Source organism: Aquarana catesbeiana, linkage group LG01 (assembly GCF_042186555.1).
Source record: "Aquarana catesbeiana isolate 2022-GZ linkage group LG01, ASM4218655v1, whole genome shotgun sequence".
Taxonomy (NCBI): Eukaryota; Metazoa; Chordata; class Amphibia; order Anura; family Ranidae; genus Aquarana; species Aquarana catesbeiana.
The window spans coordinates 555,169,162-555,241,250 of NC_133324.1; positions in this window are offsets into that span (position 1 = coordinate 555,169,162).

Here is a 72,089-nt window from a genome sequence, read left to right on the forward strand (position 1 = left end):
CATCCTGACACCATAACAACCATGGTGCCGGGATGACTGAAGTGCTAACACCAGGTGTTTGGAATATCTTTATCTGCTGATTGTTAAACTTTTTAGAATACACATATTTCTATTGTTGTGTAGGATCTGGGCCTGCTGTCCCTCCCTCTCTCCCTCCCTCTTCATCCCTCTCCCTCCATCCCTCATTCATCTCAGATGCTAACCACACCACCTTAGAGCCACACCCACTATTTTGCTGAAACCATGCCCATTTTCATCAAGTGGGAGGGGTCAAAAAGGAAGGGCGGTGTCTGGCACCCCCCCATCCAAAGACTTCACCAGCCGCCACTGTGGCCTATAGATAGGGCCATTTAACACTGTCAAATGCCTTGATAGAATCCAGTGCCAAAAAGGCCTGATCCGTATTATTAACAGCCAGAATCTGCATATTAAGATAGCTTGCCTAATATTAACAGCTGTTGATATGTTGGGGATAAAGCCAGCTTGATCAGGGTGAATAATATGTGTTATCACCCTTTTCAATCTATTGGCTAAGACCTTAGCTAGTATTTTAACATCTGTTGACAATAAAGAAATAGGCCGACATGATTCTGGAAAAAGTGGATCTTTATCTTTTTTTCAGGATAACCAAAATCACGGCTTCAGACATTGAGTCCGGGAGACTTCCTTCCACTAAAGCTGAATTAAATGTTTTAAGTAGGGTAGGTAACAACACTTCACCGTATTTTTTATAAACTTCAATTGGAATACCGTCCACCCCTGGTGCTTTATTATTCGCAAAACTAGCCACTGCAGCTTCCAGTTCCAATAGGGTCAAGGGGGCATTAAGCATCTCGTGATCTTCCTGTGATACTCTTGGAAGAGCAATCCCTTCAAGATAAGAGGTCAACTCAATAGAGGTGTAATTAACCCGTGATGTATATAGATCTTGATAAAAAGAAGAGAAGATAGACAAATATCTTCTGTTCTAGTGTACACCCACCCACCCTGATCCCGTTACAAATGTTATGCCTGATTGCGCACGTACGACCTGAGCCAATATTTTGCCTGCTGCTTCCCCTTCAGCCCAGGTCAGCCGTTTCTGGAAAAATTGTTTATTTCTGGCCCTATCTACCAACAGCGAGCTTAACTTAGTCTGCAAGGTTTCCCAGGCTGTTTTATTGAGTGAACTGGGATCTGAAACAAATCTGGTTTCGCCTGCTGGCGCCTCCCCCTTGACCTGTTAAGCTCTCTATGCGAGGATGTTTTAATGCTACTATCTTGTTTAATCAAAAGTCCTCTCAAGTAGGCCTTAAGAGCATCCCATACTATTCTAGGAGGTTTTGATCCTGCATTCTGAGTGATAAACATCCCCAGGTAGTCCGACAGGACTCCATCCTTAGGTAATAAATCCACCCAGAATGAATTTAGACACCAAGGGATTTTAGACCTTGAACGCCCAAAGGCCATAGTAAATATTACAGGGGAATTGTCAGAGATACCTCTTGGCTCTATTACCACATCCTTAAAAGCCATGACAAGGTCTGCGGAGCACAACACAACAGTAGGATGTAACATCCGCCACATATCATGTAACCCTAATCCCCCACAGAGCCTCCCTAAAGAAGAGAGACCATCTATAGGTAAAGAGCGAGGAGAGGGAAATCTATCCTGTTCTGGGTTGATAACATTATTATGATTACCAGTCAACAATGTTGGAAGTGAAGGAGAGGCCTTTACAAATGACATAAGCTGAAGAAGGCCCTCAGGGTTATATGGAGGAGGAATATAAATGGCAGCAATTATTATTTTAAAATCACATATGTGACACTAAAGAAAAATAAACCTACCATTCACGTCTACTAGCGTCCTGGTGCAGGGAATGATACAGTGTGGTTTATTTACGAAAGGCAAATTAACTTTGCACTACAAGTGCACTGCAAGTACACTTGATAGTGCACTTGGAAGTGCAGTTGCTCTAAATCTAAGGGGTAGATTTGAAATGAGTGGAAGCTCTGCTGATTTTATCATCCAATCATGTGCAAGCTAAAATGCTGTTTTTTATTTTCCTTGCATGTCCCCCTCGGATCTACAGCGACTTTACTTCCAAGTGCACTTTCAGTGCAATTTCAAGGGCACTTGCAGTGCAAAGTGGATTTGCCTTTAGTAAATAACCCCCAGTGCCTTGCAAAAGTATTCACCCCCCTTGGCTTTTGACCTATTTTGTTACATTACAGCCTTTAGTTCAATGTTTTTTTCAATCTGAATTATATGTGATGGATCAGAACACAATAGTTGGTGAAGTAAAATTAGAAAAATATATGCATAAAACTATTTTTCAGAACTAAAAAACTGATAATTGGCATGGGTGTATGTATTCATCCCCTTTGTTATGAAGCCCATAAAAAGCTCTGGTGCAACTAATTACCTTCAGAAGTCACAGAATTAGCGAACTGATGTCCACCTGTGTGCAATCTAAGTGTCACATGATCTGTCATTACATATACACTCCTTTTTGAGAGGGCTCAGAGGCTGCAACACCTAAGCAAGAGGCACCACTAACCAAACATTGTCATGAAGACCAAGCAACTATCTAAACAAGTAAGGGACAATGTTGTTGAGAAGTACAAGTCAGGGTTAGGTTATAAAAAAATATCCAAATCTTTGATGATCACTAGGAGCACCATCAAATCTATCATAACCAAATGGAAAGAACATGGCACAACAGTAAACCTGCCAAGAGACGGCCGCACACCCAAACTCACGGACCAGGCAAGGAGGGCATTAATCAGAGAGGCAGCACAGAGACCTAAGGTAACCCTGGAGGAGCTGCAGAGTTCCACAGCAGAGACTGGAGTATCTGTACATAGGACGACAATAAACCGTACGCGCCATAGAGTTGGGCTTTATGGCAGAGTGGCCAGAAGAAAGCCATTACTTTCAGCAATAAACAAAATGGCACATTTTGAGTTTGCGAAGGCATTTGGGAGACTCCAAAATGTATGAAGGAAGGTGCTCTGGTCTGATGAGACTAAAATTGAACTTTTTGGCCATCAAAGAAAACGCTATGTCTGGCGCAAACCTAACACATCACATCACCCAAAGAACACTATACCCACAGTGAAACATGGTGGTGGCAGCATCATGCTGTGGGGATGTTTTTCAGCAGTAGGGACTGGGAAACTGGTCAGAGTTGAGGGAAAGATGGATGGTGCTAAATACAGGGATATTCTTGAGCAAAATCTGTACCACTCTGTGTGTGATTTGAGGCTAGAATGGAGGTTCACCTTCCAGCAGGACAATGACCCCAAACACACTGCTAAAGCAACACCTGAGTGGTTTAAGGGGAAACATGTAAATGTGTTGGAATGGCCTAGTCAAAGCCCAGACCTCAACCCAATAGAAAATCTGTGGTCAGACTTAAAGATTGCTGTTCACAAGCGCAAACCATCCAACTTGAAAGAGCTGGAGCAGTTTTGCAAGAAGGAATGGGCAAAAATACCAGTGGTAAGATGTGGCAAGCTCATAGAGACTTATCCAAAGCGACTTGGAGCTGTGATAGCCGCAAAAGGTGGCTCTACAAAGTATTGACTTTAGGGGGTGAATAGTTATGCACATTGACTTTTTCTGTTATTTTGTCCTATTTGTTATTTGCTTCACAATAAAAAAAAAATCTTCAAAGTTGTGGGCATGTTCTGTAAATTAAATGATGCAAATCCTCAAATAATCCATGTTAATTCCAGGTTGTGAGGCAACAAAACACGAAAAATGCCAAGGGGGTGGATACTTTTGCAAGGCACTGTATATCATTATAAATTAGTACAGAAACCCCCCGAGAGTAAGATGAGAGAACAGAATAATATCCCTCCCTAACCCCCCTTCGCTGAAACCATCTAATGATATTACCGGTAGCATGAGTCTCCTGCAAACAGACAACATGGGCGTAATAGGGTTATATAATCAAAAACAGCATTTTCTTTAAAGAGGAATTCATGCCACGAACATTCCAAGAAAAAAACGAATATACTGCCTAGCCATATTCAGTTAAAAAACAAAACAAAAAGAAAAACAAATATTAACCAAACCTTTACTATATTGCTCAATAAACATGATAAACAGTCCCGTAACAACACGTAAACAAACAAAACAAACAAAAAAAACATGCCATTGGAGCCATTGGAGGTTCCTAAACTAGCAATGAGTGAAGTAGGTGAAAGGGGACCCGACCGGCCCCATTTGCAGGAGATGAAAAAAAAAGGAAAGGACCCTAAAGAGGAGAAGATAATTTCCTTTCACTCCATCTAATTCTGTCATAAAGTTGAAAAATGTTGGTCAAGCCATTCCAGGGCAGCTCGAGGAGAGTCAAAAAATTTTACTTTAGCATCATAAACTACACGTAAACAAGCTGGATACATCATAGAATAGCGAAGGTTCTGTTTCTGCATTTTTTTTTCCATTAACAATACTGTTGAGAGGATCCTGTTGAGGAAATTGAGAATCCTGTTCTGACGCTTCATTTCTTGAGATCTTAAACTGTGAGGTCAGCATAAATACCCCCCCAAATGACCCATTGTTTGAAAGTAGACAGTCCAAGGTATTTAGTAAGAGGCATGGTTAGTTTTTTGAACTTGTAACTTTATGTCAAAATTCTTTGGAAAATGATGAACGTACATAAATTTTTTTCTCACAGAGTTGTCATTTTAACAAGTTAAATCTCACACACAGCATAGCTATACTTACAATTACACCCCAAAAAAGAGAGAGGCCTAAAATTAAAAGAGCACCTTAAGGCTTTCTAGGGGCATAAGCTACACATGTAATTTCCTGACTACCAATCACACTTTTGGAGACCCTGAAGCCCCAGGACAATGGAAACACCCACAAAGCAACCACATGACCACAAGAAACCACCCTGATGCCTCTAAGAGGCATAGTGAGGCTTTTGAAAATGTAATTTTTGTTCCACAAGTTTTTGGAAAATGTGGAAAGAAAACGAAAAAGTATTTTTTATAAGTTGGTAATTAATAAGATATTTCTAACACACAGCATGGGTATACCTAGAATTACATCTGAAAACACATTCTGCAACTCATCCTAAGTATGGCGGTACCACATGTGTAAGATTTTTTTCACAATCCAGACAGCCAAATGCACACAAATATAAATGCTATCAGCCCATATGTAGGAGTAAATGCTCATCAATAATGTTCAATAATGGTAATCTCATTCATTGGTCTATAGTAGTCTAAGAGCCAGCAGGTGTTCAACAGAGCCTCTAGTGGTGATGATGGACTGCGCTGCAACTGGCTCCAGGTCTCGGCCCCCAAAGTCTCTGAGTTCACGGTAGGCTACTGGAGTATAGAGAGGAAGCAGCAGTCCAGGACAACAAGGGATAGTCAGGAGATAAGCCAAAGGCCAGGGCAACTAGCAGACAAGGATAGGCAAAGGTCAGGGTAACAAGCAGGCAGGGATAGTCACAAAACAAGCCAAGATTGGTAAATAGAAACAGACGTAGAGCACACGGCAAGGAGCACACAGAAAGCCAAACACACAATATTGCTTGGACAAGGCAGGCTTGGACAGCACGGTGGTAAATAGTGTATCCTGTAGAGGCTAGGGTGAAGCCACACTGAGGGAAGATTACTTAACCATGCAGGTGTGAGAGTGCAGGCCCTAAGGCTGATACACAGACCAGAGGTAGGCAGACAGACAGGGCATGTAGGTATTACTGCAGATTCATGACAATTATTTTTTATTCCTTATTATTATTTTATTTTATTATATTTAATTTATTTTTGCATAATTTTGCCATTTAATTTATGTATAATTTTTCCATGCAAACCTGTAGAACTTTATATACAGTATATTACATAAAATTGAGATCAGAGTAGAGGTAGCCTGCTTATCAATAATTTCATGTGTTACTTCATGGATACACAAATTTATTACAGTTACTGGATTGTTGTGCATTAGATGCCCGCTTACAGCTTTTAGTGCGGCACCATCAAATCTAGCTGTCATATCTAGTTATTGGTGCGGTACAAGGTTGTTTCCCACCGTCAAATCTAGCTGTCATATCTAGTTATTCATGCGGTACAAGGCTGTTTCCCTTTTTTGACGTAGTATTTAAGCTCTCAGTTATGACTAGGTGTGAGTGGTAGTAATAAGAAGAGCTGGCAAAACTGTAATCCTTGAAGTGTCGTTTATTGGTACATCAGAGTGACAATAAAACAATAAAGCTGACGCGTTTCAGCAATAGCCTTAGTCATAGCTACGACTAAGGCTATTGCCGAAACGCGTCAGATTTATTGTTTTATTGTCACTCTGATGTACCAATAAACGACACTTCAAGGATTACAGTTTTGCCGACTCTTCTTATTACTGTTGCATTGGAGTGTGTTGGGACACATCGAGCCTCGGCACCTGTGAGTGGACCTGGTGTATGGATTGAGCTGTCCCTGCAGAGACCGCTGTTACCTTTCTTCTTTTCCATAGGTGTGAGTGGTATCTCACCGGTCGGTTTGGAGGTTTCCCTGTGACTGAGCACATATCTGGAGCTTAGCGTGCCTTTGCGTACTCATCTATGCTGGACACAAGCTGCATAACAATTAATGTGCCATTGTTTTTAATCAATAAATTCATACAGTGTTTTAATCGTATCTCATGCTCCCGTCCTTGTTTTTCACGGGACTTTTTCACAACCTAGCCACATAGTGGGGTCCAAAATCCAAAATGCACCTTAAGGTTTTCTAGGGGCATAATTATGCATCTAATTTCATCATTTTACAACAAATAAATGGGAGATTCTGTATTTGCATTAAGCGAAAATGGTACATAGAATCTTATAAATGCATGAAAGATTTGAACACTGAATCAAAGTAGCTGGATGTGTTTAGTTAATTATTCCACTCTATAGGAGCAAGCATGTGGTATGGGTTTGCAATAGAATATATAATATCCCATATAATCTAACATCCATAAAAGAGAAAAAAATACAAATAAATAAATAAGATGGAATGAGGAAGACCCCCCTATTGAACTTACAGGTCAGCTGTGTATTGAGGGTGTGGTAGTGGAAACTGGGAGCCCACCTGGGGCATCATCTCTGGGAACTGAGGCAGTGCAAACCGTGGCTGCAACCCAACAAATGACAACATCCAAAGTGAACAAGTATCCGTGGAGTTGTGATCCCCATAAGACCATCTCTAAAGCGTTTCTCTCAAAAATATTAAATGTGTATAAGTCCATGGTATGTATGTAACCTACTACTCATAATTGGAGCAGGGTAGGCACGGTTATACTGGTAGTGACATCAGTGTGACAGAACCCAAAGAGAGATGAAAAAGTGTGTAAGATAATAAGGGGATGAATAAGATATAAATCACCAAGAGAACTGAATAAACCGAGTGACTCAAGGTATCAAAAAAGCTGATGAAAGGGTCAATGAACAAAAGTGATACCTGATGATGGGACATGAGATCCATGATCCACAGTGGTGCATAGTGTGCATGAGAAAGAAGAACTCAACAGACACTGGGTCAACTGGGAATGAGTTTATACTGGCATAGCCACAGTACACTACCAACATCATGCAGCGTGCAGAGGGAGGGGCCATCACTTGAACGGCTAAGCCGCCCAGTAAGTGGCGCCAAGGTCTACCTCTCATGTTGTACACAGATGGAACAGATCGCCGGCGTTGCGGCACCACATGGAGGGATGCCACATGTCTGGTGCAATGGCTGTGGTGTCGATGCGCAGTGCGAGGAGGCACCCGCCCACCCCACGTCAGAGGAGGAGGGGGGAATGCCTGAGGTGTGCATCGCAGTTCCCGAAACAAGATGAAATCTGTCCAGTTCGCACAAACCAGACAAACTTGAACACCGACAACCACAGCATGAGGCAAATACTATATAGGTATTGGGAGAAGAATAATTAACTCAGCACACCCCTAAGTCATAACCCTGGACAAAGCGAGGAGGGGAGAAAGAGAGGAGGGGAAAAAAAACAAAACAGTGTGGGCCAACTGTATGAGTAATGTGCATGCTCCTGATCAAATCTAAAGGAGTACCTAAGTCGCTTTCTAGGGACAAATACTACGCATCTAATTTCCTGACTACGTATCACACTTTTGTAGGCCCTGGAGCACCAGGACAGTGTAAACACCCATAAAATTACCACATTTTGGAAAGCGGATCCCCACCATATTTTCTAAAAGGCATAGCAAGTCTTTTAGAAATGTCATTTTTTACTGTATCTTCACCCACAACAGTCTTTGTTGCAAAGAGCCAAGCAGGAATAAACTTCTGGTATGTGGCTGCCCCCAGAACACAATGTTATGTTCAATGGCCATGAAGTACAGGAGGCTGAACAAAGGATGAGCAAAAGAGTTCCTGTGGTTCCAGTTGTGCAGTTCTCCACAGAGGAGGGTGGCACTGGTGTCTCGCAGGAACGTAGTCCGTGAGATATGCAGATGTTCCAGTACTGGTAGCAGGCAGAGATGTGTTCTGCAAACAGGCAAAGGATTGGTCCAGGCAGCAGGTAGAAACATGGTTGGTAAATAGGCCGTGGTCAGTTCAAGTGGCAGGCAGAGACGTGGTCAGTAAGCAGTGTGATATTAGGTATGACTAATTTCTGGTAATGAGATGTGTTGGATTGGGGAGAACATCTTCTTAATAAGTTAATTTTTTATAAATTATTAACAATACCTAACCTTGCGTAATGAATTTACTAAAACTTAAAAAACATAATGGGACTGACTGGGAATTGAATCACTAATTTATTTAGGGGTAATTCACTGCTTGAAATGTGACTTGTGGGATTGTGGTAACAAAGGAAGAGCCATGTGGCAGTGGACATTTTTTTTAATTTTTTATAATAAAGTTAATACCTAAGTGCTTTCCTACACATTTTCGAATTAAAACTATATCTCTGAACTGTCTGGGAATTGTATAATTTATCTGGGGGCCTCACGCTTGCACTATATCAATTTTTCTAAAAAGACCTTATTTCATCCACATGTACACTAAGGGAAGGCTCCAGTGTATGTGAAAATGAGCTGAGAGCTCCACCCCCTCTCTGCATATGTAATTTACAATCATAGGTGCTAATTTACTAATTAAAACTATATCTCTGAACTGTCTGGGAATTGTATAATTTATCTGGAGGCCTCTCACTTGCACTATATAAATTTTTCTAAACAGACCTTTTTTCAGCCACATGTACACTAAGGGAAGGCTCCAGTGTATGTGAAAATGAGCTGAGAGCTCCACCCCCTCTCTGCATATGTAATTTACAATCATAGGTGCTAAGGAAATCTTGGAAAGCATGTGAAAAGGCTCATAAAGCTCCACCTATTGACAAATGAATTAAATTACCATTTGCAAAGTTTCATGTTCCCATGACTAAAATGCTTTTTTTTTTAAAGGTTGTAGTCAAGCCAGGGATAAGCATAAACGTTGCAATGTATGTAACTTGCAATGTTGTACTTTTTCAGTTGCCAAATAAGGTGCTGTGGTTATTGTCGTCTTATGAGTACTGTGATTTCTCAAGCCAGCACCATTACTCCATTCTTGATGCCATTCCAAAGTGAACAGACATTAAACACGATGTAACCAAGTAATAGCCTCCAGCAGCAATGCCCCATTCCTGAAGCCAACCCCAGGCCAATGGATACCAAGCATGAGGTAACACAGTGCTGTCCTCAAGCAACAGTGCCCACTTCCTGAAGCCACCCCCAGGTCAATGGGTGCCAAGCATGATGTAAGACAGAGCTGTCCTCCAGAAGTTGATAATGCGGCACCTTAAATTGAATAAATGCATAGCTATGCTAAAAATGCTTTACCCTAATCCACCAATCCACACACAACACAAAGTAAGGTCTTTCTCATCTAACAGTGTTGAGGTCTTGTCTGAGGTAAGTACCAAAATTACAAAAAACTTGATCCATCCTATTAATAATATATTATGTGTTACCCCTTGGTCACGATAACATGGCTTCTAAAAGAAAATAATCCAAAAGTGAAAAAACTGAAGATCTGCACCAAAAAATATAATTTAAAACTGGTTCACGAAAGAGATTACTGTCATGGTTATGCAGTAATGTTTGCCTGTCAGCTTTCTTCTCCATGTGTTCAGCTTAAGAGGCCAGCCACTCTCACCTGGCTGCTTAAGTAATCTCTCCTCAAAGTTTGGCTCCACCCCAGCTTCTATCAGGGAACTCTATATTAACCTGTGCACTACAAGCCAGCCCTGCTAGTCAATATTGTGTGTTTTGGCTTCCATGTGCTCATTGCTCTGCGTTCTACATCTGATCCGGTTTACCGTCCTTGGCTTGTCCTTGACTGTCCTTGCCTGCTTCATATCCCAACCTTTGGTGTGTTCTTTGACTATCCCTATCTGCTTGTTGCCCTAACCTTTTGGCTCATCTCCTAACTATCCTTGTTGTTCCAGGCTGCTGCTTCCTTTCTATCCTCCAGTAATCTACTGTGAGCTGGGAGACCCTGGGGGCCGCGACCTGGAGCCAGACTGCAGCGACTGCAGCGAAGTCTATCCCCACCATCAAGGGCCCTGGTGAACACCCGCTGGCTGTTAGATTCCACGCCCTGGGAAATCTCATGCTCTAGCTTCCAGTGTGATCCATGTTGGTGCTCCAGAGTACCTGCTTTCCTGAACCACCCAGGGCTCCATCTGCAGCAGTCAGCCGTAGAGTCCACTACCTTGCAGTGCACTCCAGACCCCAACGGGGTGCATTTGTCACCTGGACTCAGGTGACCTGACAATTACATGCTGCAAAAAGCACTGTTTGAAGCAGGAGCAGCTCCTGATCAGCAAAAGTTATACCTGCTAAAACATTCTACTAGATCAACTTCTGGACAATCACCAATGTCAAGTTTGTTTGTCTGTGATTGACCAGGTGACCGAACAGGCATGTTCAGAGGAAACTCTAGGTAGTGACACTGAGAGACATGAGAGTGTGACTGATTTTTAATGTAATAAACCCACTACATTTTCAGATATCCTTTCAACAACTGTAGAAACATTTATCTTATGTGTAGAAATTGTTCAAACCTTGTTCAAACAGTGTATTTGCAAAATCAGTAATGTCTTGTTTTGTTGGGCCTCCCATATCTGCAGAGTCTGTAATTTCATGACAATATTTTTTTTTCTACATGTGCAAAATCTGTAATTGCATAGACAGATATGCCTTTGCCATCAGTAAGTTCAGAATCTGTTACTTTTCCACATGTTCTGATATGCCTTTTACTCCTAAGTGGAGTTGGGCGAATGGTTTGGCCCAAGCATCAGTTCGGGCTGAACATTGGGGGAACACCCGAATTTGCACGGTGTTCGGCGGGTGTGTTCCCCCGCCAAACGTCCTGCAATGCACTGCACACTGCACAGTGTATTTTGCGCCCTGATTGGGCAAAGCTTTGCCTAATCAGGGTGTAGTATAAGCTGGTTGTTAAGGAGCGGGGCCAGGATGCTGGCCGCAGCGTCATTAACAACTGATGAGTCATCACCTGTCAATGGTCTTCCCCACTGACAGCTGAGTAAAAAAAAAAGTTAAAAAAAAAAAACGCTGGGTGTTCTCCGAATGGGGCAAACAGCCATGTTCGGCCTGAACTGATGCTCAGGCCGAACCGTTTGCCCAACTCTACTCCTAAGTCTAAGGCATTTGTCGCACCAGATCCTTTGTCTAGTACAACTAAACTGCTACTATATTTTAGAAAAGCACATCCTATACAGCCATCATTAAATACTACTAACTTGTTGTTACCTTTCCAAGGGTGTGAGGTCTACTATCGCCCTGTGCCTGGTACTTGTGCAATTTGAAGAAATGGCTTTCATTTTGTGTAGAAACCCAATACTTTTTTGCCCAAAGGAGATACAGGCAGCATAAGAATTTGACAGAGCATCTAACCCTTCCCTACTTACATCCAAAACTAAAGAAAAGGTTTTGCCTTTCTTTTTTACATTTTTACCACCTAACAAACCTGAAAATAAATACTTGGCAGTTAACCTGCAGTATTCTTAACCCAAGTCTTAACCACTTGAGTCCCTGAACCTTTTTATTCCTATACACCCATGATTCACAAAGCTTTTTGCATTTCAGAGATATCTCATTTATACAACTGTAGCACCGTCTACCTTAGGTAGGTTGCTAGAGGTAGTTGTTTGTGATTTTTTACAGCCAGTCCAGGTAATTTTAGGCAGGCCTAGCTGTGAGCTAGACCTGTTTGTTTTGATCTGGGGGCTGGGGAGTGGTTTAGTGTAGTAGCAGGTGACTGACATCTACTTCATCTCTCTGTTTCTAGAGGGTTCTGGAAAAGAGGCAGGGCAGAGGATTGGAGTGGCATGGAGTGTATCTGGGAGCCCTGACCAATCCCCAACTAGGATTGGCAGGGGGAAGGCCTCCTATATATATACTCATGGTCAGCCTGTTGTGGGAGTTATTGTCAGGTGGAAGAACTGAGTGATGGAGTGAGTGTTAGGCTGTGGTGGCCCTTGAGGGAGCCCCCTTTCTGGGGGGCCTGGAGCTCGGGAGCTGGGAGGGATCCTCTCTTTACACAGTCATTGAGAGGTGTCCTGGAACAGGAGCAAGAGGAAGACAGCGGGGAGCACTGCCGGGAATGTCATTCTGGAGGGATCCATTCCAGGGTCGGTGAGTGAGAAGCACAGTAAGAAGTTCTGGGTGAGACATGCCGGGATTGGATGTGAAGCCAGAGGAAGAGACTGTGGTGTAGTTGAAGTTGAAGTCAAGTTGCTGCAGCCAAGAGGGTTGGCAGGATTTCCACAGGACTTACTGGGATCAGTAGTTCACCAAGTTTCAGTTAGCACAAATGTACTTTTTCATCGCTATTGGTTGCTACACCAAAGGGGACTGCAGACCCCTGCCAGCAACTGGCTGATATTGAACAGTTGGGACTTATTCAGAGTGAGGCCTAACCATGTGCTAACAGTGTCAGGAACCTAGGATTGCACAGTAGAGAAATTGAAGTGATCTCAAGTAGTGTGCTGGAGGAGTGTGGAGCTTTAGAGACTGCCAATATAGATTCAACAATCTTTTGTTCAAACAAGCAAGATTCATTATTTGGGCATCCCATGTTCCTTTTCCCTATCCAAGTTTAATTCCCTAAATAAAAACAATAAAAACAACAAAAACAAGCTAAAGGACTGTTCATTGACTGGCAATGTGTGTCTGAAGTGAATGCCTGGCCAAGCAGGGTGACGTGTGGAACTACTACATTCAGCGACCCCAGGGGGCACCGCTACACAACCTATATTATAATATATTTCCTAATCATACATCATGGGACACAGAGCCATAGTAATTTACTATGTGGGTTAAAGGCCACCTTCAGGTGATGGACACTGGCACACCCTAAACAGGAAGTTGCCTCCCTATATAACCCCTCACACTACTGGGAGTACCTCAGTTTTTTCGCCAGTGTCTAAGGTGTTGGTCACGAGTAAAGATGTGCTGTGCTAAGCTCCACTGGAGCAATCCTTTGCTGGGGCTAGCTATGCAGCCGGATCCATTCAAAGTGTCTTTTCAGGCCAAATTGAATGGTACCCGGGCCTCGTGGCGGAAGAAATGAGGTTTAGCCCGCAACGCTTCAATTTTTAGAGAGCTGGACCCCGAGATCCAGTGCTATAGTGTTTTCAGCCATAAAGTTTTTACGGGTGCTTTACGGGTCCAGGAGTGTGGGTTCCCCGAGGGTCCCCAGTTCCTGAAGGTTTTGTAACGGAGCCCACCGTGAGGGGTGAAGATTGGGTCTGTTGGTTTTACCACAGAAATCCCTGCGGCGGGAAAGGTGAGTGGAGGTTTCTAAGGAATTTTTACATTTTCTTATGAAATGTCTCCTTTAAAAAAAGTAATTGTTATCATGCCTAAGAGTCACCACTGGGGGCTGTATAGAGCATGTACCTTGTCATGCTTTCTTCAAAGATCACGCTGTGTCAGCAGAAGCAGCAGGCTTCCAGGCTTCCAGAAGCAGCAGGTGAGCATTTCAGACTTCCGGTAACCCCCCCACCTGGACAAAGCTCTCCTCTCCCTGGATAGGGGGAAGCCAAAACAATTGGCGATACTGCTCCGTTTTTTTTGAATGCCCCCACACATACGCCGATCCCGTCGGATCGGAGGCCTGTGCTCGCACGGGAAAACCCTCTTTTGAAAAGAGAGGGGGGCACGGTGTGATGGAAGGGGCGTGCAGCAATGTCCAGCGCGGGAGTATATTTAAAAGCTCAATTTTTGCTGGCTGCAGATGTCTGACTACAAAAAGGAAATGCATATCATTTTAAGTGACATAGAAACTTATAGGGAATTACCTAATAATCCCACAAGGATCTATAAAATTTAATCAACTGCACTTGTGAACAAAGGTTTTGAGACTTTTGTTTTAAATAGAAAGGAAAAAGAGTTTCTAATTCCACATACACCCCGTATTCCAATGATATATTACCTACCTAAAGTCCATCAAAATCCAGTGTGTCCTCTTGGCCGGCCTATTGTGAGCGGCATAGACTCCGTTACCTCAAGAATCGGACATTATGTGGACTTTTACCTACAACCTCTTGTGAAGAAGACCTTGTCATATCTCAAAGACACCAGAGATACGATCAAGGTGTTAGACGCTATAACTGTGCAGGGGGATTGCATCATTGCTACTGCGAATGTTGCCTCCCTATATACCTGTATCCCGCAGCAGTTAGCCACTTTTGAAACCAGGAGGAGACTATTACCCATACTCAAAGTAGCTACATTATTGATTTATTGAAGTTTGCCACAGAACATAACTATTTCTGGTTCAACAGTCGTTACTATTTACAACAGAGAGGTGTGGCTATAGGGGCTAAATTTGCCCCCAGCCTCGCCAATCTCTTTATGGCCAAGTGGGAGGAGGATGTCGTCTATGCCAAGGGTGGCTCTCATTTGATCCTTTGGGTAAGATACATTGACGACATCCTCCTCCTATGGGATGGCAGATCAGAATCACTGACCAATTTCTTTTCAGAACTGAACCAGAATGACCATGGCATATCACTGACATTTGAGTATAGTAGACAGAAAGTTCATTTTTTAGATCTAGAGATAGAGATTTGTGACAACCATTTTAAATATAAAACGTATTTTAAATCGTAATGGTTTTATACCGATCGATAGTTTTCACCATTACGCATGGTTTAGATCAATTCCACAGGGACAATTTTTAAAGTTACGCAGGAACTGTACTGGCCTTGATACTTTCAAATCTCAGGAGGCAGTTTTACGTACAAGGTTTTTAGATAAAGGTTATAGACAGACGGACGTAGATCTTCAACTTAATAGCGTAATAGAAATTGATAGAAATACACTACTGTCTGAAAAACCTCCCCTGAACCCAATGAATCTTTTAAATGGTCATTAGTCACGACATACTCCGTGCAGCACAAACAAGTTAAGTTGATTATAGACAAACATTGGGGTATATTGAGGAATGAACGTATTTTAGGTTCCCTGTTACCTGAACGTCCGAAGGTGGTATATAGAGGTGTACCTAATTTGCAGAGCAAAGTGGCACCCAATATAATTAATCCTCCTGTCAGACCTTCTTTTTTCGGTAACATGACAGGCTACTTTCCGTGTAAAAAATGCAAAGTCTGCAAATATAATTTTCTTGGCAGAAACAAAACTACCGAGTTCAGATCTACTATTACAACCCTATCAAAAGGTTTTGCACCTGTTCCACTAAGAACGTGGTGTACTTACTGACTTGCCCTTGCGGTAAGCAATATGTCGGCCGTACCATCAGGTCATTTCCGACCAGGGTCAGTGAACATTTTAGTAAGATCATAGAAGGCAGCATCAAACACACAGTCCCCCTTCACTACCGTGAGTTTCATAACAGAGATTCCAGAGGTACAGAGTTTCTAATTATTTATTCATACATTCCTCCCTGGAGGGGAGGAGCTATCATCAGGGGAGTATCTTGTCTCGAGACTTTTTGGATTTATGAATTACAGTGCCACTCCCCCCAGAGAATTAATGTAGAATGGGACATCAATTCTTTTATAAATAAATCATAGAGGTCCTTACTGTACTCTATTGTCTGTACAACATAGAGTTTTTTTAGGATTATGAGGTCATAATACTTACTTTCTATCCATCTAATATTGTTAAGTTGTTGGATTATTTATGGATTTTTATTTTAGTCAATAGGTCTATTTTCATATATGGATCATATTCAGGGGTGCTCTTTTTCCTTTCCGATTTTAATGACTTTATAGATATATTTTCCAATGTGATTTTATGTGATTCGCTGATATTTGTATTTATGCTTTATCATAATTTTTAGGATTCAACACAGTGCGGTACAAAATTGGAAAAAAATCCTACATTTTCTATTAATATATATATTAATATATGCAGATTCATATATAACACTTACTTTGCACTAACCTTTCGGGGAGTGCTTCGCATATATTCAGATATTTAGTCTGTTTTTCATTAAATTGGTTGTATTGATTACATGTATATCAATCAACAATAATCAAACCAACCATTACTATTGAGGACATACACAATTTATATTTATATGTATGAGTCGTTTGCCCATGTGATAATACCACTCCAGTATTATGACATATCACGTTTCTTGTTCTCTAATTTATTTTCCTTTTTTGAATTTATTTCTTACTGGGACGCACTGTTTATTTTTCAATATAACAACTAGATCTATACAAGCCTCGATCAATCAAAATGAGGCTTGGTGTTTGTTGTCCTGCGTTCCAGATACCACTTCCTGTCTTTTAACATAAGTCACTTCAGTTTTTTTACGCCTGCCTATCCCCAGCTATCCATAGCAAGGCTTGGCTTTCACCTGGATGTGCGTTCCACTGCGCACTTCCTATTTGTTTTAATATGCCATTCGTGACTTTTTTAATTCATTTATTTATTTTTTTGTTTTAGTCCCAGTCTCTCTAGCGGTTCTATTTAGACCTATCTTACTTAGTTCTAATACGTAATTCCATATTTCCAGCCATTTTTTGTTTCCAGTCAATTGATACAGTCCATCCTTAGCCCTTCAGAGCGAGGCTTGGAGTGGCATGTGTCATTTCCTTTTTCCTGTTTCCATATGTTGTTATGATACCACAGTGAGGCTTGAAACTCAAGCCATGTTGCTATCTTTGATATACTCCATCCTTAGCCCTCCAGAGCGAGGCTTGGAGTGGCAGGTGTCATTTCCTTTTTCCTGTTTCCATATGTTGTGATGATACCACAGTAAGGCTTGAAACTCAAGCCATGTTGCCATCTTTGATACACTCCATCCTTAGCCTTCCAGAGCAAGGCTTGGAGTGGCACGTGTCATTTCCTTTTCCTACGTTGTGATGATATCACAGTGAGGCTTGAAATTCAAGCCATGCCGACATCTTTGTCCACAGTGGACATACAGGATCAGTTAGGACAAGCACACACAGGTTTGTCTCCTAAACTATGGGATATTTTATATATATACACGCAGTGGGACAGGCAGGACGACACCTCAGACGATATCTTCGCGAATGAAACGTGTCGGGTAGAGCCGGCTGTTCCCATTTTATCGATTAACAATCACTTGTTTTACCTCTTCCAAAATGTCAGTGCAAATCTTTCATTTTTAATAATAAATTGTGTCAACGCCTATATCCATCCGGGCTCTACTATTTTTGGTGAAGAATCACCGACAAGTCTGTTTGATTCATAGGGCAAATGTCCTACTGAATCCATACTTTCCGGTAAGCCTCAGTGTTATTGGTGGCAGTGCCCCATCTCCCTTTTTCATGCACGTTTAGCGGTGGCTTGAAAACTACCATTTGGGGTAGCAAGATACATATTAGACATGTGCAATTCGGTTCGTAACGAATCGAAATTCGGCCAAATTTTTCATCTTTCGAACATTCGGATGCATCCGAATGTTTTGAATAAAAAAATAACGGATTTCAACTAATACAAAAGAAGTTATAGGGAATATAACGAATGAATTCGACATGATTCGGTAATTCGTTAAAGATCTAATGAAACAAAAGGTCAATTCAAAGTAAATCTTACAGTCCAATCAGCTGATTAATTTTGTGCTGGAGGTTGGATTACTGGCAAAGTGCATTCCTGAGAACTGAGTGAGAAGGGTGTTGTATTGTATTTGAGCAGAGGAGAAGTGATATTGTCATTGTGTGTGTTAATAGATTCAATAAACAAACGACTTTCCAAACTACGAATCATTATCACGAATATATATACATACATAAATATATCGAATTTCAACTAATACGAAAGAAATTATAATGGATATAACGAATGAATTCGACATGATTTGAGATTCAGTGTAACGAATATCAACACTCTACAAATAATAACTAAATTATCCAAAAACGAATTAACGTAACATAACGAATATAACAGAACGAAATTATGTATTTTACAAATGACAACAAACCAAAACTAAACGAAATTTCCTGTTGTGCACAAGTCTAATACATATGTTTTGGACATTTCCATTTCATCAAACACTCTTTCTCACTCAGTGGACTTTTTCCTTTATTAATTTTTTCTATTATTGCTTTTGAGTTTATAATACGTTGTTCACCGCATTTTATGTGTATGATATATATTGGTTTAATCGCCTTATTTCACTGCATTTTATTTGTATGGTATACATTGGTTTAATCACCTGATATAATTGCATTTATATGTATGGTATACATTGGTTTAATCACCTGATATCATTATTTCAATACTGCACATGTATATTGTTAGTTTGATATCTTCACGATAATTCTAACTTTGATTAATTTAGATGTATATCAGGTTATCTATGCACTTTAGATCACCCATTTATATTTCAAATTGTTACTAGCGCTGCACCATCACTTTTCCACTTTTACTCTTTGCAGATGTCGGAGGGACACAAGAGCAAAAAGGGGCATGTAAGAAGTTGGTGACACGGCATTCCCTTGGCACATTTACTAAAAGCATCAGGCTGAGCGTTAATAGCAGCTTCAGTTGCTGGACTATTGCTCGAGCAGTGGATGGGATTTCTTCTGGTAGTACCTCTGCATTTGTGCATCGGGCTATGGTCAAAAGGGGGGGGGTTGAAACACCCCCAAAAAAGGGCTAAAGGGTCTCCCTCGAGCTCTGGAAAGCCTACTCATCTCTACAATGTCATCCTCCCCTGATAGGGGGTGGCTGGTCAGAGTGAGCATCGGGGCCATGAAATGTTTGCAATTGTTTTCAACACTGCAGCCCCTGTCTATATTACTAAAGGTGTCTTTTTCCTCAGCCATGATAGGATTGGAAGTAAGGTTAGAGGCTTTAATCGCATTCCAGTGTGGGACAAAATGCGACAGGTTCCCTTCCATTACCCAGGACCCTCAAACTGAGGAACTGGGGGCGGGTGAAGATGAATTCCCTCAGGAGACCGTGGTGAGGCTGATGACTCCTCTTCTGAGGGGTCAAATGCGGGGGGATCAGCTTCATAATCTGTAAGATTGATGGTGCAATTTCATAGGCTTCATTCACACCAGGCGGATCCGCTGCCATGGAGTCCGCCAGAGTCCGCCAGCTCATCGGGAGATCTCTCCACTGATCTCCGCTGAGCCGGCGGATGACAGGTCCCTCTCTGTTTACTGTGCGGGGAGGGGCTTGTCGAGCGCTGCTGCTTGCTATGGAGAGATCGGACAAAAATGGACAGCATGCCATTTTCATCAGATCTCACCCGATCCGCCAGGGATGGATGTGAACGTAGGGCCATCCATCTGATTTTAGCGAAGCGGACTGGGTCGGATGTCAGCGGACATGTCACCGCTGACATCCGTCGCTCCATAGACTAACGTGGAGCACCCGTTCAGGTCCGCCGACAAAACTGACAGGCGAACCTGAACGGTCCGACAGTGTGAAAGGGGCCTTACTGAATGGTCCGCTCCACATTACCCTTAACTGAGTGTTTGGGTTCGCTAAAGCCTCCTCAAGCTGTGCATGCCTTTCCTGTCCATTCATTGCTGGAAAAGCTTTTTGTATCTGAGTGGGATCACCCAGATAAGCATTTTTTCCTGCTAAAAAGTTTTTTTCACACTTTATCCTATGGGGGAAAAAATCCACTAAAGGTGGGGATACCAGCAATTGACGCTGCTATATCCTCTGTGAATAAAACTTTGACTTGTCTGGCAGACAATGCTCAAATGCTTAGGGATCCAATGGATAAAAAGTTGGAATTCCTATTAAAAAACACTTTTTTTACTGGCAGGTTGAGTATTTCAGCCTGCGCTGACAGTGGTTTGTCAATCCTTGAGAGACCAGTTAAACAGGTGCTCAAGGTTATCCTGTTCAGCAGGCCCAGGATCTGGCAAGCTACTAGCAGCTTTATGTTTGCAATAGTCGCTATGAGAGATTCTATCCTTCAGGCCTCGCTCCTTTCGCTAAGCGCCATGGAAGAAGCTCCTGGCTAGTTTTCCTTTTTGCAGTGAAACGGCTGTTTGGGGATAATTTGGGTAATACATCCAAAGAATTTCTAGTGGAAAAAGTACCCCTTTACCATTTAAGAAAAGGAGTAAACATATTTCATTTTAATAAGCTCCTTCTTCTCTGAATTCCACAGTAGCATTCATTAATATTGTAAAGGAATTATAGGGAAACCGCTAGGCCATTACTAGCAAGAATACATCTTAATATACTGCTGCTATCTAACGGTAAATCCAAAACAGAGTATTAATCCTAGAGAGTATATGCATGCGTACAATTAGATCTGAACATGTTACACATATTATAATGTTACTGTATCCTTTAAGATAGAACAGTGAACGTCAGTAATCTTTGGTTATGAGGAGAAAGTACAACAGTTAACTAACAAAGAACCTTTGAATTCAGCTCATACAGTGCTATTACCCTTTCAAACTCATCTTTAGATTTATTGCAATTAGTACAATATAATATACTATAAGAAAACAATATACCCTGCCCTAGAAACAAAACAATATCTCCCTGTGTACCGTATTCCCTCATCGCAAAAATAGTTGTTATGTGTCAGTTAGGCTTGTATTTATCCTAAAAGTAGTCTATCTTTAATTAAGGGGCCAGACCAGGGACATCTAACCATGCTTGCCATATTGAATAGAATTTTTGTGGGACTTTCCTATGTTGGTAAGCAAGTTTTTATTTGTTTAAAAGTTTGTTGACACTGTCTACCCATTGCCCCCTGGTGGGCACTCGAGGACTAATCCACCATTGGGCAATCAGTTTCCGCGCTATGTACAATAGACGTAGGACCGCTGTACGAGTGTGCGTGGGCAGCATCTCATCGTCTATCACACCCAATAGACAAACTACTGGGTCTCTTGATATAGGTACCATATATACTTTCGAGATCGTATCTAAGACCTCTCTCCAATATCTGAAAAGTTTGGGGCATTTCCAGACCATGTGAAGAAGGTCCCCATGATCGCGTTCACATTTTGGACAAAGAGGAGAGTACCTGACTCCCCATTTATACAGCTGAAGGGGGGTCCTATAGGCTCTGTGTAATAAATATAAATGAGAAAGTTTCTGGGATGCCGACACCGATACCAGGGGAGCATTCAAAAGGCACAGCTCCCAGCTTTCCCCATCAATCCTTCCTATATCCGCCTCCCACCGCTGTCTACATGGTAGCTTAAGGGGATCCTGTACCTGAGCAAGGAGAGTATTGTAGCATCTGGATATCATACCCTTCTTGGTATCATCCATAAGAATATTATGTATGATCGCATGATCCGTTAGTTGAAGCGTGACAGTTCTTTTCTGCATTTGTATGGCATGGCGTAGCTGCAGATATTTATAAAAATTATTATGTGAAATCCCAAACTCTACTTGAAGCTCATTAAATGATTTGAAAGTATTGTCATGATATAGTTGTGAGATATAATTAATGCCTGCCTCTTCCCAGTTCTTAAATCCTTTAAGTTTTTGTATTTCTTTGAATTGCCTATTACGCCAAAGGGGCGTATGGGTTAAGAAACCTTTTATTCCTAGCAATTTTTTAACAAAGGACCACAACATGATCAGTAATTTAACCGTAGGGGCTTCCGGATCCAGATGCAAGTACCCCTCCTCCAGACCTGCTAATGCTGAAGTGTTTCCCCCCTCTACATCCAGTAGTCTACGGATCGGATCATTTGAGTCTAGTAGTTCCCATCCTCCCAATTGCTGTAGCTGGGATGCTAGGTAGTATGTCCTGGGATGAGGGACCGTAAGCCCTCCTTCTTCCTTACTGTATTGCAGCGTTGACAATCTTATCCTAGCTATTTTTTTTCGCCAGATTAGTTCTCTAAATTGGGACTCAATTCTGTCAAACCATCTCTTAGATATCCATACTGGGGAACTATTGAAGACATACAGCAATTGTGGTGCCCAGACCATTTTAATTAGATTAATTCTGCCAACCACGGATAAGGGCAGTTTACACCATGCCTTGAAATTTGTTCACGAGGGGTACCAGATTCTGATCAAAATAGGTAGACGGGTCCGAAGTCACCTGAATCCCCAGGTAGCGAAACAAGTTCACCTTTTGTACCATCTCTGCACACGAGGACAGTGGAGCATCCAGGGGGTCAAGTGGCATCAGCACCGACTTGTCCCAATTAATGGAAAAGCCAGATAATTCCCCAAAATCTATAATTAGGGCCATAACTGCCTGCAGGGCATCCTGTGTGTCTCCTAAAGAGTAAAGTGTCATCCGCATACATTGACACTACATCCTTATCCATGTCTCTCTGAAATCCTACAATTCTTGATTCCCCCCCGAATTTTGGCTGCTAACGGTTCCAGAGCCAAGGCAAACAGCAGGGGTGACAGTGGGCACCCCTGCCTGGTGCCTCTGAACAATGGAAAAGGCTCTGAAAGTTCCCCATTAATTCTTATCCTGGCAGTGGGCGCGGCATACAGGAGCCTGACCCAGCGAATAAAAGTGTCACCTATTCCCAGGCTCTGCAGCGTCTTCCACAGGTAAGGCCATTCGACACTGTTGAAGGCCTTAGCTGCATCCAGCGAGAAGATCGCCCTGTTACCTGTGTTGTCTACTGGAAGTTGTAGGTTCAGAAATAACCTTCTTATATTTTGGGCCATGGATCTCGTGGGGATGAACCCGGATTGGTCCCTGTGTACTATCTTGTGTTTTACTTTGGCCAGTCTGTTTGCCAAGAGCCGGGCTAGCAATTTAACATCAGACGTCAGCAATGATATGGGTCTATAAGAGCCAGGGGAGCCCGCATCCTTACCTGGTTTTAATATGACAATGATAATCGCCTCATTCATGGAATCAGGCAGATATCCCTCCCCAAACGCCTCAGTATAAACTTTCAGTAATGTGGGAAGTAAGGTGCCGGCATAACGCTTATAGATCTCCGCAGGGAGGCCATCCATACCTGGTGATTTATTATTTTGAGTCTGGGATAAAGCAATAGCTAATTCCTCCTCCGTCAAAGGTGCATCAAGCATGACCCTATCTTCTATTGGTAGGTTGGGGAGTTCACAATTCTTCAAAAAATCTTCAATTGCCTCGTCGGTGGGTGCCACCTTGGAGGCGTATAAATCAGCATAAAAGTTGCGGAAAACTTTAGTGATGTTGGGGGTGGAGTATCTCAAGGTCCCTTGATTGTCACAAATGGTGGAGATGAGGGAGGAGGACTGCTGTGCCCGTGCCATTACTGCAAGCATGTGCCCAGTCGTATCTCCCTCCTCAAAATGCGATTGTTGCAGAAAGAAACGTTTATTCTCCGCCAGCTGCAACGCAAGTTGCCCAGACATTGACTGCACGCTTAACCACGCTCTCTTAGTGTCCTCAGTAGGGTTATTGGTATAATTGTTCTCAGTTTCAGTGACCATGCCCCTCACCGTTACCTTCCAGGCTTTAGTATCTGTTTTGATGCGTGTTATTGTTTTAATAAGCTGACCCCTCAGAAAGGCCTTTGTTGCATCCCATACTATTCCCAGTTTGGCAATGCCAATATTATCTTTCAGGAAAAGTTTGAGCGAGGTCCCTATGGGGTCTGGCTCGGTAAACAGCGATAGCCAGAAGGGGTTAAGTTTCCAGATTGGGTGCCTGGCCCTGTTCGGCAGTGAGATGGTCACCCAAAAGGAGGATTGGTCAGAAAAGTGTCTCTATGCGTATCCTGAGTCTGTGACTAGTGGTATCATTTTATCATTCCCCAATCCCAAATCTATCCTGGACAATCCCCCATACGAAGTTGAGTAGCAGGAGTATTTTTTGTCATCCAAGTGTTTGCACCTCCACACATCTATCAGTCCCATTTCCCCTAGCATTCTGGCAAAGGGGGTATTGCCCTCAGTTTGATGTGTAGTAGCCACGGGGATAGGTAATTTATCTTTAAAACAATTTAGGAAATTGTTATAATCCCCCATTGCCAGCAGGGGTACCTCTAGGTGCTGAGCCATAAATCTTGCCAAGTGCCTGATAACCTCCGAGGAGTATGGTGGGGGTACATATACACTGGCCAGTATGCACATTAAACCAGAAATTGTACATAGCAGGAATATATATCTACCTGCCGGGTCTATACTTTTTTTGGCGCAATGAAACTGGATGTCTCTCCTTATTAATATGCTCGTCCCCCTAGATTTAGTTGAATAAGTCGCATGAAATTGATTTGCATTGCGGGCTAAAGCTAGGATTTGAGTCTGCGGAGAAATGGGTCTCCTGCAAACAGACTATACCAGCATCCAATGATTTGATTTGTCTAAGGACTGCCATCCCTTTTACAGGAGTGCCCAGTCCCCTGACATTCCACATCAGGACAGTTAACTTAGCTGCCATGATAATGTATTTGGATCAACGCCAAAATCAACACATCTCCCACCAGGGCTCTGGTGATGTATACGAGCATAGCACAAGGAAAGCATACCGTGACATACGCAAGATGGCTATTATTAATACATATATGAATCTGCGCACAGGTCATCTGCACATATGGCAAAGGCTGAATTTCTAATGGGTCAGGGTATAAGCATAGAAAATAATAAACCTTGAGATCAGAGTTAAACATATCGTGTAGCATAACTTGAAGAGTCAACAGGACTCGCAGCCAATTTGACTGCAACGTTAACAGTTCCCACACAACAGGTGCGGGGGGGTAAAGCCGTGGAAACTCTCTTGCAGGGGTTTCACATCCGCGGCGAGTGTGGAGCACTGCTCTAAATACGTGAGAGACAGAGCAAACGTTCTCCGTTGTCCGCCTAGGCAAAGGATATGGGTAGATGAACAGTCCACATCAGATAAGACATTCAAATAAAAGATCAGAGGCCCAACTGCGTTGTAAACATCAAAAAGGGGGAGGCCAAACCGTGCTAATTTGTTGCAAACATGAGGCTCACCTCTCTGGCTGGCGCATCCCGTTGTGGTCTATTAGCTTTAAGGGCCCTTTCTTCACGATCCAGCCACTGTGCCGTCACGGCAGGATGATAAAAGAAGTGAGTTTCACCAAGTACAACCATGCGGAGAGGGGCCCGATACAGCATCGCGTAGGACAAATTGAGTTCATGTAATCTCTTTTTGACATCTATGAACTTTGCACGTTTATGCAGCTCACCAGAGAAGTCGGGAAACAAGGATATCTTGGAGTTGTCAATAGCTAGCTTGCCTCCCATGGTCCTGGCTTTAGCAAGGATGGCATCTCTGTCTTTGTAGTTGAGTAACTTAAAGAGAAATGCCCGAGGATGGTTGCCTGGAGGTAGTGGGCAGGATGGAACCCTATGCGTCCGTTTGACCGCAAAGAGCGGGGAAAAGGCTTCCTTGCCGAATGTAGTGAGCAGCCACTGTTCAATAAAGGTGACCGGGTCTTTACCTTCCACTCTTTCAGGAAAGCCCAAAACACGAACATTGTTATGGCGCATGCGATTTTCCAAATCGTCGAGGCGAGCTGCATGCTGATCTGTGAGATGGCAATTATACTTTAGATTTCTCTGCATGGGTGCTAAGTCGTCTTCAATCACGCTTACCCTGCTCTCTATAGCGGCCGTGCGTTCTCTCAATTTTTGCATGTCCTGTCTCACAAAGGAGATCTCAGCTTTAATTCCTTTTACTTCATCTGTTAACGCTGAGATGGACCTATTGCTAGTAGTTACTGCTGAAAGGATGTCTCTTAGAGTGGGCTCAGTGTGGTCTAGGGGCAGAGAGGGTGTCTGAGTTTCCTGGAGTGAATGTCCAGCGGTACTCACTGCGGCCCAGTCTGTAGAGGATTCATCCACATCCTCCAGTGGGATAGTATTATCCATCTCCATCTGGCCCCCCTCCTCTTCACTAAGGTCAGATGTAGGGGATATCAGCTCCTTGGACGTTTTAGTACCATATAAAAGTCTCTGGGTTACCTCCTTATATTTCTCCTTTTGTGAGCGTTGTGGCAAGGTGCCATCTTGGGCCTGAGCTGCATGCGGGTCTCCGCTGTCCCTACCCCATCTTGGCATGATATACGGCCGTGAACAGGTCGATGGGGCAGAGCGGAAGGGTCACAGGCAATGTGCGGTTCGGTTCTGGCTTGTCGCCGGCACGGATGGACAGTCTCCAGGATGAAAGCAAGGATTCTCGGCGGAGCAGAGGGGATATGCGTCCTTCTACATGCGCTGCTTGGCCACGCCCCCCCACATTACTACTTAGTCTTGATATACACAAAGCTTTTGATAGCGTTTCCTGGTCATATCTTGACAATCTACTCCCCAAATATGGCATCAACCATGAATTCCTACATGGCTTTAAGGCTCTCTATCACAACCCACACACACGTATCAAACTCTCAGGCATCAATTCTGACTTTTTCCCTCTGACCAAAGGTACCAGACAGGGTTGTCCCCTCTCCCCTCTACTTTTTGCCCTCGCGATTAACCCCCGTGCCTGCGCTATCATAAAAACACAGACATTAAAGGATATTTTAAAGGATCCAAAGAATATAAGCTAAGGCTCTATGCAAATGATGTGCTTCTGTTTATAACTGACCCTCTTATCTCCCTACCCAATCTAACTAAAACCCTGGACATCTTCCATGACCTGACAGGACTGGGTGTAAATCTATCTAAGTGCTCTGCCTTACCAATTAATATCCCTCCAGCCTTAATATCTTTACTTAAAGACAAATTCCCATTCAACTGGAACGTGGATTCATTCAGATATCTAGGTATTCAGATTACACCTTCATATGAAACATTATACCAAGCAAATTACCCTCCCTTATTTAATAGTATTAAAAATCTACTTAAACTTTGGTCATCTTACCAGATTTCATTCTCGGGCAGAATAGTGGCCGTAAAAATGATGATATTACCCAAACTTTTGTTTTTTTTCAGAGCCCTTCCTCTTATTTTATCTAAAAAAACATTAGATTTTTTACAGAGAGAGATAAATAAATTCATTTGGTTAAACAAGAAACCCAGATTTAGCTACTCCCTTATGTTTAGACCCCAAATAAAAGGAGGCCTCAGCATTCCTAACCTTTGACTTTATTATCTATTGGCCAGATTCACTCAATTAACCCAATGGTATGCCCCCTCACCTCAAATCCCCTGGCTCCGATTCGAAGAAGAATCTATCCTACCATATAACCTACAAGGACTTCTCTGGTCCAAAACTATCGCTCCACAAAAAAATTAGACCCTTAAACCTTATCGTCACTCACACCCTTCAACTATGGAACAGACAGAACTCAAAATTTAATTTATCTTCTGACACTCCCCCGCGGCTTCCTTTCTAGGTGACCCTCGTTTCCCCCCCCAGATAGAGCTCAAGATCAAAACATTCTAACGAATTGGAAATCATATAACCTAACACACTTAAAATCGCTATCCCACAACAATTCATTTATCACTTTCTCCAATCTACAAACAATATATGATTTCCCACCCTCAGAATTAGAGATGTATATAAATATAAGACACTTCTATCAGAAATATTACTCACTTACACTCCACCCCCCTATACACAGTTTGAACAAATTTGTATCTCCTCCCCCCGTGACAGGGGTTTAATCTCTAGAATATATAAAAACTTAAATGAGACAAACATGCCTGAGAAATCACATCCCCTGCTACAATGGGAATCAGATTTAAATACCTCATTTACTCTTGATCAACGGGATACTATTTTTACTAATCTTCATAAATGTACTAAAACAACCTCAATCAGAATCAGCCATTAAATTGCTATATAGATGGTATCTTACCCCTGCTAAACTTAACTGATTTTACCCCTCTCTATCCCCACTTTGCTTCAGGGGTTGCCCTTCTCAGGGAACACTTCTACATATCTTTTGGTATGTCCCCACATAAAAAACATCTAGAATAAGGCTAGCATAATTATAGAAAAAATATCCGGTAGAAAGATTTCTCTTACACCCCGAATCTGCCTTCTATTGTCCCCTATACAGGATATTCCAATGACAACCACAAGACTAATTCATACATTCCTCAGCTCTATTCATTGGGCCATAGCTTTTAATTGGCGCTCCACCTCGGTACCTTGGCCACAAATTCTTAACCGCATGACGAATATCAAACTTTCTGAAAGAAGTTATCACACATTATATGATTCAATGCCTCTTTATAAAAAAAATGGACTCTTTGGGATACCACTTCTCTGATTTAAAATAGGGGAAGGGGGCAAAGAGAGAGAAAAAAAGAAAGACAAAAGTAAGAAAGAAAGTATTCTTCTATTTCGTCTTTCCCATCTTCTCTTGTTAATATATACTCAATTGTCATAATTTCTTCACTCCACTACAATACTCCTGATTGGCCTGATTATAATACCATGCATCTTTTTTGTCACCTGACTAACCATAACCATCATTTTATTTCCTGTACAACATTCACTGATAAAATATTTGTATACATACCTGTACCATCATTGTAATTGTTTTATACCTTGACCTTTTACATAATAAAATCCTTTGTAAACAAAAAAAAAGAAATGAAGCTGGCCTTGAGTACATTCAAAGGCCAGGTCTCGGACTTATCTGTATTTTTTCAACGACCACTTACTTCGCATTCTTTGGTTCATAGTTTTTTCAGGGGGTAACGCAGCTTAATCCTCCAGTTAGGTCACCCCTGAACCCTTGGGACTTGAATTGAGTCCTGTCGGCGTGATAAAAACAGCCTTTTTGAGCCGATACAAAATATTCTCTTGGTCCTTTTGACAAAGAAACTAGTTTTCCTGGTAACCATATCTTCTGCAAGAAGGGTATCAGAGTTGGCTGCTCTTTCTGGTAAAGAGCCATATTATTATTCACAAGTAGGGATGACCTGAACACCCCCCAGTTCGGTTCGCACCAGAACCTGCGAATGGACCGAAAATTCGCACAAACGTTAGAACCCCATTGACGTCTATGGGACTCAAACGTTTGAAATCAAAAGTGCTCATTTTAAAGGCTAATTTGCATGGTATTGTCCTAAAAAGGGTTTGGGGACCCGGGGCCTGCCCCAGGGGACATGTATCAATGCAAAAAAAACTTTTAAAAACGTCAGTTTTTTCGGGAGCAGTGATTTTAATGATGCTAAAAGTAAAAAAAAAAAAAAAGTGAAATATTCCTTTAAATATCATACCTGGGGGGTGTCTATAGTATGCCTGTAAAGTGACGCGTGTTTCCCGTGCTTAGAACAGTCCCTGCACAAAATGACATTTTTAAAGGAAAAAAGTAATTTAAAACTGCTTGCGGCTTTAATGTAATGTCGGGGTCCTGGCAATATGGATGAAAATCAGTGAGACAAACGGCATGGGTACCCCCAAGTCCATTACCAGGCCCTTTGGGTCTTATAAGGATATTAAGGGGGACCCCGCACCCAAATTAAAAAAAGGAAAGGCGTGGGGCCCCCAGGCCCTATATACTCTGAACAGCAGTATACAGGCGGTGCAAACAAGACAGGGACTGTAGGTTTGTTGTTAAGTAGAATCTGTTTGTAATTTTGAACTGGTACATTTTTAACGTGTTTAGCTTCAGCCAAAAAATCTATTTTAAGCTTTTTGGAAAACCTAGGGAAGGGTTATCACCCCTGTGACATTTGTTTTGCTGTCTGTGCTCCTCTTCAGAAGATTTCACCTCACTTTTTGTCCCAATGACAAATGTTTTTTGAAAATTTGTTTTTTTTTGTGCAACAAGGATTGGTGATAAAGCATCAGTGGAAAGGAGAAAAGTTTTTCCTATATCAACTCTTACAGGAGAGAATTTCTCTTCCTAGTGGTAGATTTCATCTCACTTCCTGTTGTCTCCTTCTGTTTGCAAGTAGGAGTTGTTTGTAAGTTGGATGTTTGAAAGTAGGGGCCTGCCCTATATACTCAGCAGAAATTTGGGCCTTAGGTGTTGTTGTGGCCACAACACTGTAAGCCCTCACAGGGCCCTGCTGTGAAATATTAGATCAAGAATTGTAATTACATGCCCCTGTTGAACAGGGCCAGAAAAATTGGGCCTTTGGTGATGGTGGTGGTGGTGCTGGTGCTACAACACTGTAAGTCCTCACAGTTACTCTTGGTGGGCGCTGGAACGGGCCCTGCTGTGAAATATTATATCAAGAATTGTAATTACATGCCCCTGTTAAACAGGAGCTGAAAAATTGGGCCTTTGGTGGTGGTGGTGGTGGTGGTGCTGGTGCCAAAACACTGTAAGTCCTCACAGTTAATCTTGGTGGGCGCAGAAATGGGCCCTGCTGTGAAATATTCAATCAAGAATTGTAATTACATGTCAATTACAAAGAATTGCATCAAAAATTGTAATTACACGCCCCTGTTAAACAGGGGCTGAAAAATTGGGCCTTAGGCACTGGTGATGGTGCCAAAACACTGCAACCCCTTACAGACACTCTAGTTGGAGCGCAGGAACTAGCCCTGCTGCAAAGAATTGCATCAAAAATTGTAATTACACGCCCCTGTTAAACAGGGGCTGAAAAATTGGGCCTTAGGCACTGGTGGCGGGACTGGCGGCGTCCAGAACCAAAAATGTTCTTACAAGCTATCAGCATGATCATTGAGGAAGAAGAGGATAATTACTCAGCATAACAGGATAGTCACTCAGTATCAGCATAGGCAGTCTTTGAAGGGATCTGACATTTCAAAAAAATGTATTCGGTTACATTAGCATCAGGTCCTTGGTAGCTGGTGGTGATCCAAGACTGATTCATTTTTATGAAGGTCAGTCGATCGACCGAGTCGGTGGACAGACGCACCCTGTGATCGGTTACAAAGCCTCCAGCAGCACTGAATGTGCGTTCCGAAAGAACGCTGGATGCAGGACAGACCAGTAGCTCAATTGCATACTGTGCAAGCTCTGGCCAGTGATCCATCCTCAAGACCCAGTAACCCAGAGGATTTTCAGTGGGAAAGGTGTCCAAGTCAGATCTTGCCTCTAGGTATTCCTGCACCATGTAAAACAGACGCTGGCGATGGTTGCTGGAACCGGTCGTACCTTGGGGCTGCGGACTAAAAAATTGTCTGAACGCAACGGTCAGACGGCCACCTTCTCCACCGCTCCTTCTTTGACTGACCGAAGCCTCAGCAACACGTTGTCCAGAAACAGGAGTTTGTAACCTCCCAGCCTCTGGGAACACGTTGCACAGACCTTTCTGCAAGGCCTCCCGAAGATGTTTCATCCTCTGCTCCCTCTGCGACGGCAAGATAAGGTCCGCAACCTTACCCTTGTAACGTGGATCAAGGAGGGTTGCCAGCCAGTATTGTTCCTTCTCCTCGATACCACGAATACGAGGATCCTTCCGCAGGCTTTGCAGGATCAGGGAGGCCATGCAGTGTAGGTTTGCTGAGACATTCGGTCCGGAGTACTCTGGGTCACTAAGGACGACATGATCTGCAGCCACCTCCTCCCAGCCAAGTACAAGTCCATGTGTTTCTTGGGACTGTAAATGATCCCTTAAAGACTGCTGCTGATGCTGAGTGCCAGGCTCCACCTCCATACTGACACAATCCTCCTCCTCCTCTTCCTGTGTGATCAGCGGGCACGCAGGAACACTGTCTGGATAAAGGGGGCCTTGAGAGATAAGGAAGTCATCCTCTTCCTGCCTCTGTTCTGCCTCAAGTGCCCTGTCCATTATTCCACCCAGCGTGTGCTCCAACAGGTGGACAAGGGGGACAGTGTCACTGATGCATGCACTGTCACTGCTCACCATCCTCGTGGCCTCCTCAAATGGTGACAGGACAGTGCACGCATCCCTGATCATGGCCCACTGCCGTGGGGAAAAAAAACAAGCTCCCCTGACCCTGTCCTGGTGCCATAGTCGCACAGGTACTCATTGATGGCCCTCTGCTGCGTGTGCAGCCACTGCAGCATGGCCAACGTTGAGTTCCACCTGGTGGGCATGTCACAGATTAGGCGGTTCTTGGGCAGGTTAAATTCCTTTTGGAGGTCTGCCAGCCGAGCACTGGCATTATATGACTGGCGGAAATGCACACAGACTTTCCTGGCCTGCCTCAGGACATCCTGTAAGCCTGGGTACCTGCCCAAAACCGCTGCACCACCAAGTTAAGGACGTGAGCCAAACAGGGCACATGGGTCATTTGTCCCTGTCGGAGGGCGGAGAGGAGGTTGGTGCCATTGTCGCAAACCACCATTCCTGCCTTAAGTTGGCGTGGCGTCAACCACCTCTGAACCTGCCCCTGCAGAGCTGACAGAACCTCTGCCCCAGTGTGGCTCCTGTCCCCCAAGCACACCAGCTCAAGCACCGCATGGCATCTTTTGGCCTGCATACATGTGTAGCCCATTGAACGCCTATGGAGCACCGCTGGTTCCGAGGACAAAGCACAAGAAGAGGCCATGGAGAAAGAAGAAGAGGAGGGGGTGGAGGAGAGAGGTGTGTCAGAATCATTAGTAGTGGCATTTTGGAGGCGTGATGGCGGAACAACCTCCAACACTACTGCACCTTGTCCTGCATCCTTCCCAGCTCGTTTTAATTGATGATATCCCAGCTGAAGGTTGAGAAGCAGACAGAATTGACATACGGATTTTCTATTCTCATTTGTGGACTTTTTTGTTCCTTCAGGATCACATATTTGCTTTTCTTGGGACATTACGTCCACATGCACTTTGAATTTTATTTACCATTTGTGTGTTCTAGCGCTACAATTTATTCTCACATCCTTCCCAGCTGCCAGCAGAGTCACCCAGTGCGCCGTGAAACTTAGATAATGTCCCTGTCCATGCCTGCTGGACCATGAGTCAGCGGTAATATGCACCTTACCGCTGACTGCCCTGTCCAGCCAGGCTTAGACATTGCCTTCCACATGCCGGTAGAGAGCCGGAATCGCCTTCCGTGAGAAAAAGTGGCGTTTAGGTACCTGCCACTTAGGAACCGCACATTCCACAAACTCACAGAAGGGGACAGAGTCTACCAACTGAAAAGGTAGCAGTTGAAGTGCTAGCAATTTTGCCAAGCTAGCATTCAACCACTGGGCATGTGGATGGCTGGGAGCAAACTTCTTTTGGCGGTGCAGCAGCTGGGGCAGGGAAATTTGCCTGGTACAATCTGACGTCGGTGTACCGAAAGCAGATTGCCCACAAGTACTTGGCTGTGACACACCTAATTCTATACCTTTATTCCTCTCAGTGCAGGTCTCAGAGAGGACTGAAGGTATAGTGGGGTTGGAGATCTCAGCTGATGAGGAGCAAGGAGAGGTCCTCTTTGTTCTTTGGTGTGGGTCTTTTAGATACGCTTGCCAACGAACTGCATGGCAGGTCAACATATGTCTGGTCAAGCATGTGGTGCCCAAGTGGGAGATGTTTTGGCCACGCGAAATATGCTTGAGACATATGTTGCAAATAGCAGTGTTGCAAACTGATGCACTCGTCTCAAAAAAGGCCCACACCAAAGAACTTTTAGAATAACGCGCAGAGACAGCAGCGCCCTGCACATGCGGAGCTTTGTGGTGTGATGCAGTCAGTGTGCTGCCCTTAGGCTGGCCCCTGGAGGGCATCCTGCCTCGTTGGTGATGTGCCATCTCCTCCTCCTCCCCCTCCTCCTCTCTCCTATCAGGCACCCACATTGAGTCAGTGACCTCATCACCCCCTCCCTCCTCATCACTGGAGCAAACCTGGAAGTATGCTGCAGCAGGGGGACCATGGCTGCCAGATTGCTGTCCTTCTTGGGCACCCCCTCTGTCCGTGCTCACATTACTGCCTTCATCTAGCTCAGTATGATCATCAGAGCCTTCTAAACGCTGGGCATCCTCCTGGAGCATGTACCCAACACTGTGGTCAAACAGTTCGAGGGACTCCTCAGGAGGACATGGTGGGGCTAGGGAAGGAGTCACTGATGCCATTGAGCCGAGGGAAGAGGCCGCGTTGGCAGCTGCTTTGCCAGACAAAGTACCCTGAGCATGGGTGAGAGAGGATGAGGAGGATGAGGACGGTTTGGTCATCCACTCGACCAAGTCTTCCGTATGTTGCGGCTCAACACGGCCAGCTGCCGAAAAAAAAGCCAAGCGTGTCCCACGGCCACGTGCTGTTGAGGATGCACCGTGTCCACGACCAGCACTGTTGCCTCTAGACACAGAGTCTGCTTGCCCTCTTTTATTGGCTTGTGACTGTCTGCCTCTCCTTGTTGGCCTTCCAGATATACTAATGGCCTGTAGCTGCACTAAGCTGGGATATATATACATATATATATATATATATATATATATATATATATATACTGTTACTGCAGCTAGCAAAATCAACTGCCTGCCTGTAGTATGAGAACACCACCAACCTTCTACAGGTAGCTTTAGCTGAACACTGTGCAGAGGTCGCACTACACTAACGTGTAAATAATTTAGCTGCCTGCGGTAGTGATAGGATCAGGAAAACACCACCAACCTTCTACAGGTAGCTTTAGCTGAACACTGTGCAGAGGTCGCACTACACTAACGTGTAAATAATTTAGCTGCCTGCGGTAGTGATAGGATCAGGAAAACACCACCAACCTTCTACAGGTAGCTTTAGCTGAACACTGTGCAGAGGTTGCACTACACTAAGGTGTAAATAATTTAGCTGCCTGCGGTAGTGATAGGATCAGGAAAACACCACCAACCTTCTACAGGTAGCTTTAGCTGAACACTGTGCAGAGGTCGCACTACACTAACGTGTAAATAATTTAGCTGCCTGCGGTAGTGATAGGATCAGGAAAACACCACCAACCTTCTACAGGTAGCTTTAGCTGAACACTGTGCAGAGGTCGCACTACACTAAGGTGTAAATAATTTAGCTGCCTGCGGTAGTGATAGGATCAGGAAAACACCACCAACCTTCTACAGGTAGCTTTAGCTGAACACTGTGCAGAGGTCGCACTACACTAACGTGTAAATAATTTAGCTGTCTGCGGTAGTGATAGGATCAGGAAAACACCACCAACCTTCTACAGGTAGCTTTAGCTGAACACTGTGCAGAGGTAGCACTACACTAACGTGTAAATAATTTAGCTGCCTGCGGTAGTGATAGGTTCAGGAAAATACCACCAACCTTCTACAGGTAGCTTTAGCTGAACACTGTGCAGAGGTCGCACTACACTAACTTGTAGCTTTAGCTGAACACTGCTCAGAGGACGCACTACACTAACTTGTAGCTTTAGCTGAACACTGTGCAGAGGTCACACTAAACTAACTTGTAGCTTTAGATGAACACTGTTCAGAGGACGCACTACACTAACTTGTAGCTTTAGCTGAACACTGTTCAGAGGACGCACTACACTAACTTGTAGCTTTAGCTGAACACTGTGAGGAGGACGCACTACACTAACTTGTAGCTTTAACTGAACACTGTGCAGAGGTCACACTAAACTAACTTGTAGCTTTAGCTGAACACTGTTCAGAGGATGCACTACACTAACTTATAGCTTTAGCTGAACACTGTTCAGAGGATGCACTACACTAACCCATAGCTTTAGCTGAACACTGTTCAGAGGACGCACTACACTCACTTGTAGCTTTAGCTGAACACCGTGCAGAGGTCGCACTACACTAACTTGTAGTTTTAGCTGAACACTGTGAGGAGGTCACACTAAACTAACTTGTAGCTTTAGCTGAACACTGTGAGGAGGACGCACTACACTAATTTGTAGCTTTAGCTGAACACTGTGCACTACACTAACTTGTAGCTTTAGCTGAACACTGTTCAGAGGATGCACTACACTAACTTGTAGTTTCAGCTGAACACTGTGAGGAGGACGCACTACATTAACTTGTAGCTTTAGCTGAACACTGTGAGGAGGACACACTACACTAACTTGTAGCTTTAGCTGAACACTGTGCAGAGGTCACACTAAACTAACTTGTAGCTTTAGCTGAACACTGTGAGGAGGACGCACTATACTAACTGTAAATATTCTAGCTGCCTGACTGTGGTACTAATAGGATCAAAAGAACATCAGCAATTTTCTTCAGGTAGCTGTAAATACTGTAACAACACAAGCCTGCCTGTCAGTAGGAAGATAACAGGAACTGATCTAGCTAAACTGAATAAATATATATATATATATATATATATATATATATATATACAGCACCTGGGATGCATATATATACACAATACACTGTAAGTGCAGCTAACTGACTGACTGTCCTGCCTAATCTATCTAACTTAAATCAAATGACATTGTCTCTCTGTCTCTGTCTCTCAACGCCGGAACACACTACAGAGGGCCGCCGTGCAGGCGGCCTTATATAGTGTGGGGCGTGTACTAAACCCCCTGAGCCATATTTGGCCAAAGCCACCCTGGCTTTGGCCAATTACAGCTCTCTCTATAGACGGCGCTGTGATTGGCCAAGCATGCGGTTCATAGTTAATGCTTGGCCAATCATCAGCCAGCAATGCACTGCAATGCCGCAGTGAATTATGGGCCGTGACGCGCCACATGAATTTGGCGCGAACAGGCCATATTGTTCGCAATTCGGCGAACGGCGAACAGACGATGTTCGAGTCGAACATGGGTTCGACTCGAACACAAAGCTTATCCCTATTCACAAGGATGAGGTAGTATTGCGTCTTCATCCTAACCTTCTACCGAAGGTCGTGTCAGGTTTTTTATCTGAACCAGGATATTGTTCTACCTTTACTTTTCAGAACCCTGTTCTATGGAAGAAAAATCACTACATTCTCTTGATGTGGTGAGAGCAGTCAAGGTCTACTTAAAGGTGACTGCTCAGATTTGAAAAAAAGATGTTTTGTTTGTGTTGCCTGAAGGTCCTAAAAGAGGACAGGCAGCATCGAAATCTACTATTTCTAAATGGATTTGACAAGTAATCATTCTAGCTTACGGTTTAAAGAGGTTCCAGAGAAGATTCCACCCTCTCAAATCACACCACACTCCTCCAGGACTATTAGTGCTTCATGGGCAGTGCATCAGTAAGCCTCCATGGCTCAAATCTGCAAGGCCGCAACTTGGTCTTCAGTCTATACATTTACCAGATTCCATCAAGTGGATGTAAAAAGACATGAGGATGTCACCTTTGGGCGCAGTGTGCTGAAAGTAGCAGTATAAGTCCTCTGATCTCATGTTGCCCTACTTTGATTGTGTCTCCCTCCCCTCAGTTGGCATTACTCTGGGACATCCCACATAGTAATTACTATGGCTCTGTGTCCCATGATGTACGATTAAGAAAATAGGATTTTTATAATAGCTTACCTGTAAAATCCTTTTTTTTTTAAGTACATCATAGGACACAGAGGTCCCTCCCCTCTTTCTGGTATACACGTGTATTGCTTTGCTACAAAAACTGAGGTACTCCCAGTATAGTGGGAAGGGTTATATAGGGAGGCAACTTCCTGTTTAGGGTGTGCCAGTGTCCATCACCTGAAGGTGGCCTATAACCCACATTGTAATTACTATGGCTCTGTGTCCCGTGATATACTTCAAAGAAAAGGACTTTACAGGTAAGCTGTTATAAAAATCCTATTATTGTGCATTTTTTAAATGAAGTTATAATAATTTTTAATAGTGCAGCTATATCTGACAGTTTACTTTTTTAAATAGATAGAACTGCAGATGACCACTGTCCAGCAAAGGAAATTGCACTTACTTACTTTGCAAACAATACTCAATCATGTGCAGAGAAAATTAATTTTGCTTGCACATAATTGGACGATGGAAGTCAGCAGAGTTTCGCCTCATTCAATAAGCTCTGGAGAAACTTCCTGTGCAAAGTGCAACTTCCTTTTCAAAGTGAACAGTCTATTTGTCTATTTGCCTTTTTTACATCTACTCTATTGTGTGAGGGAAAGTTTTTTAGCCTTTGGCAAAATTCTGTAGCAGCACTAAAGCTCATTGGAAATTTATCAGTTATCACCAGAATTTCAACTTTGGTTTGGTTCAAGCTGCTCTATAAGGTGTATACCACATTGCTCTTAAAATATATGTAAACACTCACCTTGTAAAACACCCATTTAGTTTACAATAGAAAGGAAACCAAAGTGTTTGTGTATAGATATAAAAAACAAACATTATAAACGCTTTTTCCCCATTTTTTTAAGTGATAACATCCCCTCTGTTCTCAGCTGCATAAGAGTCGGGGGAGGAGAAACAGCAGCACACAGCCCGTATATTGAACACAACACAAGCAGATTAGGTTAAAACACAAACCAATAAAATAATTTAGCATTAAGTGACCCAGTAACTATAATAACACATTATTTTCTGCAATATTGTTCCTCCCAGGTGCCCAAATCACCAGTCCCCTTTAATTTAAATATAATTTATCTGACCTTTAAAATTATGATTTTCTTTCCAGTGATCCCCATTTTGAAGCAGCTAATGCGTTGTCCCAGTATCCTGCAGATACATAATCTTTCATAAATTCTAAGTATTTATATTGTTTCTGTGATGGAATTTAAAAGGTAGTAATATTTCTTCTAGAATAGGGAAAACATATACACATTATACACATTTGTATTTCCATTGTTTTTGACTTATATTAGTGTAAATCACTAACAACAGTACTTATCTCAGCTAGAAGCAAGCCACTTATTTTGGCATAAAGCATCTCTTGCTTTATGGATCATTTACACTGTTAAAAGGAATTTAACGTGGTTTTATATATGTTTTTATTTGTTTCATAAGGGCAGTTGGTTAACTGTGAATGATCATGTATAAATATTATACAGTTGGAGCTCTCAAATCCTTTTTACTCTTTTCCAGTACCTCTTTTGCTCCTTTGTTGTAAAAAGCCAGTTCTTTACAGAGCTTATTTTGAAATGTATTTACACAAAAGTGAATAAGTCATTGAAAAATGATTTGTCAAAGTTAATCAAAAATATTTTCGCAGCTTAGTGTGCTCTCGTTTGCAGAACATAAACAATAATATTAAATCCGGGTTATTGCAGTGCAGGTTTTCTCACAAGAGTCAAATGATTTTTTTAGGATAATTTCAATGCGACATCCTCAATCACAGGATGGTTGATAGAGGGTAATGATTCACACCTTAAGTGTCCATATAGCTGATACATCTTGGTTTTGCATGTATGTACCTACTCCTAGCTGTGGGCTGTACACTTGACAGCAGTGTGTGCAGCAGTGCACTCTGCATGAATTCATAATGTCTGTGGTTGCTAGGTAATGATACATTTGTTTCTTAGGTAGTCACCCCTTTTTTCAAGACCAGAAGATCCTAATGGAAAATATTTTTGATGAACGTCTACAACTATAGGAACTATAAAATTATAGGAATTTTATTGAATTGTTCATTTTTAAATTGTTAATATGAAAATGTATTTGAAAGTGCACTTATATTTATTTAGCACTTCACAATTCACCTTCATTCTCCCCGCTTGAGCTGATTGAAGAATCCGTTCATTTTTTTTTAGTCAGCCTGCTGGCTTGATCGAAATAAATATGCCCAGATTTATACAGGTGAGAACTGGTTAGAGATATAATATTGTACTTTATCAGAACTTATTTCCTAAATGAAAGTACATACTATAAAACAATCAGGTATTATGTGTTTAGAAAAGAAGCAGCTTTCCATGAAATATTTTACTTTCCAGCTACCAAAAAAGGAAGTGTGTGCATTTACCTTGCCTGCAACTTTGAGCCAGATGATGATTGGGAAAAGGTAATAGTTAACAGTGGTCATAGATTGTCTGCCAGTTAAGGAGATAAGATCATGTTGAAATTGACCCTATATGTCTTTAGTATTTCTGAAGTGTCCCAAAGAGAGAACACATGCTTTAGAAAGGTTATTTGCTTAGACTTGGGGGCATATGCCTTAAATATTAGACAGGTGGTCCCTGCTCAAAATACATTGAGAACATTTATATCAACGTTTAAGATCTATCATTTGGGAGAATACCCTTCAGCTGACAAATTTTGTCAATTAAAATGTCTATTCCTGCTTTACCTTTGTAGCCTGAGGCAATGAATGTCTGTGGATGTCTGTGTTTAGCTGCGCATAAAGAAACAAGTTTCCTGAAATAGTGAGTTTTTGAATTCCTACGAGAAAAGCCAACATTTCCTAATAGAATTTAGTAATTTAACAATGTGGAACAAACTTTGGCATTTACAGGATACTGGAAAGTATAAACAAATGTGGTACCATGAAATGTGTAATAGGAAATCAGACTGGTGGAGAATAGTGACCAGCAGGATAATTCATAAAACAAAGATTAAACATGTAAATATTAGGCCTAAGTTATCTAAAAAAAAATGTCCACGGGCAGGGATACATTGCTATGGTAGTACTATACTGAGCATGTGGATATACGTGCACACAGAAAACGCAGTCCCTAAGCCTTAGTACAATGCAGTCACAGCTTGCTATGTGTATTGAACATCCAAGTAAAGCTACTTTTGTCCCTACTGTTATAATAACCTACACTATAGAATATCAACATTTTACTATAAAAAAAATACAAAATAAGAATACTGTGACAAACTTGCTTATAAAAATTCATGTTATCATGCAGGGAAGTAGAACTCATGAGTATAGGTAATGGACAAAAAAATGAGCCATATAAAGAGAAATGTGTAGAATTTGTCTTTTAGGCCTATGTATTTTTAAGCGTGTTTTCAGTTTTGCAGAAACACACTACAGTCCATTTAACATGGTTTCCTATGGATGTAGTTCACATCTGTGCAATTTATGGAAAGGGTCAGGAATTTTTTTCAGTTTTTTTTTTTGTTCCGTAGACTTCAATGGATCAAAAATGTGTATTGAAAAATGCAAAATGCACATGCAATATGCACACTGCAACCTGCATAGGTGTGAATCAGGCCTTATGGTCATTTTCAGTTGGCCCAAGTACATTGATGTGATTTAAAAGCCCTTCCAAATTTGCTACCAAGCAGGGGAAGTTCCTAGTAAATTACTTGTGAATCAAAACACTATACTTCTTTATTTTTTAACCTAATATATATTTATAAATATATATATGTAACGTTTTGATCTAAGCCTTTGCAGTACTACTCTTAAAGTGGTAGTAAACTCTGCTTGGTCATTTGTACCTATAGGTAAGCTAATAATAAAGCTTACCTGTAAGTAGAATGAGTATCCCCTAAATGTTCACTATTTAGGAGATATTCATAAGATCTGAGGTCACCGGTGCAGGCAGACTATGCTCTGCATTGAGGGCACACTGAATGTGCCATCAATCTAGAGCACTGTGCCATGATGGTGACTCCTGTGTGCATGTTCAAGAGTGACATCATGGCTTAGCCATTCAAACGAAGGAAGACCGGGTGAGGATGGAAGCCCTGGCCACTGTGACTGCCACTGGAGGCATTCGTTTTACAGGTAAGTCTGTCAGAATGTGCTAGTATGCGGTGCATACTAGCACATTATGCCATTAACTTGCAGGGGGGCAGTACTTTTTTGTTGTTGTTGAAGACTTCACTACCATTTTAATGACCTATGAATATTGTTATTACTGCAAAACAATTTTGATGATATGCACATGCATGTATAAGCATTGTTTTTACATGATCAAAGGGAATTCCTTTAATCGCCTTAATCAGAGTCATGTGATTAGCATTAACAGATAATTTATATGTCCACAGGTATATATGTGACATCTGGGATTTCTGTAATAGCATCAAATTTTAACCTCATTCCACTTTTCATCAGCAGAATAGGTTAATAATGTACCACTGAAGGCATCTCATGCCTGTAAGTAGACGAGTTCCAAGTTTGTAAGCCAGATCCTCAAAATCTGAAAAGCAATGGAAAGAAAGTTAAAAGCTTTGTCACTATAGAAACTACATGTTTTATTGACGTGAGGCATGCCAAGTGTGGACACAGCTTTGTGTGAATGGATATACACTATATTACCATATATTGGGACGCCTGCCTTTACACGCACATGAACTTTAATGACATTCCAGTCTTAGTCCATAGGGTTAATTAAATATTGAGTTAGACCACCCTTTCCAGCTATAACAGCTTCAACTCTTCTGGAAAGGCTATCCACAAGGTTTAGGAGTGTGTCTATGGGAATGTTTGACCATTCTTGCAGAAACGCATTTGTGAGGTCAGGCGCTGATGTGGACAAGAAGGCCTGGCTTGCAGTCTCTGATCTAATTCATCCCAAAGGTGATCTATCAGGTTGAGGTCAGGACTCTTAATCTATTGTGATCTATCAGGTTGAGGTCTTTATTGACCTTGATTTGTGCACTGGTCCAAATCATTTGGGGGGGGGATTATAGTGTGGGGTTGTTTTTCAGGGGTTGAGCCTGGCACCTTAGTTCCAGTGAAGGGAACTCTTATGCCGCGTACACATGAGCGGACTTTTCGACGGACTAGGTCCAGCGGACCGGACTCCATCGGACAATTCGACCGTGTGTGGGCTCCAGCTGACTTTTTTTTCCCAAAAGTTCGACGGTCCTAGAAATAAAACATGTTTCAAATCTATCCGACGGACTCGAGTTCGGTCAAAAAGTCCGCTTGTCTGTATGCTAGTCCGATGGACAAAAACCGACGCTAGGGCAGCTATTGCCTACTGGCTATGAGCTTCCTTATTTTAGTCCGGTCGTACATCATCACGTACAAATCCGTTGGACTTTGGTTGTTCGTGTGTAGGCAAGTCCGTTAATTCAAAAGTCTGTTGGAAAGTCCGTCGGAAAGTCCGTCGAAAAGTCCGCCGGACCTAGTCCGTCGTAAAGTCCGCCCGTGTGTATGCAGCATTAAGGCATCAGCATACCAATGCATTTTGGACAATTTTATGCTCCCAACTTTGTGGGAACAGTTTGGGTATGGCCCCTTCCTGTTCCAACGTGACTGCGCACCAGTGCACAAAGCAAGGTCTTTAAAGACATGGATGAGCGAATTTGGGGTGGAGGAACTTGACTGGCCTGCACCTCAACCTGATAGAACACCTTTGGGATGAATTAGAATGGAGACTGCGACCCAAGCCTTCTCGTCCACATCAGTGCCTGACCTCACAAATGCGCTTCTGGAAGAATGGTCAAACATTACCATAGACACACACCTAAATCTTGTGGACAGTCTTCCTAGAAGTGTTAAAGCTGTTACATCTGCAAATAGTGGGTCAGCTCAATATTGAACCCTAAAGACTAATGCCCTGTACACACGGTCGGACTTTCCGACGGAATATGTGTGATCGGAGCTTGTTGTCGGAAATTCCGACCATGTGTGGGCTCCATCTGACTTTTTCCATAGGAATTTCTGACACACAAAGTTTGAGAGCAGGCCATAAAATTTTTCGACAACAAAATCCGTTCGTGTAAATTCCGACGCACAAATTGCCACGCATGCTCAGAATAAATTCTGAGGCGGAACTGCTCGGTCTGATAAAATTAGCATTCGTAATGGATATAGCACTTTCGTCACGCTGCAATGTTTTAAATTGTTGAATGCAGCGCACTCTCTTCTTCTTTATAATGCTAGAAGAATGAAGTTGTTTTGCTGCTGATATTCACACAGAGTTCTCACAAACTTCTTTCTTTATTATTTTGTGATTTCATGAATATAATATTTTTATTTGTCACATCTACCGAAATTTTTTTTAGTTTTTATTTATTTTTTTGGTATTATTTGTTGTATTTTTTTTAAATCCAGATCTCCTGTTTTTTGTTTTGTTTTTTGGTGATCTCCAGAATAGTTTTGGGTGTGTTTTGTGTGTCAAGTTACCACAACACCATTATTATCTTGTCTTTTTTAATCTCAAGGAGATTGGTTGGTGTTGGTGTCCCTTGTTAATTTCACATTGTATTTTTGAAATGTACCTGCCTCCTCACAAACAAACTGTTCTTTTTGAAGTAAAACACACATAGGCAAGTATTAGTTCCCAAAAATACCTTTATTAAGGGGTCCTAACCAAATAAAGAGGAAGGCAATGCTGGAGAAACAGCAGAAATTGTCGAAGCCTTTGGCCACCAGGGCACACATCAACTTTTTTCAGGCAAATTTGGTGGCCTGAGGAGTCCTTATCTAAGGGAGTACAATCTGGTCCAGAGGTCCAGAGATCAGGAACAGCAGCAGATGACATACATGTCCCCAGGCCTTGGTCATACAAGAGCCTGCATCTTTTGTCAGACCAGACTGAACCCAGGGCCATCACTTTCTTGTCTCCTTTCCACTCTTCCTTCCAGGCTGTGTCTGTGGTGTTGGAGTTGTGGCAGAAGGAGGAGGAGGATCATGCAACTCACACAGGTGGGTATTGTGTGTGATTTGGGCCCTCAACCCCTTATTTAATGTTTTATAAATGATTTCCTCACACATGAGGCATTGGCCCTCCTGCATGTCCTGCAGTTTGGTGGCAGCCATGGAGGCAAACGCCTCTTCACGAGTGGGGGTGGCTCTGAGGGACACAGAAGCCTCCTGAATCAGCCTGAGCGCTGACTCCTCCATGTTAATCCCCTTCCTGCGTTTTTTGTTTGGAAGGCAGAGGGGAGGAACCTGCGATTCTGTGAGGCTCCTACTGGGCCCGGCCTCCTCCTGGCTGCCACTTACCCCTGCCACCTCCTGGCTGCCACACTAACCCCCGCCTCCTCCTGGCTGTCACATTCCACAGCCTCCTCCTGTGTGCCACATTCCACAGCCTCGTCTTCCTGTGTATGAAAAAGGGACATAGTTTTAGTTTTTTCTTCATCAATCACACACAATTTTCATCTCATGACTGTTGCAAATTGAATGTTAATAAATAGAAAATAATATCATTCTGAGCCCAGCATTTTTCATTATTGTCCCAATTATTTTTGCCCACTACTGTCTATTGATATGTAAATGCCTTTATTAAATCAGCAATTAGTGATCAATAAAAACCTCTAGTAAACATCATTTATGTTTTGCCAAGAAATCTGTAGAACAATACCTGACTCCAGCTGGGCTCCTCCACTTCTTCCTGGCTGGAAGTCCCAGGTTGTACATTGGAAGCCTCAGCTGGGGTGGAAGATTGGGTGGAAGGAAGAGTGGAAGGAAGAGTTGAGAGGGATTCCCTGACTTCAGTCTGGTCTGACAGAAAACGAAGTGTCTCATAGTACCACAGCCTGGGGACATAAACGTCATCTGCTGCAGCTCCTGATCTCTGGGAATCCTGGACCTTCTTGCGCTCCCTAAGATAAGTGCTCCTCAGGCCACCAATTTTGGCTTTTAAATAGGGGATGGTTGCCGTGGGGACCACCGGCTTCACCAACTCCAGCAGTTTCTCCAGTGCTGCCTGCCTCTTTTGTTTATGATTATAATGCGGGTGTTTGACCTGCCACAGACAGGGCAGCTCCCTGTATTTGTCTATGAACAGGGGGAGCAAGACACAACACAAGACAAACCCTAATGTCAGGCTGAACTCTCCTAATCTTGTCCCAACATAGGCCTCAATCTATAAGCAGTATAGGCCCAAGTTAAACTTGCACCTTCGTTATCACGATCGGCTCTTCCGATACTCCTTCCTCCACTCACAGATCGTACGTACGACGCACGCATGTTACGCTTTATATACACTGCGCATGCGTGAAACTCCGCCCGCCCCTGACGTTCTTTCTAGTCTATTCCCCGCCCCTTCTCTTTCGGCGCAGTGGGGAAGAGCACATGGCGGAGAGACAGCAGGTGCAAGATAATAGCAGCGACGAGGAGGAGGAGGAAAGCCCGGAGCCGGAAACGTCACGATCCTGGAGGAGATTTAAGGCCTCAAATATGGTCTGTGTTGAGATGGTGGAGATGGTGGAGATGGTGGACATATTGAAGAGGGCCGACTATGACGGGAAGTATGGACCTTACCCAAACCCAAATTTCAGAAGGGCCAAGATCATGGCTAAAGTTGTGAAGAGTCTGCACAGTAATTTTGGGGTACGACGATCCAAGGATCAACTGAGGAAACGGTGGTCGGCCCTCAAATTAAGGGAGCACGATCAGTATAGAAGGATCAGGAGAGTGCTGCAAATAAGTAAGTAGTTGTCCTGTGTTCCTATTCTTTCTTTTTATTACGTTCGTGCTGCTCCATGTGCTTTTCTTTACTGTTGTACAGTTTAAAATTCCAACTTTCATGATCATGGGCACATTAATCGTTCGTAGGAAACATTGTTCGTTCGGCCACTAAAATACGATGTTTTGGCCAGATGCAGTTCAATACGTTTTTTTTTTGGCCTACTTCTTTTAATAAAAGTTTGTTGTCTAGATGGGTTTGTAACTAGTATGAAATGCAAACTAGATTCTATGTAAGGAGAGGACACTCAGCAGTTGTTTACACATCTGGACGCTGGAGCACTAGTGTGGGACAAAAGAACATCCTCCTTTTTATTAGGGGGCCCACACACGTGCTCCAGTGGATACTATAGGGGCATCTCCATCTGTGAAGCTTGCACAAAACAGCTAAGTATTCAAGCTTTACAAAGGACAAAAAAAATTCTTCAGCTTGGAACTCTGCCAAAACAGACAATTGTACCCCACTTCCAAGCAATGTTTCTTATTCCTATTTCCTATACCTATTTTTGTTCACATAGGGGAGAAAAAACCCAGAGGACACCACTCATCAGTGGATACCAGGGACCCCCACCTCAGGAAGAAGGGGAAATCCCCCAAACCCAACCAGAGGAGGAGGAGGGAGACGTTGTAGAAATTGTCACCACAACAGGTGAGTGTCTGCGACCACAGCTTCAGGTAAGAGATGGATGCCTGCATATTTATAATACATGGTGTGTTTTTTTATCTTTTTTTGTAGGTGATCGGGATGTTGTGGAAGAGGAATGTCATTTCACCAGCGAAAGTGCCCAGATCCTCATCGGGGAGATAATGGGGTGTAATAGAGATTTAGAAAACATAAAGCAAAACATCAATGATGTTCAAAACAAAATGAAGAACATCATTGATGTTTTAGGGAGAATCCAAAACACCCAGAAATCCCTAAATTACTTCTGTTTTTTGTTTTTATGACTAAAATTTTTTACGTATGTTAAAAGCCAAATTTAGAAGGTGCACATAGTGTGTCAACAAGTGCTATCTGCCATCAATGTACGCGTTTTGTGGGTGCAACCCCTTCCTCGATAATAAAGTAGCTGAGAGGAAGGGGTTGCACACACAAAACACGTCCATTGATCCCCCATGATGGCATCTAGCACGTTTTGACATTAGGCAATTTGTATGCGTCTTCTAAATTTGGCTTTTACAGGGGTGACATCACCCCATCTTCTATACGCAATATTAAACACAGTTTGTACATACTCATGTTTGATATTGCCTTCACTTTATAAAAGTTGAACTTTGTAAGTTCCAGAGTTGTGTATTGTTTTATGGGTTTAAACATGCCTGTTTTACCTATAAAAGGCCATTTATCATTAATGTGACCTAAAAAATATGTTATACAACAAACATGTTGGTTTGTTCAAAAACCCTTTTAGAAATGCACATGTGATTGTGCATTGATTAAAAAGATTGATAATCATCAATGTGTGGCTTCTTCTTTCAATGCTCAAAAGCATTTTTTGGAGTAAAGTTGTTGTTTTCAGTGCCAATGGGGGTTATTTACTAAAGGCAAATCCACTTTGCACTACAAGTGCAGTTTCAGTGCAGTCTCAAGTGCACTTGTAGTGCAAAGTGTATTTTCCTTTAGTAAATAACACCCAACAGTGCTTTCTAATTTTACACAATCACGCCATTTTCATGACTCCCCAAATTTCCGTCATGGTGTTGAAAATTATTAAAATTTTTGTTAGTAATGCATTACATACATTAACAAAAAAAACAAGGTGTGTGTGTACCAGACCCACAACATATTAATAATAGTTAGCCGAAGAAGAGATTGTCACCTCATGTGTAAACAAAATTTTGTTTGCACTGTTGAAGAAAAAAAAGGCCAAAAAAATATAACATTAATAAAAGATAACCAAGGAGACAGTTAAAAGAAAGCCAAGCAGTAAATCAAAGCAAATATTTTTTCAGTTTCAAATACATTTTTATTGTCTCAGACGTAAATGTCTCAGACATTGTCTGGCATATCGATGGCCCCCCTACCCGCAAAGTATTCCATGTATTTTATACAGACCTTGCGGGCACTCTGAGGGGGCAAGCCAGGATGGCCAGTTTCAAGCGCCGTCAGGGTTGGTTCATTAATATGAATTTCGGCCTCAGGCCCAACTGAGGCAGCATAGTTGAAAGAATATCTCCTTAAAAAGTTGTGGAAAACACAGCAAGACCGGATGATGTGATTGAGTTTATATTCCGCCGTGTGTATCGGTGTAAGAAATAGGCGGAACCGGTTGACCATTATTCCAAACGTGTTCTCCACCACTCTTCTGATTCTGGCCAGCCGGTAATTAAAAACCCTCCGGTCTGGGGTGAGGGTCCTCATAGGGAATAGCCGCATAAGATGGTCCCCCAGCGCAAACGCTTCATCCGCAATGAAGACAAATGGGAGTCCTTCCTCATTGTCTTCTGGAGGTGGCAATCCCAAGCTGCCATTCTGGAGATGCCTGTAGAACTCGGTCTGGGTGATGACTCCACCATCCGACATCCGGCCATTCTTCCTCACGTCCACATACAGGAACTCGTAAGTAGCCAACACCACAGCCAACATCACAATACTATTGAACCCCTTGTAGTTATAATAGTATGACCCCGAGTTGGGGGTGGGACTATGTGGACGTGTTTCTCATCAATTGCCCCTCCGCAGTTGGGAAAGTCCCACCCTGGGCAAAGTGGGAGGCCACAGTCTTCCATTCCTGTGGCGTGGAAGAAAACTGTGGAGTCAAACCAGAAAAGTCATTTTGCACATAAACATTGAAAGCAAATTAGACACAAACATTCTTGGCCAACATCAGTATAAGATTTATTTTAGGGAGTATTTAAAGACAAAAATATAAGGTCCACTTATCAGATTCCTCACCCCCTCTGATGGCCCATTGTAAAAATTTGAGGGGTGGGAGATGTTTTGGACAGGTAACCCTCTCCACTTCATTGAGAGATGAATGCATACATAATGTGTATTACTTTGGCCAGCCCCTCCTTACTTAGACTACTGGCAGCCCACTGGACAGGTAAGAAGTGTCATAATACAAAAATATAAATACACACTGTCCAAATTGGAGCACAATTTTAACATTCTGCAATTACCTATCAAGATAATAATAGGATACAAAAACTTTAGACAGTACCATTTGAAAGTATTCAGGCAGGCCCTTGCACTACATGCTTTGGGGAATTCATCCAAAAATCTGACCACAAAAGAGGTAGGTATAGTGTGTATGGGTTTGGCAAAATTAGCATATAGAGGATTGGTATCGGTTGACTTAGTGGTTGGGGGGAGAGAGGGTTCCAAATGAGTTTGGTACCCAAAAAAAAGCCTCTGGCACTCTGTCAGAATTTAAGGACACAAATAACATTTTTACACATTTTAGGGGGTGTTTAGGGTAAAGCACTACTATGGAGCTGACAAAATACATTGTTAAGTAACTAGGCGAGGTGGATATAGGCCCAGGAGAGCATGCTGGGGAGGTAAGTGAAGGCAAATATGCATGAAGGACAAAAAAAAAAAAACGTTAAAAAATTCCAGCATGCATGAGGACAAAGGGGACTTTCACAGCATATTACAATCATGGTAATTAGGGAATGATGAAAGAAATACAATATATTAGCCAACATTAAATACATATAATGTGATGTTAAAGGATAAATCTTACCTTAATATAGTCCTTCTACAGGACCTGGATGATGGCAGAACAGGTCTCTGGGATAATGATCCCCAGAGCCTGGGGGGAGATGCCTGTCGAGAACTTGAGGTCCTGCAGGCTTCTTCCCATTGCCAAGTCCTGCAAAGTGGCGACTAGCCTCTGCTCTGGAGTTATGGCTTGCCGCAAGCAGGTATCCTGCCTGCTGATATAAGGGGACAGCAAAGCCAACAAACGGTGACAAACGGGGTCCGTCATCCTGAGAAAGTTCCTGAAATCGTCAGGATTATTCTCACGGATCTCATGGAGCAAAGGCATGTGACAGAATTAGTCATGCTGGAGAAACCAATTCTTGGTCCATGAACTCCTCCCCACCCTGTTCATGGACTGGGCTTGTGTCAAAGTAAGAACCCCAACACCAAGACCCCGCACAGCACAAACTCTACGATGAGTACATACACGCAACATGGGCTGATCAGAACGAAGTAACAGAACGCACTGAAGAACAGCAAGGCCTGTGAAGAGCGACCTGAAAATCAGTAATGAACGGACAAGAACACACTGAATAAACCAATGGGAACTCATGCACTGAAGAGCAGATACAAACCCACAAGCACAAACTGAACAGCAGAAAAACGATCTGAAAACCACGAGTCTGAAAAAATCGTCTCTCACCAAACTTTTACTAACACTAGATTAGCAAAAGGACCCCAAAAGGTGGCGCGCTTGGTATTGAACTTCCCTTTTATAATCTCGTCGTACGTGGTTTACGTCACTGCGTTCTTGAGGTTCGAAATTCCGACAACTTTGTGCGACCATGTGTATGCAGGACAAGCTTGAGCCAACATCCGTCGGAAAAAATCTGATGGATTTTGTTGTCAGAATATCCGATCAATGTCCGATCGTGTGTACAGGGCATAAGACTGGGAAGCCATTAAAGTTCATGTGCGTGTAAAGGCAGGCATCCCAATACTTTTTGTAATATAGTGCATATCCTGTAGAGCAGGGGTCTCAATCTGGTGGCCCTCCAGCTGTTGCGAAACTACAAGTCCCATAAGGCATTGCAAGGCTGACAGGTACAAGCTTAACTCCCTCAGGCAGAGGCATGATGGGACTTGTAGTTCCGCAACAGCTGGAGGGCCACCAGTTTGAGAACCCTGCTGTAGAGGAAAGGTGTCTATACTTACCTATTTTCAGGGTGCTCCAGTCCTGTCATGTGATTTTCCCCCAGCACGAGCTTCAGGGGAGAGGAGGGACAGCCCGCAATGGATATCCCATTGTAAGTCTATGGGTGACATCACTGCCCAGGCATTACAGTAGTTGTCGCTGCTCTCTCCTCCCCCCTGAAGCTAGCATCGGGAGCCAATCGGATTGTAGCATCCTTAGATTAGGTAAGTATAGACATTTTTTTCTGCGGGCTAGTTAGTATAGGACTTAAAATGGGGGGTGGGCGCAGGTATAAAATTAGATTAGGTTTAGCCCAGACTTCCACTTTAAGTTTATAAATTTCCTCATAAGTTGAGGGAGATACAAGGGACTGGTGTCAAGTGCTTTATCCTGATACGTCTTTTTATAATACTTTGTCAAATGGCTCCATATTCACACACACAAAACAAACTTTTTTCATGTCTCACCTTGGTGAATGCCCACATGCAAAAACCTGTCTTCCAGGCAACTACACATTTTTAACTATTATGGGTAGTGAAGACCAAAGAAGAAGAGGGACCTTCACTACCACAACCAAAGAGGAGGAACCCTGCAAGAATGTGGAGTAAGGTAAGTAATCCTCTCCACTACAGCCTTCCTAAAAGAAAACAAGCAATATAATCCACCGATATGGGGCACAGACTAACTTAGAGTTTAGATAAAAGAACACACAGGGGGTACAAACGCCTAGTGTATTACCCAAGATTTATTATCAAATAACTTTTGATGAGGACAGCTAATGTAAGGGAGGACTCTGATGGGGACATCTGATGTGAAGGGGGACTCTTATGGGGACATCTAATGTAAAGGAGGACTCTGATGGTGACATCTAATGTAAAGAGGGACTCTGATGGTGACATCTAATGTAAAGAGGGACTCTGATGGTGACATCTCATGTAAAAGAGGATTCTGATGGGGACATCTAATGTTGAGGGGGACTCTGATGGGGACATCTAATGTAAAGTGCGACTCTGATGGGGACACCTAATGTAAAGGAGGACTCTGATGGAGACATTTGATGTAAAGGGGGACTCTGATGGGGGCATCTGATGTAAAGGGGGACTCTGATGGGGACATCTGATGTAAAGGGGGACTCTGATGGGGACATCTGATGTAAAGGGGGACTCTGATGGGAACATCTAATATAAAGGGGGACTCTGATGGTGGGAACATCTGATGTAAAAGAGGACTATTATGGTGACATCTGATGTAAAGGGGGACTCTGATGAGGACATCTGATGCAAAGGAGGACTCTGATGGGGACATCTGATGTAAAGGAGGACTCTGATGGGGACATCTGATGTAAAGGAGGACTCTGATGGGGACACCTGATGTAAAGGAGGACTCTGATGGGGACATCTGATGTAAAGGGGGACTCTGATTGGAAAACCTGATGCATAGAGGGACTCTGATGAGGACACCTGTTGTATAGGGAGATGCTGATGGGGACACCTGTTGTAAAGGGGGACTCTGATTGGGACATCTGATGTAAAAGGGGGACTTTAATGGGGACATCTAATGTAAATGGACAATGAGAAGGTGGTTACTTAAATGTAACAGTAATATTTATCCACAATATCTCCCAGGATATATATAAAGACTATTCCTGGTTTCTTTGATTCTGAACTCAACATGTTAATTGAAAGAGCTGATCACAGACCTCTAGAACTATGTAGGAGCCGGACAGTCTACTCCTACTATAGTAAAATATGATGGAGGACAGAGATAGTCAACTGTAAGCACCACATCCCATATTTAAATGGTGAGCAGAAACTAAAGGCTGTTAGGCCTAAAGAAAAATGGGGAGGGGGGGGATCTTCCCCAGGGACTTTTAAGGTGCTATTTAATAGACAGTATATTCAAAAAATTCTGTACAATTATATAGAATAAAATTAATATTTATTAATATTGAATCATATTAAAATATTCATGTCATACTTCAGGAGTAAGACATGTAGATAAGAACACTAAGACATAAACAGTGTCACCCAAAGGAATTTCTCGGTTATATCACAATTGAACCGTGCAACAAAAAGCAACTATTCAAAAGATGCCAAAACAATCTGCCGTTCTCGACATGTTTCGCTCTGAATGTGAGCTTCTTCAGGAGTTTAAAGGCAATGATTGTGACGGACTCAGGCTGTAGCACATTAATCTGGCATAGACTATTTCAATGGATCGGTAATACTGCTGCTAGTTTCGAACCGGAAAGTTCTCATATATGAGAGGTATCAAGTGCCATACTGTGACCACAGGGGAATACAAAGTCTACAAAGCGGCCCTGATACATAAAAGTATATCGGCAAATGATGTCATATAGATGGAAATAGGCATCATAAATGAATAAAATAGGTGAAAGAATCCCACTGATAGCTGCAGGGATAAGCGATCGCCAGCAGAAATATTTTTTCACAGGTAGTGGTCCGGCATACAAACTGAGGAGAGCATCCCGCTGCCTCTGTAGGATCGCACCGGTGACGTGCTATATGACATCATTTGCCGATATACTTTTATGTATCAGGGCCGCTTTGTAGACTTTGTATTCCCCTGTGGTCACAGTATGGCACTTGATACCTCTCATATATGAGAACTTTCCGGTTCGAAACTAGCAGCAGTATTACCGATCCATTGAAATAGTCTATGCCAGATTAATGTGCTACAGCCTGAGTCCGTCACAATCATTGCCTTTAAACTCCTGAAGAAGCTCACATTCAGAGCGAAACATGTCGAGAACGGCAGATTGTTTTGGCATCTTTTGAATAGTTGCTTTTTGTTGCACGGTTCAATTGTGATATAACCGAGAAATTCCTTTGGGTGACACTGTTTATGTCTTAGTGTTCTTATCTACATGTCTTACTCCTGAAGTATGACATGAATATTTTAATATGATTCAATATTAATAAATATTAATTTTATTCTATATAATTGTACAGAATTTTTTGAATATACTGTCTATTAAATAGCACCTTAAAAGTCCCTGGGGAAGATCCCCCCCCTCCCCATTTTTCTTTAGGCCTAACAGCCTTTAGTTTCTGCTCACCTACTCCTACTATAGTTTGTTGCCTACTAGGCTGAGGAGGGGGGAGATCACTGTATTGTTATTTGTAATTAGCTTCTGCTATTGTGCAAAGGTGTCCTGTGTTTATATTTATGATAATGTTGATTGTGTCTACTAAGCTAAAAGATGGCAAGTGTGTCCTGAAAGGTCATGCCTCTGAGTCACCTAGGCTGTTTAAATGATTAGTTAATTAGCTCATGTTAATTAGGTTTCTGGTTACAGTTTGTATTGTCATTCTGGTGTGAGATCTTTGTGTGAGATTTCAAATAAATCAGTTCATGTTCCAGCTTGCAGCCAAACGAGTCCTGCCTTGTACCTGGTTGTAATATGCAGCTAATATCTAATATCTATATTCAGAATGAAGGAAGTATGTGACGAAAGCACTCAAGCGTAGTGTGGGACGTTTCGTTACAGGGGGCATCTGCTGTAAAGGGGGATTCTGATTGGGACATCTGATGTAAAAGGGGCTCTGATGAGGACAACTTATGTTAAGTGGTTTTATTTTATTTTACTTGAAATGTGGATGTGATTGGCCTACTGTGATGGGCACAATGGGACTGCAATTGATGGGCACAGTGAGCCTGAAATTGATGGGCACAGTGAGACTGAAATTGATTGGCACAGTGAGGCTGCATTTGATGGGCACAGTGAGGCTGCCTTTGATTGGCACAGTTTTATCTAGCAGTAATGATACATAATCACCTGATAAATGGCTATTTACAGTCCTGCATTACTAACGGTTTAATTTTTCAGTTTGTTTGCGCCCCCCCCCCCCCCCCCAAAAAAAAATGTGAGCACCGGCCGTCACTGAAATATGTGTCCATTGATTAAGGGGCTTTCATGATGGAATTGTACAGAGGACAACACAACAGATTGTTATATTGACCCTTATAACATTAAAACATTTGTGATTATCTACATCTGAGTGTAGAGCTTGTTTTTCATTGGGAAGAGAGGATCATTGTGACAGTGCAGGGTCAGCTTTTCTTTTGGAGATTTTTTTTTTTTTTTCAATTCAAAATCCAAATTTTAGTTGTACTTTTAAGTAGATCATGCACATTCAGAGGGTTAAGCTGCGCTTAAGTAATAATTTTCCAGCTCCTTTTGTCATTTTCTATTTCTGATATACGCAAGTAATTTATTTCTATAGCTGCTGTTACTGACCTGATAGTCCAAATACAATCACCTCCTAACTTGAAACACATGTCTGGTAGTGGAGTTCAAACTAGGTTTCTAGCACAAATTAAGACCCTTTTTCCAAACATCTTGCCTATGTTTTAATCTCGTCAGAGAGATCAGGTTGTGAGTTATAGATAGATCACATTGAATAAATTTAGATTTCTGTTCAGTTCATTTGGCTGCCTTCCATTTTTTTTTCTTTTGCTAAGGTCAAAAAGAAACAAACTGATGTGTATAAGAAAAAGTGCCAAGCAGGGAACTACAGACATGTCTTATTAGTGATTATTTTAGTGTTTATGTATGAATGCACTGTTTGGCAGAAAAGCTAATGATACATATCACATTCTAAAACATTATAATTCCCAAATTATACTCAGGGATTTATTTGCAAGGCCACAGTAGCTCATGTTATGAAGTGAAGACTAGTGATGAGCTCAGGCATGTTCAGATTCTAAACCAAACCCACCTGAGCTATCCCACCAGTAAGCTGTCGCTATGCACTGCCAATCATAGGTACATAGCTCCCAACTGTCCCTGATTTTAAGGGACTGTCCCTGATTTGAAACAAAGTCCAAAGTCTGTCTTTCCTCCTCATTTGTCCCTCTTTTTGGTCTGATTTATATAGTTGTGTATAAAATGCACTATTAATCTTTCAAAAAGTGTCTCACAGTGCTAAACCTTTCATCCAGTTTCTAAATTGTGTCTAAACACTTGTAGGTTTAACTCATTTTTTTTGTTTAATTCTCTTTTAAGGAGGCATAGCAGGGGTGTGTGTCCTATGCCTACATACGTTTACTAAATGGTGTCCCTTGTTCCCATCTCAAAAAGTTGGGAGATATGTAAGTGGCCAAGGCATTCTTTGCCCTGCAGCTGCATGTATACAAGGGGTGTTGAAAAATGCAGCAGCAGGGCAAGGAATGCCTTGGTTGCTTGTGATTGGTGGTACACAGTGACAGTTTCCTGGTGGGATAGCTCAGGTGAACATGCCTGAGCTAATCCCTGGTCAAGACTTCAGAGACTAATTTAGTTTCAGGCCTGGTTCACATCTTTGCATTTGCAATAAAATACATAGGGACCAATAAGCCTGTCCACATCTATGCATTGTGCTGTGGTGCATTTCTAAAAATGAGCCGTGTCCATATTTATATCGCTTTTTATGCATTTTCTGTCCCTCTGAAGTCTATGGAAGCACATGAAAATGCCTGTATTGCATATTTTCATGCATTTGAATTAATTTCCAATACATTGGAAATCCCCTGTATACCTGCCATGTGCTTACCCACAGGTTTAGCAAGATGGCTTTGACAGTGAGGCAGTGCACTTATTAGGGAAGTTCATAGCCACCCCACCTCTACATCATAGTTACATGGTTAGTAAGGTTAAATAAAGACACCAGACCATCCTGAGTGAGTGTGCGTGTCTACAATTGCCTCTATCCCTGTACATTGTGTCTCATTAAGATGCTCATCGAATATATTATTATTTATTTAAGGTACCCATATAGTGCCGTCAATTTACGCAGCGCTCCACACATACATCGCACACTCACATCGGTCCCTACCCTCAAGGAACCCACAGTCCAAGGTCCCCAACTCACATTCATATACTAGGGCCAATTTTTGGACAGAGGCCAATTACCCTACCAGCATGTCTTTGGAGTATGGGAGGAAACGGGAGTACCCAGAGGAAACCCACGCAGGCACAGGGAGAACATGCAAACTCCAGGCAGGTAGTGTCGTGGTTGGGATGCGAACTAGTGACGCTTTTCACTGCTAGGTGAGAGTGCTACCCACTATACCACTGTGCCGCCCTCACATTGCTCCTATAACACAGTGTTGGACACAGACACAACATAAGGCACAAAAAAACAGTAAGCATGTTCCCTGCAAAAGTATATGATGTTGCTGGCTAAAACCAAAAACTTATGATGGATAAAAATGCATATAAAAAAGTCTATGAAAAATGCATGACAGTGGGCATGGATTAATGTTAACAGAGTCTAAAAGTGGTTGTACACCTTGTACAACCACTTTTACCTACAGGTAAGCCTATATTAAGGCTTACCTGTAGGTGCTGGAAATATCTCCTAAACCTCCACAGTTTAGGAGATATTTATAATAAAGCCGTGCGCCGATGTCTATGGCGCATGCGCACTTTAGAAAGGGCAGATCGTGCCGTTTCTAAAGGGGTCATGCCGTGACGAAGGCTCCCGCGCGCATGTGCGTGAGTGACGTCACGCGACTCCGGCCAGTCACAGAGCAGGAGTTCGCGTGTGGGGACAGCGGTTACATTGCAGGCTTCGGTTTCAGGTAAGTGACACATAATGAGCTACTATGCGAAGTAAAGAAGAAGTAAAACCCATCAGGGTTTAGTTCCTCTTTAAGGTATATCTTAAAGTAACATTTAGGATTTAATAAAAAAACTTTTTTTTTGTTTATTAAAATAACAATCATGGAATACTTACCTGCTTTGTGCAATGGTTTTGTACAGAGCAGCCTTGTTCCTCCTTCTCTGGGGTTTCCCACCAGTGCGCCAGGCCCCTCCTCTTTGGCAGGTGCCCCCATGGAAAGCTGCTTTCCATGGGGGCACCCTTGTGGGCTCGTTCCCAAGCCACCCTGTCTTCATCTATTGACACAGACTGGGCAACTCAGCCCCACCCCCTTGTCACGGCATTTGACAGCAGCGGGAGCCAATGAATGCATGTGCAGATCAGCTGAGATCTTCTGTGAAGAGGCACTACTATGTGGCCTTACAGCAAATATCTGAGTTGATCATTGACAGATAAATATATTACCTGGAGGACTTGCTGGACAAGGGGGCAACAGTATATTTAAAAGATATCTGTACTAAACGGACAGATATCTTTTGAATATGACAGCTAAAGTCTATATAGATATGCTATAAAGAACAAGTAACAGCAATGAGAAAAGAAAAAAAAAGAATGAATACATTTTAGATGTACCTAATAGAATGGGTGCATTAAAGGTCAGAAATAGAATGGTAAAAGTAGCCTCTACTACTGTCAGGACACATCCTCCTACAGCCCAGTAGCATAGCGGATTGTCAGCACCCAGGCAAGGCAAGAAATTTGCACCCCCTAACCTACAGACTTTTACCACTCCCTGAGTCCCTCCCCTTTCTACAATAGTAATGACCAGCCAGATTTCTACACCAACCATTACACTAACCAACCTTCCTATACTGGCCACTACACTGACCTACCTGCCCACTATCCTGACCACTACACTGGCCTACTTGATTCCTATACTGACCACTACCCTACCTGATCCCTACACTGTCCACTACACTGACCCTTTCACTGACCTACCCAATTCCTACACCGACCACTACACTGACCTACCTGATTCCTACACTGACCACTACACTAACCTCTACACTGACCTACATGATTCCTAGACTGACCATTACACTTACCTACCTGTCCACTGCACTGACCAACCTGATTTCTATACTGACCAGTGCATTGACCTACCTGACCACTACACACTGTTCCCTACATTGACCACTACACTACACTACACTGACCACTCCACTACCCACTATACAACACTGTCCACTACACTGCCCACTATACTACACTGTCCACTACACTGCCCACTATTCTGTTCACTACACTACACTGTCCACTACACTACCCACTACACAACACTGTCCACTACACTGCCCAATATACTACACTGTCCACTACAATACCCACTACACTACACTGACCACTACAATACCCACTACACTGACCACTACAACACCCACTACACTACACTGACCACTACAAAACCCACTACACTGACCATAACAACACCCACTGTACTACACTGTCCACTACAACACCCACTACACTACACTGACCACTACAATACCCAATACACTACACTGTCCACTACAACACCCACTACACTACACTGTCCACTACACTACACTGATTACTACAATACCCACTACACTATACTGACCACTACAACACCCACTACACTACACTGATTATTACAACACCCACTACACTAACCACTGGTGGAGCATGGAAGGACACCAGCGACCATGCTGGGGAGGATGGAAACCCGGTCTGGAGGTGTAGCACCCGATGGCTGCAGAGACGCAGCTGTGTCCAGAAGATGGTTGTACCTGCTGTGCGGGAGGATGTGGGGCCAGCCTAGGCCAAGCTGGGGGTCCGAGGGGTCTGCCAAATGGAGCCTTGTCTACGGAAAGGGGGGAGCCAGGATCAGGGGAGGCGAGCTGAGCCGAAGGTGTCTGGCGCACTACAATGACGTCAGCGCTGAGCCGGAGGAGGAAAACTGCACATGACCACATTCGCCCAATCACAAGGGCAGACTGAAACTAAACATGGCGGCTGGAGCCCAGGCCACATTGACACAGGGAATAGAAAGTTTGGGGGACAGAGCCAGGACTTCGCCCCCCTAAATCTTGCACCCAGGGCCGCGGCCCTCTCGCATCCCCCCTGCTACACCACTGCTACAGCCCACACTAGTCTGCAATTGTGTTAACCGGGTATAATAGGTTGGAGAGGCAGGGGGGCTTATGTAGGCAGTGAGCATTGTAGATTGACTTGGGGAAGAAGGTTGGTGGGAATGAGAGTGGTACAGAAATTAATCTCTGTTCCCTGCTGGATCATCTGTCCCAGACTGGAGAATGAGAGGGCAAAAAAAAAATCAGAATGATGATGCTGCTTGCAAAGGAGGAAGCTGCAATCCAGGCAAATAGGAGGACACTGCTGTGCACCTGAGGAGGCATTGTTTATAAATGCCTGAGCATAGCACTGTTCCTCCACATGCTCTACCCCACCAACACAGCCTGCAGTGTGAACCAGGAAGTTTAGAAATGAGCAGGCAGGGGGTGCAACTATTGATACACACTAGGGTATATTTACTAAAACTGGTGCAGTCAGAATCTTGTGCAGCTGTGCATGGTTCTAACCTGAGCTTGTTCTGTTAAGCTTTGACAATAAAACCTGGAAGCTCATTGGTTTCTTTGCAGAAGTGAGTTTGATTTTGCACTTTCCAGCTATAGTAGACCCTACAGAGCCTTGTTTGCTTGTCTAAGCTGGTGCCTATCTATTCCTCACAAAGCCAACCTGATCTGGGTGGATGTTTTCTGCTAAAAAAGATTTAAGTTGTACTTTTAATTTCACAATCAACTTGAGTTCCTTGCTCGATTTAGGAATTATAATACTATATGTGTTATTATCTGCCTGACCTAATGATCTGCCCTTTATAAGATAGTTAGACAGCAAATATAAATGTGGTTTCAGAATTACTGCACATTTTTTTATACCAAGCATTAGAGAAGCTGTCTGGGCCTGATGCTTTTGTGTTTTTCAACTTGTATTAGGTTAGGTTCTTTAGGAGCTTTATTAGAAATTTCCGTCCAATAAATATATGTGTTTCTTTTTGATAGTTTGAAGTCATAAGTTCTGAAGAAAGGCCATCAACTCCTTCTCCTGTAGTTGACTAGGGTGTTGGTAAATATTTGCATAAAATTGCAAACATTTCTGAAAGGCTAACTGTTTCTTTTTGATAGTTTGAAGTCATAAGTTTTAAAGAAAGGCCATCAACTCCTCCTCGTGCAGTTGACTAGGGTGTTGGTAAGTATTTGCATAAAATTGAGAAAATTCCTGAAAGGCTAACTTTCATTTAGTTAGCCTTTTAGGAATTTTCTCAGTTTTATGCAAATACTTAACACCCTAGTCATCTGCAGGAGGAGTTGATGGCCTTTCTTCAGAACTTATGACTTTAAACTATCAAAAAGAAAGTTCTTTGAGACAGTACCAGAAGACAGCTTTTTTTTTTTCAAATTTAAATAATCTTTATTCATTTCTTCATAATATACAAAATATAAAATACCAAATTCGTAAATACGTCATATATCATATACATTACAACAAGAATATATAAAACAATTTTATCCAATTTTCCCCTTTTACTCATACCCCCCACCTCTATGAATACAGCCTTTAACCCTCCCTCCTACCATTTACACATTTATTTATTATCTTCTTTTTCGCATATTAGCTTTAGAACCGTAGAACCACATCCTACATCTCCTCCTTGCACACCTTACATAGGGTATCCCAATTCCTCTAGCCAGGGCTTCCAGATTTTTTTAAACTCTCATATATTACTTATCCTTGCATATGCTACTTTTTCCTTCCACACTGTTTCAGTTACTGATCTAATCCAGTCTTCCTTCAAGGGGGGTTTCTCTGCCTGCCATCTCTGTGCTATTAATTTTCTTGATGGAAGAGACATCTCAACACTACTTTATTTTTAACATTTGCTCTACCTAAGCTCTCCCCTACTCCCAAAATACACAGTTTCGGATCCATTTTAAGTCCTAAGGTGAAGATCTTATTTAAGGAGTCTAATATCTTAGACCAATAACGGAATAGTTTTGGGCACTTCCAGATCATGTGTATCAGGTCCCCAGTGTGCTGACATCTAGGGCATCTGTCATCCGCCCTCCGTCCAAATTCAAACAATCTTTTAGGAGTATAGTATGACCTATGTAACAACATTAAATATGAGACCTTCTGAGCAGAGGAAACCGAGACCTGATGTCCTCCCTCCAGAATTTTTTTCCATTGTTCATTTGATACTATACCCAAGTCCTTTTCTTATTTGCTTCTACACCTGAGCTTTTCCGGGCCTTCAATACTACTTCTACATATATGTGGGTAAGTTTCAGCTATAAATGCTATAAATCCACAAGGCCCACCAGATCTACCTATTCTTTGGTATATGGGAGAGTTACTCCAGATTGGTCCTTGTCTCCCAAACTGTGCATTTAGAGCATGTCTTATTTGTAAATATTTGTAGTATGAATGGCTCGGTATATCATATTCCTCCTTTAATGAAGAGAATGTTTTTAGGGTACTCCCGTTATATAGTTGAGCCAAACTGTCTATTCCCTTTGTTTCCCATGCCTTTATTTTCCCTATTGGTTTTAGCTCTCGTAGGTTCTTATTATTCCAAAGAGGGGTACACTTAATCATACCTTCCATTCCCTTCATAGCCCTAATAGTTTTCCAGACTTTTATTATTAATTTCACCGTAGGAGTTCTATAGACGAATGAGTTTGCCTCTAATACCTCCGTTAGTGTCTTATGGGGTGCCCCTGCAATCATTATTCCTCCATTATTATCACCTACAAGGTCTGTACCCATCCCTAAGTGCTGTAACTGGGCGGGCAAAAAATAGCTCCGTGGGTGAGGAACTGCCATTCCCCCCTCTCGTGTTGAAAGTTGTAAGGTTTGTAAACTTATCCTAGGCTGTCCGCCTTTCCATATAAGATCTTTAAACATTGTATCAATTTTTTTAAACCATTTCCTATATATCCATATTGGGGAGTTATGCAAAAGGCACAATAGCTGTGGCAACCACAGCATTTTGATCAGGTTGCATCTCCCCGCAATTGATAATGGAAGACCCCTCCATATTTCAATCTTACTTTTAAATTTAATTAATAAGGGAACTAGGTTATTATTTATATAATTATTTGGGTCTTTTGTTATATATATACCTAGATCTTTTGTTATCTCTACTATTTCCATTTGAATGTTTCCTAATGGGGTAAGCTTCCTAATAGGGTCTATTGGTAAAAGTACTGATTTCTCCCAATTTATGGACAGACCAGAAAGTCTTCCAGCTTCTGAAAAAATATTTATCACCTGTCTGAGGGATTGCTCCATATCACCCAGGAATATGAGGACATCGTCCGCATATAGTGCGATCCATTCTTCTCCAGCCCTTCTCTGGAACCCTTCCATGTTCCTGTTACCGCAATGGCTAATGGTTCCATTGCCAAAGCATAAATCAGGGGGGACAAAAGGCACCCCTGCCTTGATCCTCTTTCTAATCGGAACCCGTTGGAATAAACGTTATTGACTCTAACTTTTGCACTGGGATCGTTATACAGTGTTTTAACCCATCCGATAAATGAAGAGCCAAAACCGAATTCCCTCAACACGCGCCAGATGTACTCCCACTCTAGGCTATCAAACGCTTTTACCACGTCTAACAAAATGACAGCCCTTGACCCCACATTCTCTGTTGGTATTTGCAGATTCAGAAAAACCCTCCTAATATTCAAGCTAGCGGATCTGCGGGGTATAAATCCTGTTTGATCTGGATGAACTAGTTTATTTAATATTTTCTTTAATCTGGTAGCAAGGATCTTAGCTAAGATCTTGGCGTCTGAGCAAAGCAAGGAGATAGGTCTATAAGATTTGGGATCCAATGGATCTTTCCCTTCTTTATGCAAAACTACAATCGTGGCCTCAGTCATTGATATAGGTAATTTCCCCTCTTCCTTTGCCCAGTTAAATACCTTGAGGAGTTCTGGGAGTAATACTTCCCCATAGTATTTATAGGTCTCGGCTGGGAGACCATCAGGTCCAGGGGATTTCTGGTTGGCCATTTCTGTTACTGCTATTTTAATTTCCTCCAATGTTAACGGGGCCTCCAGTTCCTCTTTGTCAGTCTCTGTAAGAGAAGGCATCTCAGTGTTTCCAAAAAAACGATCCATTTCATCTCCTCCCACGGCCCCCCGAGACTTATACAGTCCTTCATAGTATTTCCTGAATGCATCGGTGATTTCATCTACCTGGGAGGAAATTACACCTCTCACAGTCCTAATTGCGGGGATCATGGAAGGGGAGGAACCAGACCTTACAATATGAGCCAGCATCTTCACAACTTTTTCCCTTTCCCCATATACAATCTGCTTCTGAAACAATCTCTTATTTTCTGATTTCCTAATCATTACATCTTTGTATACTGGTTGCTTATTCTGCCATATACTTTTTTTGTCGGGGGATGGCTCTCTCACATATTCCCTTTCTGCTTCTATTAACTCCTTCCTGATCTTATTCTCCCAATCCAGTGATGATTTTTTGATTTTGGCCACTTGTTGAATAAGTAAACCCCTCAAATATGCCTTCGGTGTGTCCCACATCACCCCCTCGTTGTGGTATCTGCGTTAAACACTATAAACTCATTCAACTTAGCTTATACCTCATTCGGATCTCCTATTATTTCAAACCACATTGGGTTCATCTTCCATACCCTGTAGGATTTCTTATTCCTTGTAATTACCGAGACTAACAACAATGAGTGGTTCGATACCCCCCTGGGTTGGTATACTATATCTTTTATTATTTGACACGCTAACTCATTACCCAATACAAGATCTATTCTTGAGAGTGTAGAATAGGAACTCGAGTAGCATGAATATTGCAATACCTCAGGGTTCCGTATTCTCCAGAGATCAGCCAACCCCACTTCTTGAAGGAATTGGCCCATCCGAGTTTCTTGTATCCCCTGCCCCTGTTTTCCTGAAGGGAACCTATCTATTTTTTTTATTAATGACGACATTAAAGTCCCCTACTGCTATAATTTGCAACCCAGTTTTGTCTACTATAAATTCCAATAGACGGTACATAACATCCAATTTGAAGGGTGGGGGGATATAAGTATTCGCTAATACATATCCTTGGTTCTCTATTACGCAATGTAAAAAAATGTATCGGCCCTCTTCATCTATATTACACTGTCTGCAAGTGAACACCACCTCTCAACCAATTAACACCAACACACCCCTGGAATAGGAGGTACAGAGTGGAATTGGCACTGAAATCTCTTATTTCTTACTTGAGATTTGGTATCTTTAGTCAGGTGTGTCTCCTGCAGACAGATAATTCCTACATTAAACATTCCCAATATAGCAAATACGACTGCTCTTTTGGCCGGAGTACCCATCCCTCGGACATTCCATGAACCGATATTCAATACCATTGATTATTCTGATAAAAACAATAAAAAAAAACAGAAAGGAAAAAAGAAACTGATATCTGGTGGTTTCAAAGAGAGAGATGAAATAAATAGGGATCGTTGTAATGTTAAACCCATTAATCTAAATGTCACCATTTCCCTTTGTGTCTTAGTGTCCCATAGAACTAAATTACTCATCCTCATCAGAGGGGTAAAATCCCTATTTACCAAGTGTTCTAAGTTAATTTCCCCAGCCATTTAAACTCATACCCATAATTGTATTTTGATTTTCCTGTGTCCAGTGTATTTCCCTACAATCCAGTGTACAATATATTTCCTTATGGTCCAGTGTACCATATATTCCCTTGCAGAGTGTAAACCTTCTTTTGTAGCCCTTACCCACCCCCACTCTCCCCACCCCCCATCTCAAAACCCTAATATTTTTATTTCTCCCCCCTCCCACCCCACACCATTCTGGGTTACCCCTGAAAGCTTTTTTAATGACCGTCAACATATACCACCACACACTTACAAAACCCATTCCTTCCACTCTCTTAACTCCTTCCCCCCTCCCTCCGACTGCCCCTCTCTCCCTGTGTTAAAAAAAAAAAGACTTCATTTTATCCTTCCCCAACCCATTCATAAATTCCATTTAAACCGTGTAGGTTCCCCACCCCACTCCACTCAGAATACATAATTATTGTTTAGCACTTGTGCATCAACTTCTAATCAGATACCCTCTTATTTCATTGACAACTGATCTCTCTTATCCTCTAACCACGCTAACGCGCCTGCAGGAGAGTCAAAGATTTGAATTCCTCCGAGTGAGTTTACCTGGAGCCTGGCAGGATAGAGGAGAGCACATGTAACATTAAATTTTTGAAGACTGCGTTTGATTCCTAAAAACTCAGCTCTACGCGTCTGCAGGTCGGGAGAGAAATCGGGGTACATTGATATCCTAGCTCCATTATAGGAAATATTCCCCATCTCTCTGGCCCTACGGAGAAGTATTACTTTATCTTAATATATATAATTTAAAAATTTCAGTAACATAGATCTTGGTGGGCTTCCTTGTGAGGGAGGTCTGAAAGGGACTCTATGTGCTCTTTCAATTGAAAACTGTTGTGAAAAAGTCTCTCTTCGAAAAATTTCAATCAACCATTTTTCTAAAAATACTATCGGATCTGACCCTTCACTCCTTTCAGGTAACCCCACCACCCTCACATTGTCTCTATGAAGTCTGTTTTCTACTTCATCAAAATTTTCCCGTGAACTTATCCATTTGCTCTTTCCAGGCCTTAGCCTCTTGTTTCATAGGGTGCAGGTCATCTTCGATCAAACTTATTCTCCCTTCCATTTCTGTCACTCTTTCTGCTGTTTTCTTAAGATCATGCCGTACCAGGGATAACTCCTCTTTGACATCCTTCATTTGATCACATGATTCACCCAGAGATTGTTTGCATGTGTTAATCGCCAACAGGATATCTTTATGGGATGGTTCTCCTTCTGCTGGATGTGTCTGAGTGACAGCAGCTTCCAGTTCTTTTCCAGCAACTCCTGCCCCTTTACTGATAATATTCTTTGTTCCAGTGGCACTTGCAGGCATATTCAAGTGACCTTGGCTCTTTCTGTCTGCTGCTGATTTAGTTTGAGGCTGTTGCACCCCTTTGATTGGTGTTTGGTCAGCAGCATGGACCATTTTCTCTAATTTGGCAGCTGCTGCGACTGCTGCTGCTGTCACACCTGCCACTGTGGACTGCGCCCCCTTTTCCTTATCCTTGTCTTTGGCAGAGCGCAATGATTAAATCCCAACATTCTCTTGACTAGCATGCTCGTCTCCTTTCCTCCTTGCTGACATAGTGCCTTGCTACCTTGAGATTTAGTTTTAGTGGAGGTAAAGAGAGGGTTCACCAGAAATCAGGAGCGAGATATGGAGATGACCTCAAAATGTAAGTTTCTTATAGCCACAGCTTGTTATCGGCTGATGTTTCATCAGAAAGTCAGGTCTATTATCAACTAGCACCGGGCGAGCATCCACATTAATACCACATTACTTAATTCATAAAGTATTAGATTTCCCATCCAGCTTGATCGCTGTTATCACTGTTATTCATAACACATATGTAGGAAGAGAGATTCATTCACATTAGAAAAAAAGACCGTTTCTCTGGTTCTCTCCCAGTCTCTAATACTTCTGATCACCTGGTGAAGGCACGCCACCGCCTCCCCTTATGATATAACATTTAAGAGATGAGAAACAATACCTCCGTTCTGCTATTCTGGTTAAGCTCACCCTCTTCAACCTTGCCAGCGCTCGCGGGTCACATGGAAGGTCCTGAGCACACCCCCCTCTCCACCACAGAATGTCTTCCGGTCTCACAGTTCCTCCGGCTCTTCTGCTCGGCGTTCCACGTGCACAGGGTTCTCACACGCAGACCTCCTCTGTTGACACCTTGACGTCAGCTCCTACCGCAGCCGTCTGTGCTCTCGTCCGTGCTCTCGCGAGATTTCGCCGTTCTTTCCAAGATTATCAAAGTCCGAGCACCACTGAGAGCCGCCGAAGGCATCCGAGGTCACACCGCACCGGTTCCTGCAATCACTCGCAGGGGGAGCAAGCAGCACGTAGGTGTACACCGGTTGCTACTGGGACACATTACTCCCGGAGGAGCGTATACATGGAGCGGGGTGAGAGCACACACATCTCACTCCTCACAGACTCTCTCCTCCATCCACTTCCCAAGAAGACAGCTTTATTTTTGGTTGAGCAGACATGGAGGTCCTGGGAGTTAGCTGGTGGGCTAATAATGTTCCAGGCTTGTCCCCCTTGGTGAAATATCAGTGTTTGTTCCACCTCAAAGTACATTCTACCCAGGTTGTGAGACATAAATTAATTTCTATACTTGGGAATTTGATCCAATCCCTCCTGTCTGCTAATGGATCATTTTTTTTGTTTACAAACAATTTTTATTAGGAAGGTCAAAGTCAAGTACAGTTGTACACAAAAAAAGCAAATAAAAAGTTGTAACATAACGCATATTAATATAGGGCCAACATATGCTAATGGATCCTTTTTACATTCCTGTAGCAACAATTGGTATTTACTTACTATTAAAGCATTGTCAGTCTTTTTTAACCTAGATAGATGCTTGTTTTATGATATAACCATGTATGCCTGCCTTGTGAGCAGACCATTTAGTGAGGTGGGGGTGTGTCATCTGGTTTATTCAAAGCAAATAGTCTTTTATCTGAATAAAAATATCTCTACAAAAGTCTAAGTTCCCAAAAGAGATTTACTCAATTGCCAACTAAATTGAGCCGGCTTTAGGCACAATTTGCTTCATAGTTACATAGTTAGTCAGGTTAAAAAAATACTTAATTTCATCCAGTTAAACCAATAGAAAAATAAATAAATTAATGGAAAACCTCTATATACAGAACCCTGTAGCCCCGTAGTTGATCCAGTGGCAGGCAAAACACCCTATAAAGCATGGTCCAATTTCTAATACATTTTCACGCAAGATACAGAAAGATGCCAAGTTCTTTAAAAGTTTCAAAAAGGCAAGCCAAGAGCTACATTTCTCAGGATTCTATATCACAGGCCCACATGTAATATTAATAAATCTATTATGTATTTATTACCTGATAATCCATGCTCAGTTCTAACACTTCATCTCTAAAAACAGTCATTGATAACATTCACTTGGTGCTTCCAGACACTGTTAGTAACCATAGGCTGGGTTAAATATGCAAAATAAACTTTCTCAACTCATAGCTGCAGCAATTGACACCATAAGTATCAGACAGAGTACACAGAGAGTGAGTGCAAGAAGATGGGGTGCAGAGGGTTATCAATGACAACAACAGCAGACTAAGGAAAATACTACACATAAAAGCCCAAAGTGAAGGGACTGGGTGCAAACTAGAAGATATACAGGAAAGGACTGATGGCAGAGCAACACTGGCAATGAAAGAAGCAGAAATAGAAAGAGATCCCCCCCCTTCATCCCAGTTCCTGATTCATCGTCAGCTACTTCCCCATCCACTGCCACAAATACAAACTCTACCATGGCCATTTGTAGATGATATTCACCTTTGCCTGCAACTTATGAGGCTTTAAAAGACAGTCATTAGGTCCTCGCATCACCGCCGCCCCCCCCCCCCCCGGAATTGAACCCGTACACCGATTTTTGCCTCCCCCAAATCATTCTCTCCTTAAGGCTTAAATCAATTTAGTGCGCCAACCTTATGCCAACATATATTAGTCCTACAGTATTTTGACTTATTCCTTACACTGAGTAAAGGTGCAACAGTATACAACATTGAAGAAATACATTTTGAAACCATTCTCTCATTAAGGCTAAATCATTCTCTCATTAAGGCTTAAACCTATTTAGTGCGCCAACCTTATGCCAACATATATTAGTCCTATAGTATTTTGACTTATTCATTACACTGAGTAAAGGTGCAACACTATACAACATTAAAGAAATACATTTTGAAACTTCTGTCTTGAGCTTTATTGCGCACATCAGTCTGATATCAAGGTATTATATATCTTTAATAAGTAGATATACAAGTTGTTAATACTGATGGTTAGACACATGTTTAAGGAGTAGTTTTACCTGTTAGATTGTCATACTTGAATCACATTAAAAATTCTAAGAAAAAAACAATCACCCAGGTGGGGTAATCTCTGGCACAGTTTGCACCCATTTGGGGTGCCGGAGTGATTATGGCCATCAACTCCTACCTACAGTGTATGACGTGGCAAGAGCTTGCTAGGGGTAACTCTTTAACAATTAATTGTTGGAATCTTGTCCCCTTCCCCTTATCCCTCATCACCTGTATTCCCTTATTATTCTTCATAATCTTTTAGTTCATTATTGTTTGACTGAACTATTGAATATGACATTGGATAATATTGAATACTGCTACTTGATGTTTATTGCTTTCCTCTCCTTTGTATTTGGAAAATGTTAAATAAAAATATATTTGAAATAAAACATAATAAATACAAAAATTAAAACAATCACATTTCCTGGGAAATTAATATTGAAACTTCTGTAAAATTGGGATCAACTTCAACCTTATTGTACTTTTTCTCTGTTACCTAACATACTGTAATTTCAGTAAGGCTGAGTGATCAAATAAACATAATTGAAAGAACAAATACAAATTTTTTTGATGTTCTTGCTTATTTCCTGTGTTGGAAAATGCATCAAAAAGAATGCCATGTAGTAAGACTGAGCCATATTCTAGTTTAAATTGAGAAAGTGCTTAAAAATGCCTAAATGTTACATTTGTAGAAGTGTTTGATATTGTTCATAGTACAAGTGTCATGCTTCCTACCTATGATCCATGACTTTTATAAAGGTACACTGAATTAATATTATCATTTTTTCTTTTGTGTACATTGCAATCAAAAAACGAATTTTATAATGATAAGATGACATTAAGAAGTTTGTTTTTTGTTTTTAAGAATGTTTCTACCTATATCAAATTCTTTTCCTTTTTCACATTGCTTCTAAGTAAGACATTGCAACACACCTAATTGTTTGACTTTTCACTAACAAAACACTAGACTAAAAAAATGTAATTGAAAAGGAATTTTTAAGTAGTATTTGATGAGAGCCCTTTTCAATTGTTTATTAAAGCGGCTAAGAGGTGCGACAGTAATATTCAAGGCTCATTGGCATAGTAAAAAGGCAATTGATGTTGTCATAAATAGGCCCTAAGTGATTTTCATGTGTTTTAAAATATCATGGTGGTGCAGTGATCAAACTTTCCAGTGACTCTATTGCATTAAAAAAGTAGCCTACACAAGAAGACGCTTTATACCTTTCTTCAAGAGCTATAGCCCCCATAATATTCTACACATACAAGACACCTATCCGGGTCTCAAGTGTCTGGTCCCCCATTGCATGCTGTGGTTTCTCCTGCCAGCCCTATGTCAATACTCGGTCCTGTATTGCTATACGGCCCAGGAAAATTAACCACAGCACTCAGGGGGGAATACAGACATTTGACTTGAAAGTCTCATGTTAAATATTTTCCTGAAGGCCATATTTTCCTGCCGCTCCTGATCAGAGAATTTTAAGTCTTCTTTTGCAAAGTATTTTTTAGAGCTTTTTTTTTTCAAATACTAAGAAGTGACTCTGTTTTACCACTCCAATTTGCAAGTATGTCATCTATTACTAGAGTCACAGAATGCAGTGTTCTACCGTATACATTTGCCTATGGGGAGTGACATGACTGCACAACATAGCTTCTCTTGGTTGTATAAAGTAGCTGTTACTAACTATGGATTCCTTTTTCTCCATAGTGAATTGCAAGAGCTCCAAAAAACTTGATTTGGGTGGGACAATTTTTTCACTGCTGCTGTTTGTTTACCCTTCTAGTCCTAGCTGCCGGCTTTCTTGTAGAAGTGATTTGGCTGGCCCAATCACTTGTATGTACTGTAAGTACATGTACATATGCTGTAAGTGATCCTTGGTGCCTGGGACCCTTTATGGTGGGTGTCTCCTTGTGATAGAAATACAGTTAAGTTAAAAAGTAAAGTTTAATAAAATAAACACCCCCACAATTTTTTTTCATGTACACACAAATGGATATATATATATATATATATATATATATATATATTTTTTTTTTTTTAATATAGATTTGATAAATAGTAGCAGAAATATATTGTCACATATAATATTGCAACTGGCACCATTTTATTTTACAGGGCCTCTGCTTTCAAAAGATAGTTGTTTTGTTGTTTTAAGTGCATTTTCATTTAAAAAAATGTTTATTTCTGTATGTGTGT